Consider the following 72,089-nt stretch of genomic DNA (forward strand, 5'->3'; position numbering starts at 1 on the left):
TTTATTGCATGAAAGTGGATCCTTTTGAGCTGAAAACTAACACAGATAAAGAACTATCCTGAATTTGAAGTAAAATTTGTTGCTCTGTCCTACAGTTTTTGCAATGAGAAGTTGTAAAGAGAGCTTGGATTCCCCAGAGGAAGCAAACACTGCTGTCTCAGTGGCTGGAAGAGCAGTCTGGCCTGTGCAAGGCTTCTGTGAGGAGACTTTTTGCCATTCCTGGGTGTAGCTCAGCCTGACCTCTCCTCTCTCCATCAGAGGCAGCTCACAGACTCAGCTCAGTGACACACCAACCTCTCCCAGGTCTGGGTTCATTCCAATTCACCTTTGCACATTCCCTTCAGCCAGGAGCTGCTGAATAGAGCCTGTGGTGCAGATCTACTGAGCTGCATCTGAGGGGCAGCTTCCACAACAGCATTCATGAAGCATTTCTTCTGGAACAGCAGTGCTTCCAAAACCCAACTTGGACTGTCTGATCATTTCCCAGGTCTGCCAAGATATTCATAAATAAAAAATCTGCCTTGTATTGCTATAGAGAGCAATTGCTCCCTCGTGGTCACCTACAAGCTGGTAAATGCAGTAAAAGAAGTTACTAATTTCTTAAAGCTGAAGAACTAAAGTTTGATTAAACATGCCTTGTCCCTCAGCTTCTAGAGGAAAGATTCTCTGCTTATATTTGTATATGAATTTTCCTCAGAATTGTAACCACGGATCTGGTGATTATTTTCTTTGTTGGTGTTATTCTTGGAGGTGTAATCTGTTCTGGTTTTATTTGCAGCAACCTTAGGCTGTTGTTTCTCAAAGTCCATCTGAAAAAAAAAAAAAAAGAAAACACCCTTGTGGGTTGAAGCCTGTATTCACTGCCTTTTTCCTTTGATTAAAGGAAAATTGTTAAAACCATTTAAAAAGTGCAAGAGGAAAGGTGTCACTCTATGTGCCTGTTTAATGAGCTGCAAAACCTTGAGCCACCTGGGGAATTGCTGTGTCTGTGTCTGTGGAGGGGGAGAGGAGCAGTGGATGCTGGTGGTGCAGCACTGGCTGCTCTGAGGCTGCTCTGGAGGGCAAAACTGAGGCTCTGCTGGGGATGGCAGCAGCCTGAGAGCTGCATCAGCACAGGAGCTCTGAAGGCTTTTTCTCTGAGCTTCTGGAAGCCTATCAGCAAGCTGTGGCATTGCTGTGAGCTCAGAAAGGCTTTAGAACCCCCATGAGGCTTGCTGAACCATCTACACTGTCTGGTGGGTAAGATGCAGTTCTGTCCCTGCTCAGCTGCTGGAGCAGGGAGGGCAGGGCAAGTGAGGGAGGTCAGACCCTGTTTCATGAGCTCCTGGCTTTCCCAAGGGTTTTTGGAGAGCCTGAGTCCCTATATTTGATGGAAATGGGAAAATAGGTAACCTATTACTGGCCAGGATGTGGCTGATCTCATGTCCATGGTGCTTGTGCAGCATCCCTCTCCTGGGCTCCAACCAGCTGTTGAAGGCTGGTCAGCTCTCTGCTCAGCCCTTGCCATCACACAGGCACACACAGGTGTTCCCACTGCTCCTGGCCACAGCAGGACCCCAGTGGGGTCAGGAACTCACCTCCAGACTGTCGTGCTGCACACCACACCACAGCAGCATTCTGAGTCTTCTGGACCAAAAGCAGAACAGGTTGCAGACTGGCTTAATTAACACTGGTGGGATGTCTTCTCCTTTACTGGGTCCTGCAAAAAGAAAATAATAATAATAATAAGTGTGTCAATGGATAGCTTGGTATGAGCCTTGGGAGCCTCAGATCATGAGGTGGGGGAGTAGGATCAGAGCCCAAATGCCTGTCCCATTTTGGCTGTAGGAGTGGTGAAAAGGATAACATAGTTCTTTGTGTAATGGAGAAGCAAAAGAGAGCTTTATTTAAAGAAACACTACAGTTATATAGGGTAGCTCATGCAAAACAGAATAGAAAAGACTCATTGGTCCAAGAAGGAAACATCTCTTTGAAAATATGCTTTCTGCAAAACATCACAGCAGGAGTTTAATCATTGTTATAATTTCTTGTCCTTGAGCAGCCTGAGAAACCCAAGGCTTCAAGGCTGCTTTTCCCTGGTTCCCAGCAGCATCCAACAACAACTGCCCTCTTCTATGTCTGTGTCTTAAGTCACCTACTGGACTTTTTAAAAGCTTTTTTTAACAGCTGAGTCAGCTTATGCAAAAGCATGTTTGTTTATAAATATCTTTATATATCTATATAGATATAGAATAGATATAGATACAGATATAGATATAGATATAGATGTCTATAAATGTTTGGAACACCCACCTGTCACAAAGCTGATCAGGAGCCCTGTGACGGCACAGCCCATGCAGCCGATGGCACTGAAGTACAGGTAGGACAGGGAGTACCAGGTGTCTGCCAGCAGAGGCCTGAGGAGAGGTGACAAAAGCAGCTGGTGAGAGGCAGCAGCTGCATTTATCTTGTGTCTGACTGCCAGAACAGCCCCAGTACCTGTCTGGAGGCAGGGTGGGGGCTGCAGCCCCCATCCCCTGGGTGCTGTTGGCCAGCGTGCAGTTGAGGGTGGAGAGCTGCAGGGGCATGGACTTTGCTGGGGGTGCAGGGTAAATGAAGGAGCCAGTGCCAGTCCAAAAGGCCAAGCTGATCCCAGCCAGGAGGCCTCCGAGAGCACCCTTGGGAAGCACAGAAAGACACTGTTAAAGGTGACACGTGGGAAGTGCTTTTCTGTGAGTGTGAGTTAGGCAGGATGGGTTATGGTGTAAATAAATCCTGTTCTCTCCCAGCTAAGGTACAAAACATGGTGTTTTAGTGCCCCCTATTTATAAAAGTTGAAGCAGAAGTGTGATTAAAGCTGTGGTACAGATTTTAGTTTTACTTCTGCTAACCTTGATGGGAATCCTGATGGAGCAATGGAATGAGCTTGTGTTGTGTTTTGAGTGAAGGAATGAAGGCAAAGCTTTTGTAATCACTCTGTGCATCCCAAGGCTGGTGCAGGTATTGAATAATTTTTTCTTCTTAATGAAACTCAGAAACAAAAAAAAAAAACAAAAAACAAAAAAAACAAAAAAAAAATTAAGTAAACCCTCATGTGAATCTAATCACCAATTATTCCACTGTTGTGTAGACTTAAATTCATCAGGATAAATTTAGGCAGGAAAAAGGCATATATAAATAGATCTTAGATCCTCAGGCACTAAATCTGAAAAGCAGCTCAAAGACCCAAATAATTTTCAAAATGGAGTGTTAACTAAAAAACACTGAGAGATTTTCTTTTAGATCAGGATTTTTGTTTCCTTACCTTCCAGTTAGCACAGGGAAAGACAATTCCCAGAGTAAATAATCCCAGCATTGGCCCCCCACACATCCCGTGGATGGAGAGGGAAGCCTGTGGGTGCAGAGAAGAAAAAGGAGTTCAGGGCAGCAGCTGAGGGGAAGCATGCCCAATTGTGATTTTGGTCTGTAATTTTCAGTGGGATAATGGTGAGGGAGAAGGGATGGGAAGAGATTTCAGGGCCCAGTTAAAGAGGGAATCACTCTCAGCATTGTTTCCTAGCTGTGAGTCAATAGTGCAGGAGTTAGGGGATTTTTTTTCCTACTTACTCCTCTCAGCAAAATGTCCACAGAAATGGTTTAGGTGATTTAGCAGCCATCAGAGCTGGCTGCATTATTTGCTGAGCTCATTCCCTGCTGGTTGCTATCCTATCAGTGTCATTTCAGAAGGGAGAGTACCTGCACCACTCCTCCCAGCAGCGAGGCTGCTGCAGCCATGGACGTGCACAGGACCCCGTACAGCACACCTGCAGAGACAGGCAGGGCTCTCAGTGCTGCTGCCCTGCTCCTCGTGGCCCTGGGGGCTGACATGGCCAGCAGCACGGAGCAGCCTCCTTGATAATGCTGTTTACAGGGCTTCAGCTTTGTAGAGGGTCATTCTTGGCGGGTTACAAAGTAGAACAGTGGCAATGAAATTAATTCAGAAGTTATGCCTCATGTGGAAATGCTTCTGTTGTTTTTAAATATCCCTTTCAAATTAATATAATAAATGAGTTGAGAAGTGCTAAAACAACATGGCTTTCTTCCCTTGACACCAGTTTTAACTTAATGGAAGATTGCCTTCATGCAGGCAGTCTTGAGTAAAGCCAACCAAAACTTCTATGCTAGCACACATTGGTTTCAGACATAAAAATTATCTTTCTAGGTTCAGAGTGAAAAAACTAAGTAGTAAGCAGAAAAACAAGAATGGAGAAGATTACAAACAGATACAGAAATAAAATATATATGAGTTTGGCTCTTTTATGATATTTACAAACTTTAACAGAATTCTTTTGGTATTATTATGGTACTCATAAAAGGGTTATGGTCTTACTGCAATAATTGTGACAAATATCCTAAAATTAAAATAATGTTGAATGCTCGATATGTTAATAATATTTTGTGGGGTTTTTTTTACTTTTTCATTTTCATACTTTTTCTCTGAAAACCATAATAACCTACTTATGCAATAATCTAAATTTGAATAGAAATTACTTACTGCATTATTCTAAATAAATACTGCCATAGAGTACTGTGGTAATAACTACATTAATATTCTTTCTGTGTTAGGAAGAGTGTTTTTCCAATATTTTCAGTAGACCAAACTTTTCCAATTATTTTGAATAGTGTACTTGTTTCTCTGCCATATGATGCTGATACTCAATGCTGCTGAAGCATCAGGCTGATGTTCCCCTTGAGGGTTTATAAAGTGTTACATTCCTGTGGAGGTTTCTAGGGGAGTCTGTGGAGGAAATGGGTACCCACATAAACCTTTGCTGATCCACGTGCTCATCTTCTCAGAGAGATTTGGGAAACCCTTCTTGATCAAGTCTTCAAAGGTAACAGTTGCTAAAGCATTGATGCTGGCAGCTACTGTGCTGTGGAAAGGGAGAAGAATGGAAAGTGAATAGGAAGTAATATAATCTGAAATCAATTTGAATTTGTAAAGAAATGCTTCCTCTTTCTCAGCACCAATGCTCTCCAAGAACTATAGAGCTATGATTCATTGTATTTTTCTTATGTGGTACTTTAAATGGGGAGGTTTCTGCTACTTCTGCTTTGTGCTGTCAGGGAACAAGACAGAAACACATCCTAACTGACCATTCAATTTACAAGTGTGCAGAGACCTTAAACATAGACACATTCCAGAGTTAAAAGTTTACTCCCTTACAATTGAAGGATGTGCAAGTCACCACTAGTGCCACCCTGGTCCTCCATGGATGCCCAACTCTTTTAGCTCAGTGAGAATATCTTTAGTGAATACAGTTCAGATAGACTTGCTGAAAACATTTACACCCCTGACTATGATATTGTGGCAATTAACTTCAGTAATGACAATTTCACCATGAGCAGCTCCCAAGAGTATTTTGGAAAGTTAAACTCAGTTTTTCTATACTTTGTCTGTATTGATAACATTATTCTAAATGTATTTGGGATAAAAAGATACTGCAGATGTGGAGTTAGACTTCATGATAAACATAATCATAGTATAATGTAGGTTGGAAAAGATGTCTAAGATCACAAACTCCAATTACTTACCCATCATGGTCAAGTCCACCACTAAACCAGGTCCCTAAGTGCTACATCCACATGTCTTTTAAATACCTTTTAAATATTTAAAACATAATTCAATAAAAAACTACTGCTCCTAGAAGGATCTGAAAAAACAGCTGGGCTTTTCTTAGAGTTTCATATTTTGAGTTTATTCTGGATTTTCAAGGAATTATTGTAAACAACTAAAAAGCCAATTCAGATTCACAAACCTTAGTGTTCCACTGAATGCACAGGCAACAAACAGTCCTGGGACTCCTGGCATCGAGGAAAAAATGTCCATAACAAAGTATGGCATGAGCTGGGATAGAAGGGGCACAAGAGCAACACAAGACATTAATTAGGAGTTTCCTAGGTAATGGAAAATAAGTATTTTATGCTTATGAGCATGTTGCTAAGTTCTGGTGTTTTCCCAAATAAGATGGTTTCAGATTTTGAGCAAAGGGTATGTCTTTTGGCAAAAATACTCAATTGAATTAGAACTGCAGGAGTGCCAGAACAGATATTATTGTAGCCCTGATCTGTCACCCACCTTAGTCCCTGAGTGCTGAAAGGACATAGAGCATTGCACAGAATTAAACTGTCCTGAAATGTGCTAGATTGGAGCCCAAAGCTGCTCCTAATTATTCAATGGACATCTTACCTGATCAGGAGCAGCAATGAAAGCAGCAGTCCAAGGGTCACAGCCCTTGTAATGAGAGTACATCACCAACCCACAAAACACTGCACACATTAGGACTGTCCAGAGCCCCAGTAAATTCAGGTAAAGTGCTCTAGAGCAAAAGAGAGAAACTGTTTAATGGGAGATAAATAAAAAAATTGTCAAAGATATTTATTTTGAACTTTTTGGGGAGATTCTTTGGTCCCAACTGGTTATATAATTCAAACTGGTATGATTCAAAGCAATACTAAAAAATAAAGAAAAAGGGAAAGCACACCATCCTTATGCTCTAGGGCAAAGAGAGTTTCCAAGCAGCTCCACAGAGCTGGAAGAGTCAAGTAACCCCTGCACAAAATCCTGCACTCAGTGCTGGATCTGTCACTCCTGCCCCTTGTAGGAACAGATTTTGCCTGTTCGGAGGTGTTGATACTGTCCTCCCTTCAGAGCACATAGAATGTTATTTCCAATGTTGCCATTTCCATGTAACAGTCTCAGTTGTTTTTTGCTGCCAGATTTTATAGAGCTCACATCATGTTTAGACCTCACCTTGTGCAAGATCTGTTGCTAAGCCCAGTTCAGAGTGTGCCACCAGGAAACAAAGATTAACCCAGATTGTTACTGGTGATGCTCTCAGTGTGACTTCTAAATATTTTTCAGACACTGAATTTTCAACAGGATAAATTAATATAGAAAGTCATGACCTTCAGAAAAATTAATATGTTTACAGGCAGCAAAAAAGCTAACTGTTGTAAAAAGGAAAAAAATTATCACCTTTATTCTTCAGCCACATGTGCAGGCAATTGGCCCTAGGTGTGTGAAATAATGTGGTTTTTAGTAGAATATGTCTAGCTATGCATATACTGCTGCTGAAGTTGAGGCAAGTAGCAAGCTGGAGACCTGAATATCTATATTGGGAAAATTCACTTTGTCCTCATTGATTCTGATTATTCTAATGCTGCAGAATTTCAAGAAATTATTAAGATTTAATTTTATTTAGGTAATACTTTGTACTGTAGTGCCCCACTAAATAACTTTTAATCCAGTATAACATAAACACTGTTCCAATAGATATATTTTTACAGTGAGGTTTTAGGTAGCACAGCTTCTGTGTTGGCATCTTTGCCATGCTCTCCTTCTAAGGGTTAGTTTACCAGCCTGATCACAAATTGATAAGCTGCAAAAGATAGATTTTTCTTTTTCCTCTGCATATACTGAAGTCATTTTGAGCCAGAGGTAGCAAGACTGTCAGAGTAAAATTAATTCACTACTACCCAATTGTATCCCAATATTTATTTAGTGTAGCTGACAGAGAAATTCTTGATCAGTTGCAGGAAAGGTTGATGTCACTGGCTTACAGTTTAGCATGCTTTTCTGATTTGCAGGAAATGCATCTCTGTATTGTGGACTGATTGACTCCATAGAGTCCCAGCCATGTGAATGTTCCCCCAATAACTATTGTCCAGAAGGTGTGTCGTCTCAAAGGATCAACATCAAAGCTAGAAGAAAGAAAAAAAAAACAATTCAGTTTTTTATTTAAACATATTTTTTTCAGCAAGAGGTAGGTGATTTTTTTCTGTCATTTCCTACCATCTGAATCAAAAATTCTGCATTGGCAATGCTGTTTTCCACAGCAGAAAACAGCTGATGTGTTCAGGTTTGGAGGGTTTTTACTTTCATATTGGAACACATTGTTTTCAAGTCATGATAAACAAGTATCATTCAGATCCAGTCAAAGGATCACTTAATTGAGATTAATCAAATTTATAGGGGTACTTATGCTTGGAAATCATATTGCAGCAGACCTACAAGCCATCCTGCCTGGGACCCTCTATTCTGTAAGAAAAAAAGGTTGCTTACCAAAGTCTAAAAAACCCAATAAGTTTAAAAACACATCATTATGATGTAACTTCTTTTACAATAAATAGCTTCAGCTGCTGTGTTATCTTTTTGCAACAGAATTCTGTTAATCAGCAAATCTAACTCGTGCAAGTGTATCTTTCTGTCTCAAATGTGTCATTTTTGCAGATCTCTGTATCTAGAGATAACATTTGACCCTGCTGCTGGATTCACTTGCCTTGATTAACCAGCAAATGTTCCAAACAGCCAAAGGAAAATCAGATTTCTGTCCCAATGCACTGATGCATTGTGCTAGCTGCTGTGGGAAGTGCAAGGAACATAGTGTCAGTTTTATGAATAGAAAATTAAAGGTTCACACAGTCAGCCACTGAGTTTAGCCCAGTTGACTAGAACATGGTGCTAACTGCACCAGGGTTTCATGTTTTATCCCTGAATAGGCTGTTTACTTAAGAGCTGGATCCTTGTGGATCCCTTCCAACTCAGAATATTCTGTGTATGAAATTGGAAGGAATAATTGGGCTCTACCTGTAATAACACAAGGAAAAATGGCAATTTTCCCTTTCAGTCCAGCAGATATTTGATTTCTTGAAAGAGTTAGGCTCTTCTAAAGGTCAAATGCATTGCCAACAGCTGAAGAGATGAGGAGTGAACTTCTCTGAGCCACCAAGGTTGTTTAATAACAAGTCTGTGTATTTTTGGCTCACTGAGGGTATGGTTTCTAAACATTAGATATACAGAATGGAATTGTTTGCATCATTTGGTATGGTTTCTAAACATTAAATGCACAGAAAGGAATGGTTTGCATCATTTGTTTCTTACTCAAATATGTTCAGCCGAGATCCTTCATGGGCATCTTCCCAGACTTTGGCTGATCCACCATTCAGACTGGTTCCTTGGATCAAGACTGCCATGAAGCCAGCCACCATAACAATCATTTGAAATGCATCTGTCCAGACAACAGCTTTTAATCCTCCCTAAAACAAAGAGAAACTGTATACCCCCAATCTCCTGCTGCTCAAGTACTGAAAAATGTAGAAATCCTCCTTATTTTGACAACTCATAACCTGTATGCCCAGCACCTGCAAATCAGGCTCTGCATTCTCCCACAAAGTTTGTGTTTTTGCAGGTTGGAAAATTTCATAGCCTAAATAGTTTGTCCATGGACACAGAAAAATATCTAACTTTCAGTTAAATGTTTTTTTCTGCCATCCTTATATGCATTTGAAGAACATCTCATGGTGTGGAACAAATGCTTAGGGAGTTTGCTGCATCTCCTGGGGCTCCATACATTCTCAGAGCCCAGCAATCCACAACTGGCCCAACACAGAAAACTCTCTCTGCAAAGTTTGCCACAGACACTTTCATAGGTGATCAAGCCAGAACTAGAGCACATGATAAGTGTTTTCAACAAGGGTGGAGTGATATATTGAAAAAACTCATTATAGTGTTCTTCAGCCTATAACTTGTAAAAGATAAGAATCATCTTCTCAAAAGATGGGAGGGAAGCTTATTGCCTCCTTGTCTGGCCTCTGTCTCAAGATGTCTAGTTTTACAATTGGAGAGGATTATTTCCCCTCCAAATAGACTTCCTTATAACTCAGAGTGGAGAAGAAATTTCTCTCCGTGCTCTCCACAGGAGCCATCCTTCTCTGATGGTCTGTCATCTTTAAAGGACTAATTAAAGGTCAAATTAACCATCTATGCTCCAGCTGTGCCTGGTTACATACCAGAGTGCAATAGAAAGTGCAGACAATTCCTGTTGCAGCTACAGAACCCCAGAGATCAAATCCAGTGACTGTGAAACCAATAAAAACAAAATTGTTAGTGAAATGGATGTAAGTCATCTGGAATGTAGCAGAAGAGCAACAGTCCTTTAGCTATAGAAGGATAAGAACAAGTATTAATTTTAATATTTTGAGTCTATTAGGAGCTTTGCTGGATTGTTCAAGTTTTGTAGAGCACTGTTTTGCATTGTTGTTTTCTTTCTAATTGAAATTAACTAATTTTCAAGCAAAAGTAACACTTAAGAATACTTGCATAAAGTAAAAATGTCATTCTGAGGGGACAGAGTTTTATAAGCAATACTTCACTTCTGTTCTTAGTCCATAACTTGAGAAATCATGTTCTTCAGAGATTCCCAAAAATCCTATGACAAAAATCCCAAAGTAAATTCCGTTACCTGTACCTAAGAATGATTTAATGCTAACGTGTGCTTCATTAAAACAACTTTCTGTATTCATTTTGCTTTGTAAATTTTCGTGGAATTTAGCTGCCTGACAGAGGAAGAAAATTTGATGCTGTGTGAGTGGTGGGGTCAAACAGACTAAATGCCACTCAGATAATGAACAATGAAAAGAACCTCACAATCTCTGCCCAAGCAGTTTTGGTAAAATCAAGATTTGGGCCATGATGATTCCTTGTGCCCTATGACAGCAAAATCACAAATCCCTGCTATGGTGGTGGATGCTCTGTGCCTAGTTTGCAAATATTAATTGAAGGAGTCTGGGGACAGACAGCAGAACAGTATTCATCTCTGGCAATGGGAAAAGAGTTATGCCTATGGAAATGTGAATAAAGAGACAGGGATGGGGGAATCAAAGTGCACAGTATGGTCTTGGATCATCAGCTTGAACTTTGTCAGGATGTTGGGAAATTGTTTGGTTCAAATCTCTTCAGGTGGCTCTGAGTGGAAAGGAGAGCAGGGGAGCAGCCACGAGCTGCTGATGGTTGGGGGGAGAGGAACCTGGGGAGTCAGAAATAAAGAGCTAGAAGGTGAAGGCAAAAACCTTCTTACAGAACCTTGGAGGAGGGTTGGGCTTTGTCTTTATCTGTTTTTGTTTCTTCATTTACTCCAGCAATCCTTCTGGTATTGGGGTAGCAGTGCAGCACGAGAACTCACCTTGGTTGAGTGCCAGTGATGGAGCATAGACCACTATTCCTGTGTAAAGGATCTGAAGGAGAAAAATCATCTATTTGAATGCTCAGTGATAAAACTTGTATTTAGAGTAGGGCTCCAGGTCTAGGAGGTTCTTCAGATCAGTTTGTATTGTATATGGTTTTCTGTTTCAGCCCTTAAAAACTAAAATCTTGTGTTTAATTCCTTTATGAGGGAAGGACCATTATCTCTGGTTGTATTACTTATTTCTCTACTGCTAGGACAAAAAAATGACAAAATATGCTCATCAAATAGAAAAAGGGTATCTCCAGAAAACACAAATAGTGATACAGAAATAAAGTTGCATGGATCTTAGAAATTAAATTTTCATTTTTCCCATCCAATCCCTTTTGAAGTAATTGAATCAATACCCTTTACATGTAAGATCAGAGAGAACTGATGAACAAACAAAGCTTCAAAGTGAATAAGCATTCAGATCTATTGCCAAATGTTTGGGAATTATTAAAATGGGAATTAATGCAGAAGGAAATGTCTTCTTAATTTCCCATCAAATCCCATCTTTCCATTAAATACACAACTAATGTAACTAATGTAAGATGGTCACAGCAGTGAGCAGGACACCTTGTGCAACAGTTTTCAAGCAGGATAATTCACCTCAGTGTCATAAATGTGTAACTAAACATACCCAGTGAAGCTTGACCAGCTTCTCAAGACAGACAGGATCCACTTGTTTGGGGAGAGTGAATATGAGACCAAGAGTGTGCTGTGAGAGTACAGCACAACATCTGAGTGTTACAGACAACTAAAATGGCATTCTTAATAGGAAAAGTTAGGAGAGTTAGACAGTTAAAAATATAATCAGACTTTCTTTTTTAGCATTCATAGTCCAAGTGAAAAAATTTACAAAAAAAAAAAAAAAAAAAAAACAACAAACAAATCAGAGTGCTCATTAAAAGACCTCATTATAAAAAATGTGCTGTGTGAGGCTAGTCTGTGAAAATCAATGTTGTGTGAAATTAGCACAAAAAAAGTCAAAGTTACCTTACCGTCTGTAGGATGTAAATCAGTGTTGCAGCAAGACGAACAATCTTGTTAAATCTTAACTCCAAATACTAGGAAAAAGTGTAATCTCAGTAAAGTGCACATGTAGCATCTGTAACACAGATGTAACCCTGCTCCTTGCCCTGAGTAACACCTCACCCTGAAAGTGAATTACAGCTGGCACTGTTGTTATGAGCAGTTAATGAGAAAAGCAGCATTGCCATGAGGCATAATGATAATCACATTAAGAAATCTCCTCTGTACCATGTACTTGATGTCCTCTGTTGGGTTGCAGTAATCAATACCTGCTTTGTACCGGGAATAACTGGAAGATCCCAAGAACTACAAAGAAATTTAGACTTCAAATGAAAGTATATTCCAGTTATACAGTGAGGAAATATCAGAAATAGCATAAACTCCACAAAGTGGAGGAGGAGCAAATGGTGAGGCAGCAACAGGGAGTTTCCTAGTGCATGAGCTAAGCTGCCTTTCCCACATGTTGTGTCTCAGTCTAAAGCCAAATCTGCACATCACCAACATGGGGAGGCAAGAAGAGGCATCTTAGGGACTCCCAGGTCAAGGATGCAGAGAGATATTGCCACCTTCAAAAGAACTGTAGGGGTGAGCAGCTCCCAATGCCCAGGTTTGGGGCTGGATCAAGGGTGAGCAGCTCCAGGTTTGGGGCTGGATCAGGGGGGAGCAGCTCCCAATGCCCAGGTTTGGGGCTGGATCAGGGTGAGCAGCTCCCAATGCCCAGGTTTGGGGCTGGATCAAGGGTGAGCAGCTCCAGGTTTGGGGCTGGATCAGGGGGGTGAGCAGCTTCAAATGCCCAGGTTTGGGGCTGGATCAGGATGAGCAGCTCCCAATGCCCAGGTTTGGGGCTGGATCAGGGTGAGCAGCTCCAGGTTTGGGGCTGGATCAGGGGGGAGCAGCTCCAAATGCCCAGGTTTGGGGCTGGATCAGGGTGAGCAGCTCCCAATGCCCAGGTTTGGGGCTGGATCAGGGGTGAACAGCTCCCAATGTCCAGTTTGGGGCTGGATCAGGGTGAGCAGCTCCACGTTTGGGGCTGGATCAGGGTGAGCAGCTGCACGTTTGGGGCTGGATCAGGGGGGTGAGCAGCTCCAAATGCCCAGGTTTGGGGCTGGATCAGAGATGAGCAGCTCTAAATGCCCAGGTTTGGGGCTGGATCAGGGGGGTGAGCAGCTCCCACTGCCCAGGTTTGGGGCTGGATCAGGGGTGAGCAGCTCCAAATGCCCAGGTTTGGGGTTGTTCAGGGGTGACCAGCTCTAAATGCCCAGATTTGGGGCTGGATCAGGGGTGTGAGCAGCTCCCAATGCCCAGGTTTGGGGCTGGATTAGGGGTGTGAGCAGCTCCCAATGCCCAGATTTGGGGCTGGATTAGGGGTGTGAGCAGCTCCCAATGCCCAGGTTTGGGGCTGGATTAGGGGTGAGCAGCTCCCAGTGCCCAGGTTTGGGGCTGGATCACCACTGGGGTCTCTGCAGATCCCCATGCAGGGAGGATCCTCTTGGGCCATGGTCCCAAGAGTTCCCCAGCAGACACCAGGCATGAGCTGTACAAGTTTTCTCTCTTCTACAAGTCTCTAGGCCCTGCACCTTGTACTGTCAAAACATCTTTTTTCTTCATTTTGCTCCTGCTGGTCTTGTGTTTCTTGCACAATAAACCCCACAATCTGCCATATGAATATGTATCTAGTTTATGTAACTTGACCTATTTCTAAAAATAATTCATGAAGCAAACAATCATCTTTCCAGCATGCTTGAAGGGTCTCTCTATCTACAATGACACTTTTAGTGATTCAGATGACAAAAGTAATTAATTCTCTGATATTGGATCAAAACCTACTAGAAAATGCAACTACTTACAGCAATGGTCAATTTTACTTTCCACTGACCTGAAAATCTTTGCAAATACCCAGGCAGATCTGTTTGACCAAAGCCCTTCCTTGGTTTTGGGCTCAGTGAGCATGAGCAGCCTTTCTGTTACCAGAAAGTTCCTTGTGAACTAACCCAGTTTCATCATCCAATTCTTGCTTAAACTTAATTCTTGAAACTACCCACAGAGAGGAGCAACCAAACTTGCAGGGGTTGGCTGAAGGGAGTAAGGAGCCATCACAAATGCTCAGTAGCTGCCCTGAGGATGTGCAGGTTACAATGAGCTGCATTATGAAGGAAAAACTCTAAAAAATTCAGAAGTCACTAATTTCATTTCCTAGACAATGTTTGAAATAATTCTCCAGCCATGATTTTTTTTCTTCTTCCTTTTTTATTTTTTGAACAGGCCTATCACCTTCTCTTCCTCCCACCTCAGCTGTTTAGATGTAGTAATTTGCCCAAAATTACCATATCTAGACTAAGTTTGAATTGGATAGTATTAAATGCTGTTCTTAATGTCTGTCTCTCTAAACTAGAGCAGAATACTCAAAGGACCAGAAGCATTTGGATACACTTAAACATTTTCCAACTGTAACTTAATTTGGTGCTGTGTATAAACCCATATCCTGTCTGTGCTACATGTGCATTAAAGGATCTCTGACCCTTTTGATTTCAACTTATGCAATATAGCAACATAATAATAAAATAACTACTTTAGATAATACAAATTATTTTTAAAAATAATTAGTAGATCAATATATTTGTTCTGTAAAACACTGCAGAAAGCTTTCTACCAAAGATTTTTCTCAAAAAACCATATGCATGATACTTAGCTATGCTAGAAGAGTGCCTTTATTTCACTTTTACTTACCTCATAAGTGCTTGTGATGGCAGATCTATAGAAAACAGGCAGGTAAAGCTCAGCAGTGAGGATGATGACCAGGGTGTAGGAAAGGAAGAAGAGCACAAAGGATGCCCCGTAGCGATAAACCTCAGAGGGGGTGCCCAGCACAGTCACTGCTGACATGAAGCTTGATGTAAGGGAAAAAGCTATGGGTCCACATGTCATCTGCTTGCCACCCACCAAAAACTCCTTTGAAGTTTTCTTTTTCCTCTCTTTAACTGCAAAAAAAACTCCAATGCTGGCAGAGATTAAAAACAGCGCTGCAAACACAACGTAGTCCCAAGCCACGAACTTTTTGACTTCTGGTGCTACAAAGTTTGGCATTGCACCAGCTGCACAATTCTCTGGTGGAGGATTCTGCTTTGCTGTGTCTGCTGCTCTGACCTGGTTTACTCTGCTGAAGCTTGTCTGCAGCTCAGCAATGACAACAACACACTGAAAGGCTCTTCAACCAGAAGGCTTCTGCTAACCAGCCCAGCTCCAAGGAGTTAAAGAAAAGGTGGCTAAGGATGAGTTAAGGAGGAATGCACTTGGACCCTGGTACTGTGGGTGCTTCTGCCAGGCAAGCTGAAATAAGGGACTTAGCTGGGAAATCTCCAATACAATCCCTTTTGGTCTGTGATAAATCTGTGATGTGTCAATTGAAGGTTAAACATTAGCCTGGCACATTCACTGGATCCAACTCTTTCCTAACATCTCAGCATATTCAAATAATGAGAGAAATAGAGAAAAAAAATAAAAGAGAGAGAAAGGAATGAAAGCTCAGTGCACAAACCTGTGTCTCACTAGTAAGTTTATTCTCAGAGAAGCAATTTCTTCATATGGTTAAAAACTGATCTTGAATGCCAGCAATGGGCTTTGCAGTTGTCCTTTCACATGCTAAGTGTGCTCCTTGGCAGAATCTCTGGAGCTTAAGGCTGAAGAAACTTAAGAAACTGAAAAGTTTAATGGTTAAAACTAATTGTGGTACTTCCCCCCACCACCTGTAGTCCAGCCTTGGTGTATTTGGAAAACCAGTGGAATGAATGGAAGTGTGGTTTGTGCTGCATTGGCTGAGGATGAACTTCAGTTAGAAACCAAATTTTAACTGATTTCTACTAAAGACAATATAGCTTCTATGGATTCACCTGAGAAATTATTTATTTTATTTATCCAACTTTGTTGGACTTACAGGACTAGAGAATCACAGTAAACCAGATTGAACAGCAACATTTATCTTAACTTTGGCATAATTTTGTAAATTCAATTAATAGGCTTTCCTTTTGTATTTTTGTTTTAAATAATTGAATATTAATCTTATCTACATTAATGCCATAGCAATGCATTTTCCAAAACGGCAGGAAATTACTTGTCATCCTGAAGGATTAACTCGTACAGAGAGGTAGTGTGTGTAGTCACACCCCTGAAGGAAGGGTGGAGTGTATATTGTGAAGAAAATAAAAAAAAAAGGAAATTACATAACCTGGGAGAGCTTTTAATAGCAGAAGTGCTTTTCTTCAGCTTTGTCTTGGTTAAGCTCTTGGACCCTTCTTAAGCCATCAGTAAAGAGAGGTAGTCTTGCTTTGTCAGTAGCAACTCAGTGTGTGTCCAGACCTGAATTCTTCTCTCCTTATAAGAATGGATATGGGTATTTTCTGCATGTTTTGCTTCATACCTACAGGGTCTTACTAATGAGTGTCTCTGGCAATGGTAAAAGCTGTGCTGTTAAAACAGAGAGTTTCTGGGGTCAGCCCTCAGCCCAGTCTGGCAGGAGGCTGAATTAATGGGGTTTGTGTGCAGCTTGTAGGGCTGACCAGAAAAACCACAGATATCATATATAATCCAGGGAATTCACAAAAAGATGCAAAACCCTTACACTTGATGACATTTCTTCTTAAATTTGAGCTGCTGAACTGCACTATGTAAATAAGACATCATAATGTTAAGAGGGGGGAGAACTGTTCATGAAGCCTGGGAAAAAAAATGAAAATATAAAGCAAATGAAAAAATAATCATCTGAGTCAGAAGGTTTTTCTCCTGGTCATGTTACCAAAGAAACTCTGAGTGGAAGATCCTTGTAATATCCATCCTGGGAAAATAAGTGTAGTGTAAAAAATTCCTATTGGCATAAATATAAGCCTACAGCAATTTTTTTTAAAATTATGAATGTTTTTTCTAGCAGAAAAGTGAGTATTTTTTGGATGATAGTATTTTACATAAAGTAGGAAAAAAACTAAGAGAATAGCAAACTGAAAATCAAGCTAGAAATGTAAATTTATGTATTTATCATGCCATAGTCTTCTGACACATTTTCAGCATCACATCATGAGGTTGTTCAGAAAAACCACTCTGGCTAAATCTCACATAGAAAAAAGACTATGTAGCTTAGAAATACAATTTCTGGAGAAAAAAAAGTATTTTTAAATAGTATGGAAACCCTTGTTATTCTGTCATGATATTATTCTATATGGGAACAACTGGTATTTTTATTTAGCTGAAAAAATGAGATTTTTTGGAAATGTTTTTATGCATACTCTTGTGAAACTAACTTTTAGCCAGGATAATTCACTTTTTGAAGATTCAATACCTCTTTCAATATCTGACCAAGAAGCTGACAAGAAATTCCAAGTTGAGATTTCACTTTTCCACTCCAGGCTGTGTGCATCTGGGGTTCTGTTTCAGGCCTCACTTCAACATCTGAAAAATGTTCTTGAGGGCAGCAAAGTCAGGGTGTGAATAATGAGCTGCAGGAGAACCTGCAAGGAATGCTCTTTTCCAGGAGCTGCTGTGACTCTCCTGTCTCACCCTGAACTGCAGAAGGGATGCTGTGTGTGATCACTAACACTGAGAAGAAGAAAATGAATTTTGAATTCTGAAAGAAGTTAAAATTTTTGCATCTTCTGGGCTTATTTTGCTGCTAAAGTCCAGAATTTGAGCCTCAGATCTGTCCAGTGTTAGAAGTGCCATAATAATTATAATATTATGTAACATAATATCAAGTCACATGTAAATTTTGATATCCATTTGTTGATATCCATTTATTGGTGCTACTCTAAATGCTTAGATCTATACATGGAAAGTACACTTGATTTAACTTATGAAATTATGATCTCCTCATAGGTTGTATGCTTTACATAGTATCCATAAACAGCAACAGACTCTAAATATTACTGTAAAAAAAACCCCAAAATGTGCATTTCTCTAAGGAAAGAATTTCTAACACCTAGGTCAGAAAGTTTCTCTATTTACTATGTTGCTTTACACTAGAAATCATTTAAAGTGCAACTGTCAGGTAAATAAAAACCTGTGCAGTACTGAAGGATATTTTTTTCTTCTAAAAATGCAGATAATAGAATATATTCTCTGAATAATTTATTTTGCTAAATTATAAACAACTCTTCAGCTGTATCCTAATATATGACAATTATTTTCTTATTCTTTTTAATATTTTTCAGTATCAGGCTGTGAAAAATTCACAGAAATAGGCACTGGAGGATTTAAGTCACATTTGACTGGATAGGTGAAAAAGAAGTGATAACTAGTTTACTGAGGAAAAGTAAATTTCTAGAGCAAAAACATGCACTGGAACCTGTGTATTACAGAAATTCTGTTAAACTTGGGGGTTATTATCTTTCCTTGACAGTGGACTTTGGTTTTTCTTAAGAGGTTCTTCTTTAATGATTACTCTTTCTGCAGGAAGTCATGCCCATTTATCTATAAAAAGATCATTATTGCCCAGCAGTATGAGGAGCTGGAGGCATTGCTTAGAGTTTCAGCAGATGATTCTCTGGGGACACAGAGTCCTGCCATGGAATTGTTTTTCCCTGGAAGTGCCAGGTCACATCAGGGCAGGGTGGACCCTGTGGCCAAGACCCATCCAGTCCTACTGCCCTCTGCTCTCCCTGTGGGATGCAAAGCTTGTGGGGCTGCTTGCAAACACCATTGTTCATTTTGAGAGCATTTTCCAGGAGAAAAATGCATGCTTTATACTGAGAATTGGATTTTCTCCTGCAAAGGCAGCTAGAGATTTGAATGGCAAGAAACAATCCAAAACACTGGGTTTTGAGTAGTCATATTATCAAGGAAAAAAAAAACAGCTTTAAATCATTTGTCAGTTATCATTTACCCCTCCCCTACTGCAGTGGGGAGGGTCCCTGTGTGGCTGCAGTTTCCCAAGGCTCCAAGTCCTTCAGTTCCCTTGAATTTCACTCTAGAGGGAAAAGTAGGATGCAGGAAAGTGATTTACTGACAGGGAGTATCTTCCCCTGAAATCTGTCATTGTGGGGGGACAAGAATGAGACACATGGGAACTGGGAGTGCTCCAGAACAGGATGGGCACCTCCGAGCCCCACCTCCCAAGGAGTGCCACAGTGCCTCTGTGGAAAATAGAGATAAGCAAATTCATAATTTCCCAGAAATGGCACAGATATGATGTAGAAAGGTGTTTTTGTCCAAATATCACCCAAAGTAAATGACTGGTTATGGCAGTCAGGTCACAGGCTGGACAGCCCTAGCAATAATGCTCATATCATAACTAGTTTCTGAGAAAACTTGACCTATTTCTGTCTGGCTTACACCTTAGCAGACTAAAGTTGTTAAATTGGGTTTTTCTTTTTAATTGCTGAACAAGCCAAGAGTTTGTAAAACGTGTGGACTGGCAGAGGGACCAGCTGTGAATTCCACTGTGCCTCAGCAAAAGACAGCAGTCAAGGACTGAACAAAATAGCAGCATTGTAATTCTACCTTGTTATAAAATGAGGAAAAATATTAATCATCTTCAATAATTATTGACTTTTTTCATCACTTTCACTTTTTATTCTTAGTGTACTTCAAAGGAAACTCTTAATCTTGTTTTACCTATATAATTATGTACTCACATCCTTATTTTCCTATAGATTAGAGTGTTTTAATCTTGCCTCTAACCTGTGTGAGGTGGCATGAGAGGAGGGGGAAAAGCTTTTTTAACCAAGGGGTGATTGAGCACTGGAACAGGTTTTCCAGGGCAGTGGCAAGCCTGACAGAATTCAAGGAGTGTTTGGACAATGCTCTCAGGTGCATGATGGAATTCCTGGGGTATCCTGCGATGATCCTGATGAGTCCTTTCCAGTTCTGCACATCCTATGATTCCGTTTTTGTCCTGAAGGATAAGATTCTCCTCTTTTCTTTCCTGAAGGGGGATAAGAAGTGGTAAAAGAAGAGATGGTGAAAACTTCTAAAGGGTGCCAAAAAATATTGTCACATAAAGTGAGCATTAGGAATTGGAGAAAATATGTTTGGAGAGCAGCCTTTGGCCCTGGACAGTGGCTAGCTGGGAGTTCATGTGCAATACCCCCCTGGCCTGTTTCATGTGCTCTGCACCTCATGTGAAGCTGGACACATGATACCCTGCTAGAGAAATTGATTTGAAATCAGGTAAAGGGATATCATGCTGTGAATGGCTATAAAAAGTCTGGAATTTGCTTATGTGAAGTATTGCTCCCACATCTGTTGATTCTGTTTGATGAGTTGGTCAGTTTTTTGTTCTCATGTGCTGTTGGCTCTAGGAGGGCAGGAGGGTTCTGTTTTACTTGCTTAGGGAAAGCAAGGGTGTAACTCAGGCCCAACTGAGGGAAATTTGTGCTTGTCTAGGGACAGACAGAGGAAGCAAAGCACGTTTCAGACACAGGAGAGCATCTCTGCACAGGTCCATGGGGACCTCAGCTGCCAGCAGCACCTTCTGATTTTGGCAGGATAAGCCAAAGTCACCTCAGGGTCAACCCCAGCTACCAGGAGCCACAAAGAAGAAAACAAAACCTCAGCTGGAGACATACATCAGCAGCTCTTTTATTTCCTTTAGGAGTTTATAAATAATTGCTCTCTGCTCCAAAGTGAATGCCTTCCTGATGCCCAGGAAAACATTTGGATGCACTGAGACTGCAGCCTGTTGTCTCCCACCACACCCACAGGAACACGAGGTCAGCAGGGTTTTGGCTTGGGAGCTCCAAATTCCAGCAGCAAGGGCTTTGACTGAGATCACTCAGTGTGAGTATCTGTTAACTTTCCTTTCTGCTGCCTGCTGAAGCTTTTCTCCCACAAGTGACAGAAAAAGCAGATAGATCTTGATGGTGCCTAGGTGACAGGTTCAATCACAGAAGTACTTGTTTAGTAGTTTATTTTAAATAAGTTTCTTAAATGCTGGCAAATATCCCAGATTTCTTCACTGAAAGGGTTGTGAGGCATTGGAATAGGCTGCCCAGGGATGCCCTTGTATTTCAAAATACTTAAGGGTTGTTCTCGATTCAAGGTTCAGGGAATATATGTTACTAATATATTATTATGTTAATAATGTTATTTTGATGCAGTCTGAGTCATTCACCCACATGAAATATCAACTCTGAGTACACATGTTGAACTGTTTTGGAAAGCTGACCCCTGAAATTATACAAGTAGAAGAAAAATATTATGACAGTAAAATGCTATCTAGGAATGGTAGTAATTAGCAGATTGCAATTAAGCTCTTTAACAAATCTGTCTAAGATTAAAAACCTTTATTTTATTTTGTGTTATTTTATTTTATGCAAATATGAATGCAAATATAAATGTAAATAGGCCAACTCTCCATTTCATCTTTATTCAGTGCTGCCTTGATGGAATGAAAACTTAGAAGTGAAACAAATCTTGCCTGTCCCCTGCAGGCTTGGGAATAGATCAATTATTTTGCTTCTGTTTTAGGTTCCTTTTAAATCTGTGACAGGGCAACTGAAAAATCCAGGGTAAATCACTTGCTGTTGATAGTCAACATCACAGTGAAAGAATTTTTGACATGAAGATGAATGGAATTGTTTTTCAGCATTCTGCTTTTTGAACTGATCTTCTTGCTTCTCCTCCTTGTGCACAATACTCGCAGGGCAGAGTAGTAGCTTGCTGAATTTTTGGATGATCCTTTTACTGCTGTGTGGTGTTTTCCCTGCTTGCCTTAAAGTCTGGGGTTTTTTTTTTTGGTCGGGGGTTTTTCTGCTTTGGCTTTCTGTTGCATTGTTTTGAATTAGCATATTTGCTGTTTTATCTTTGGTGTTGTTTTGCCCTGTAACATCTATGGAACATTAACTTCTGCTTTCTGGTTTAAGAGGAGAAGGGAAAACTGAAAGGCAGCAGTCATTTTTAGATTTACTCTCTGGGTAGGTTTTGAGCTTTCTGTGCTGTCTGGCACTGACCCCAGGAGAAAACTGCTTTTGATCTGAGGCCATGGAGAAGCTTCTAAATTAGACTGTGGGGTTAAAATCAGGGGTGTAGTTAAGTAGAAGAGTGTGATTTCACACAGTGAAGGGTTTTAAATTGGAGATTTTTATAATATGGTGATAGGTATGGGACAAGATGGAGGATTTTGGGTGGTGTCTTTTTGGTGCTCATCTTCTTCTTCGTGGTTTCAGGCAGCAGCTTCTGGTTGGTCAGTCAGAGTCACACTGAGGGTCACAGGAATTTGGTTATTGGGTTAAAAGCATAAATAATCTAGATGTTACTTCTCTGTTTGATTATTTAGCTTTAAGAGACTTTGTAACTTGCTGGATCTCACTCCATTTTGCTGGCTGATAGCTGGAAATTTCTGTACTTTTGACAAGATTTAATCAACAACCAAGCCTGAGCACATCCTGGCTCTGAGTGAAGACAAGCCACTGATTAAGTGCTGCAAAACCACCACACTGTTACAGTTCTATATCTTATGACTTTATCCTCCTTCTTTATTGTATCTCCTGCTCCTCCTGCTTGTCTCCACTCTTTCCTTTGCCTTCATACAAATTTTAAATTCTCTGGGAAAAAAGGAGTAGGGTTATTTCTCACTTCAGCAGTGAAGAAAGGCTTCACTCATGACTATAACAGCTTTATTCAAGTAAAACCTTAGAATCATAGAACTGTTTGGATTGGAAGGTTTAGAGATCACCTGCCATGGGCAGAGGCATCTTCCATTACATGAGAATTCCCAATTCCATACTAAAAAAATCCAGCCTGGCCTGGAACACTTTCAGGGATAGGACATCCACAGCTTCTCTGGGCAAAATTATTTCCATGTGAGAGTGTGCATATGTAATTTTTGTGAGCATAAATAACCTGTGTGAAGCCATCTGTAAGGCAAAAAGAGAAGGTAGATGAAGACAAGAGCAGATATCTGTGAGGTACAATAAAAACAACGTAGGATATGGTGAAAAAGAGAAGGCTGATCAGTTGCTTGAAGAATTTAGACATTACTGGGTCTTGATCTATGTGATTTTGTCTTTAATTCTGGAAGGTTACTAAGTTTTAGGGCAATTTCACTAAAAAATGAATGGGTATGTCCTACACTTTTGAAACTATTTTCTATATTTTTCACTGCTGCTGCTTTAAAACTGGTATTACAGATGATGTCATCAGAGTCATCATAAATAAATGAAGGTGTGAAGTATGTATATGTGTGAGTAAGATGCCAGCAGGTTGCAAAATTAGGGATGAGGGAGTGGAGAACAGAAGGAGAAAGCAGAGTACTTTGCTTTATTTTGCTGCAGGCAATGTCTGCTGTTAATGTGGTTGTAAAGCAGATTTCTGCCTGTGAAATCTTCAGTGAAAGCTTTTGGAAAAAAATGTTCATGTGTGGCTATATGTGTCTTTTTCAGGTACAGCAACATAAATCCATTTTTCTGTTCTCTTCTCTAGTAGTTCCTTGGACAGACAAAATAACCCAGCAGGAAACAAGACACCATGCTGAAAAATTGTCTGCCTTCTACAGTTCTCCATCTGGAAAATAAATCAGGTAGGAAGAAAAACAGTATATCAGGAACAATGGGGACTTAAAAAAATGAAGTTAATGTTAACTTAGTTATAGGACACTGCAGAATGAGAATGTTTTGGTTTTGTACTTTATTTTAGCTCACATTGCCCCACTTCTCATCTGGAAAACAAGAAGTCGAAGAAACAGGAAAAAGTATTAACACAGAGCTGGGTGATCTTACTGTGGGGATCATATAACCTGTTTTTTTAATTACATGGAACCTGAGAGTGTGTGTGTTGATGCAGAAATAAGTATGTTCTCTTGATTTAGGAGCTGATCACTTTTTCAGTGCTCCAGCTACTTGTGTTACTATTCTTAACCTGCCTGAGGCCCGTGGATGGGAGCTGGAAATAGAATCTCTTTCTGCACACTAGGGCTTTGATTCTCCTTCTGTAGAAGAAAAACAAATCCCAAGTAGTTTGATGGAGATTCACTGTTGTCTTTTGGTGGTGGGCAAATTTGGGTTTCTGCTTTTTACAGGGCACTTACAGAAGGGTTGAACATGAGACTTCATAGACAGGAGTGACTAAAGAGACTATTTGATTATTTAATTTTCCCTGTGTACAAATTTAAACCTGTTTTTAGTAGTAAACCTCAATTCTTGTTTGTTCAAAAACTGGTTGAACAGCCCCTCTTTGTGTCTGTCACATTAATGAAGCCTGGGAGAAACCTCTCTTTTCTTTAAGAGGAGAAGATGAAGCACAGTGCTCTGCTCTCAGGAGGGATTGGCAATATCCTCTGAGTCCTTGCAGCACAGATTGAGGAATTAGAATGAGATGAATGCAGATGAGGAGCTGCCATGGTTTGTCAGGCCAAACACCAGGACCCTGTCAGGCACTCACCCTCCTCCACCACAGCTGGGCAGAGGAGAGGAAACCTAACAAAGGGCTCACGGGTGGAGGACCTGAAGGAAACAAGGCAAAACAGGCTCAGCTTGGAGATACAGACTGAATTCATTGCTAACAAAATCAGAGCAGGATAATGAGAAGGGAAATAAACCCTTAGAAACATAATTTCCCCAGCCCCTCCCTCCTTAGGGATGGGTTTGGCCAGTTCCTCACCCAGGGTGTGCTGTCACTTGGCCCAGGAGAGAAGCTGCTCCCTGTGAGACTGTGGGGTCTCCCCCAGGAGAAACAGCTCCCCATGAATTCTCCAGTGGGGTTCCAATCTCACCAGCAGCAGCCCTGCCATGTGAATTCCTCCATTGGGCATACATCTGGCTCACTGCAAAAAAATAAGTACAACACTGTAGAAATGCTTCTGTTTAGCAGCATCTCCTGCATTTTTCTGCAGAAAAACTAAAAACCAAAAACAAAATAAAACTCAAAAGAAATGGTGAGGGATGAATCTAGGACAAACAGCAAGTTTACAAAGTATGCTCATTGTGTGTTTTGAAAGGAGGTAGAGAAGGAAAAATTTAGAGGCAATAAAAACAAACTTTCCCAACTCATATGAAGTTTCAGGACATTTAAATGTGGTATCAAATAGCATTCAAATGTTTCAATAACTGCTGGGGAATAGAGAGCCAATTTAAAACACTCTGAACCCATTAATTTAACATCTGTATCTTATAAAAAGCATGAAAATACTGTTTAGAGCAAATTAAAAGAGTACATAGGTTGTAGTAATATTGCAGCAGATGATAAACATTTCTTAGAGAAGTTCAGTGTTGTTTTATTTGAATTGGTACACTCATCATGATATAAAACTCTAGTAATTAATATTAAATTTCAAAACAAGTCCAATAAGATTTCATATGAGAGCCTTCCAGTAGGTAAAGAGCAGATTAGGGACAGAGAGACACAGATCAAAATTACATCTGTCTCTTGGTCTAGTCTAAGTGGTGACATCCCCTTTCTCCTGGAAACTCACCCTCTTGTCAGTAATGGCAAAATTGCCATTAACATTAGTTCAGAAAGCATCTTGTAAAGGGAATATGTTGTGATCTTTCTTTATTTACAAATTTTAAAATCAACCAGTTCTTCATGTACATTCCAGTAGCTTGTGCTTGTTTTTAAATAAAAGGATAACTCTTGTCACAAACATCTGTTTGTAGCTAGTTTAGCACTGTGGTTTGTGCTATCATAACTAACTACAAGAACTGAACAGGAACATCTACTTCTTACCACTTGGAGATTTTATGCTGGCAGTTGCATGAATTATCTAAATTGTGGAACCATGGAATTGAAAATTGGCTCATTTTATTGTAATCTTTCAAAATCTCTCTAAGAAAATTCTGGCTATGAGATAAACTTGTTCAAAATGGAAATATATTTCCATTCGACTTTTTATGGGGATTTATTTTAAATTTAATTAGGAGGTTTCTAAAGTTGCTTCTCTCCTTCGGCTGTTTTTCACCACTTGATTCTTTCTGACCAGAGCTGTTAATGAATTTGACTTTAGCCAGTGTTTCTTTATTGATCATTACCAGACTACCTCTCTGATTCAGAGTTTGCTTTTGTCCAGGCTGAAATCTCAGCTGGCTCAGATATTTCCATGGGCTGAGCAGTTGATTATTGATAAGCTCAGTGTGTGGCATTATGAGGCCAGAGCCTGCAGGACTTCAGATATAAAAACAGCTGTCTGTCCTAGCAGAACTTCAGAGAATTCAACTTCTCTAAAGACACACAATGAGGGTAGAGGAGCTGAGCTCTCCATTCAGTGGGAAGAATTACAGAATAAGTGTGTCATAGAAACATGGGATGGGTTGGGTTGGAAGGGACCTTAAAGATCATCTAATTCCAACCTCCCTGCAATGGTCAGGGACAGCTTCCACTGGACCAGGTTACTCAGAGGCCAAATCTATATGTTAATAAATGTTAAGGAATAGTAAGCTGTAGGTCATAAAGAAAATAAGAAAGAGACCTAAAGTTACCTTACTTTTTATAAGAAAGGATTTGATACAAATATTTGATTTTGATACTACAAATATTTTCTCATTGAAGTTAAGCACCTGGCTTTTAAATGGAAAATTAAAGTGGGCATTTTAACAGTAAAGCAGGTGATCCTGGTTTGCAATTCTGTAAAGACAGTAAATGAAATTAAATACCAAACATGTCCATCTGTATCTATCTACAGATGCAGATAGCTATGCACACATGTAATATTATCCCTTACATGTTGAATTGCAGCCAGTTCCCAGATAATATTACAAGAAATTAATTTCAGTGACAAAAATTGACACACTCAGCCAAACAGCAAGCATTAGCCAGCAATGAGGAGGCATAAAGTGTCCCAAATGTTCATTGCAGAAATTAGAGTTATTCTTCTCTTCCCTTTTCTCTTCTCTTTTCTCTCTTCTCTTCCCATGGAGGAGAAAGCTGCAATAATTCCCTTCACCAGCATTTTCCCTGAGCCATGGATCTTCTTGAGGAGCTGCCTCCATGTCCTCCTACCCAGAGATGTCTGTGGCTTTCCCATCCCTGGAGTTTTTTTTGTTCAGTCAGGATTCAGGCCTGCTCATAAGAAAATCACAGGATATTCTGAATTGGAGGCACCTACAAGGATCATCCATTAAATGAGTGGCCCATGAACAGAGCAAACCCACAATCTCAGCATTGCTAGTTCCATGCTCTAACCCCCTGGGCTAATGCCAGTGGCACTGGGGAACATTTCTCATCTATTTCTCTGTTTCCCCTACTGATCATTTGGCTTCAAACTTCTGTAATTAAACTCTATCTGATCTCTAAAATGCATTGTATGTAAACAAACATGCTCACACACACTTTGCATATTTCTGGCAAAATCAGAAATGCTTTGATCTATACAATCAGTTTATTTTCTAATTTCTTGAATAAACTTATTTCCTGCTATCAAAGAGGTTCTATTAAGCTGCTCTTTTCTCAGCTCATATGATGCAACATACACATCCTGTCACCACCAGGGCTGTGGTTCAGAGCAGCCAAGAAACAGCTGGAGAGGGCAAATGGGAGAATGTGATTTTTCTTATGTTTTCCTTGGCATTTTAGAGGAGCTTTTCCAGACTTGAAAATTTATTTACACAAAAAAGAGGAAATAAGTCATTTATGTTAAAATAAAATGAAGAATGAATGCAGAATGATTTGCTATCATTTGAAAGCAGCTCCAGCTTACTAACAACTAAATCCATATGTTTCTGCTTGCTAGGATTTGATTATATGGCCTAGAAATAACATTTCACTTACTAAACACATCAGTCCCAAAAAAGTTAATCTGGAGATTTTATTTTTTAATGAATAATTATTTCTACTGTTTCTTATTTTAGAAATTTTAAAGAGATGTGTTGAAGCTTCAAAAATCCTAAAATTTTATTTTTAAAAATTAATCTTTTAAAGTGCTTTAAAAAATATTTAAATGTTAAAAAAAATTCTTTGAATTGCCATCTCTATGGATATATTATCTGTATGTTTGAAAGATAAGCAGCTCAAATTTCCAGGAGCAAGAAGAATATCACAGTACCTGTAGTAAAAATATGTTGGTGGCTGGACTCACCAGCATGATGAGAAGGAATGAGACATGTTTTCTTCTACATATGGAATTAATGATATTTCAAGTGTATAATGCTAATTTCTTAATGATTTATCTTTAATACAGGCATGTCCTGTGTTCTCAAGACAGATATAATACAAGGGTGCTACCATGAAACCTCTTCCTGAGATGATAAATTATAGTGTGGAATGCTATTAGAATATTTAGGCTGAAATTATATGACAAATGCCTCAATGAATAAAACAGAGTACAATAAGCTGGATAAAAATAAAATCTTTCCATTATGTCCCAAATCACCTTCATTATGTTGTGTCTTTATTGCAGTAGATGTCCAGTCATTTCCTGTCCCTTTCAAGAAATACCAATACGTAGTTACTCAGTCTAAATAGCCCAAAATATTATAATGAATAAAACAAAACTGGCTTAAAGATAATCCTAATTCAACAAAATACTGGATTGTTCTTCTACTAACTGCAGGAAATGACAAAATGAAACTGAATATCCTTTTCATATTCTGATGAAGATTTCTGTCAGGCTGATTCATTTAAAATGGGCAGAAAACCATGATCTTGCCTTAGGATCCCTGGGGGTATTTGGAACATGTGTGAAGAATTGTGTGCCAAGAATTAATTTTTACTGTTTCAAATACTAAATAACGTGGAAATAGAAAGCATGAGAGAACAAAATCAGTAATCAAAAATCAATGTTGTAGATACATTTTCTCTGGGAATGTCTATGAAAGGATGGATCTCCCTGAAAAATGTTAATATATCCATTGCCAAGTTGGCCAAGGGGAATTTTTTTTCTCCTAATTAGACTTTCGTGATAAGAACCACTTTTGTAAAGATGCAAATGAGGTGAAGGATGTGACAAAAAAGATGTTCCCTAAAAATCTGTAGGAGAAGGAGGAGGAAGTTTGGCAATCTCTATATCCATACAGAAGGGAAGAATCCTTCCCCTCTGTCAGGAGTTTAACTTTGTGCTGGTTAATTATTTATTGATGTGTATTTGGTAACAGCTGATCTAGGAAAACGCTAAAGGGTTATTTAAATCTATAGTCAGTATATTTGCACTCTCCTTTTTTGTTGAGAAAATAACAGTACTTTACTTTCAATGCTTAAATTTTAACATCTTTACAATTTTGTTTTTTCAATAACCTGTTTCCTGAGCTTAACATTTCAAATTAGAACTCTATTAAAATTAATCAATGCAGGTATATTTCATATGCCTATATTTCCAAGTAAAAAGTTGTAGTAAGTTTTTTATACCTATTTAAAGATTTCAAGGCCGTTAATTTAAAAATTAACAGTAATTCAAGAAGTCATTATCATTTCCCTTTTGAAAATACTTGGATGGAAAAATCAGTTCTTCAACTTTAATAAGTGTGCTTACAAAATTCCAAAAACATTTTTAATAATGTCCAAAAAATTACACTCAACTGCATAAAGTAATGTAAAAAAGAAGCATTGGGTATTTTCACCCATTGTTTTAGCTGATTACATAAAAATAATCATGTTTTCACTTAATACCTGCAAAAGCACATCTCCAAGAGAAATTATCAAAATTAGGGTGAAAAGCAGTGTATTTGTCACAATGCTTTTCAATTCCTTAGATACTATCTTCCAGTTTGAATATTTTACAGTGCTTATAAAAGAAACTACTTCTGAGAAGATGGAGTTTGGATTTGAAGCAGCTGCTTTTGTTGGAAAAGTTAAAATGAAAACCACTGGAAGGTAAATGTTCATGATTCTGATTACAGATTTCCTGTAAATATAAAAGGGAGGGAAAAAAACCCCATAATTTTCTATGAGTCGAGGTTCTACTAGCCAATTTTAGCATATAAACTTCCAAAACCCAAGTAATTTGATAAAAACCTGAAGAAAAATAGAAATAATAAAATCCTGCTTTTTAAAGATGTCACAAGCACAACAGGGGATTGCTGTCAGAAGTGGTTTATTTTTTTCTTTCTTCCTTTTGGATGCTCTTGACTTTTTCTGTGGTGTAAACAGAAAAGGAAAATATTCCTGGAATGTTTAGATGTCAGGACATGTAATTTAATAAAAACCAGCACTAAACACAAGTGCAGTTAAATTTTTCAAAGATGAAAGAAACAAGCAGTGCCTTACTAAAGCAATTTATGTGAATTTCAATATGAAACATTCCTATTATAGCTACAGGGCTCAGGATTTTTATTTGGAACAGAAAACATCCAACACATTCACACTTTTTGAAAATTATGTGCCTTGCATTTGAAGTGACACAGAACTGTTTAATGGCCCCATTACATGCAATGACAATTTTTTATACACATAAGTAATCAACAGTTATATTTTCCATCATCCAATTGCAGAAGAGAACTCTTCCAAGTGGTTCTTCCACATCCATGTTTGAAAAATATTATGTACAAGATGCATCTCCCCTGTCTTGGCACAGATCTGTGCATGTATTCTTTGTATTTATTAGTTTAGCAATTTGTTTGGAGGTTTTGTTGTTATTGTTGTTGGGTTTGGTTTGGTTTGGTTTGGTTTGGTTTGGTTTGGTTTGGTTTGGTTTTTGTTTTGTTTTGGTTTGCTTTGCTTTGTTTGGGTTTTCCTTTTTGGTACAGTAAGGACCGTTTTAATCTCCTAACTGAGAAAGTTAAATTTTTACATGGCTTCATATTTTGCACCCTAAGCAGCTAATTTTGGGGTATGCCAGGGAAGGGCTTAGTGGAAGACAGAGACTGGAAAGGGTGGGTTTGGAGTTATTAAACTAATTTGTTATATTACTCAGAGTGTTCCAAGAAGAGAATTAGAAGAAAGAGGGACAGACAGAAAAGATACAGAAAAACACACATATAGTGGTATTCAGATAGAAACTCTAAGTGGGGTGAAGAAAAATGTTTTGCCTTCTTTTCTGTAGCAGCCCTTGTATCCTGCTCTACAAATGTGAATGAACTAGAATATTTCATTTAATTTCATACAAAACCATAATTCCATATAAATTTAGAATAAAGTTAAATCTACAAGAATGCCTCTGCTTTAGATCTAGTCAGGAGAGAAAGAAAGGGCATTTCTTATGGAGTGAATCATCTCAATGCAGCATGTAAAAGATAAGGAGAAAATACAGGAGTATCTAAACATGAAATATTATACTATGCAGAACTTATTACCCAGGTTAAACAGGCTTAACTCACCTGCCTTAGCAAAGATACTTTAATAAAAATTTGGGATCAGCTCAAGTTGACTGCATAACAGCTGTCTCTTTTTTCCCCCTCTTTTTTGCTTTTATTTGTCTAATTGTTTCACCTTTTTTTGTGTACCATATGCTTCAGGCTTCTGGAAGAACTTTTCTCTTATTAGGATCTGATAAAACCTTAAAATTTGCTCTAATTTTCATTAAGGACACATTTTGCTAAGACTATTTGAATGAAGGGAAAATCCTGCTCAGTGGAAGGGCTGCCTGAAGAGGAACCTATGACTAATATCCACATAATATTTTATTATATTGTATTTATGATTAGGAGTTATGATGTGGAAAGGTTACACCACACCTCCCTGATATCTTGAATTTCCATAGCATCACCTCAATGTGGAGGTTTGATCATCTGCCCCATAGGGATGCTGTCACATGCCTATGTCTCATCAGTGCTTCACACAGAGTTTTGAAATCTGGAAAATGAATCTTTTATTGTAAGCTTTAGCAGTCTGTTGTGGCAATGAAAATAATATATTGTGTGCAGAGGGAATGTGGAATAAGGTTTCAAATAGTGGTTTAATGTTAGGGATTTGGCTGCCTGAGCACTGTCTGAGCTGATTTTACTTTTCTATTAAAAAGTTGATGGTGTTTTCTTTCAAACAACTTGGCATGTTAAAAGGGTTTACTGATTTTTCAAAGAGGTAAATTACTATATTTACATAGGGGCTTGGAGGATCATAGCAATGGGAACATGTGGGAAATGCAGTCCTGTGCATCTGGACATTTTTTCAATATAACTGGTCTAACTTGTTGCTAGGTACCATGTAAGAAAACCCTGAAAGGATTGTCCTGAATATTCTGGCATATTATTTCTTGCAAAGATGTTTTCTTCCTAATGCTTTGGTTGACAAATTGTGCACACCAAAGGACATTTGAGAGATTTCCTGAGGGAGTGCAAGAGCATGGAAGAAAATAAACGCCCGGAAAAACGAACTGTTCTTGAAATCTCATCCATTGGAGTGGTGCATTCCCGTTTCAGAGCTGCATTTTCCCAGCCCGCTGGAGCTCACTGAGCAGCTGAATGGGAGGTTTGCCATGCTGATAAAGGGTGTTTCTGGCTGTGGGCAGCCCCAGCTCCAGCCCTGCTGCTCACTGCCCAGTCAGCACCTTTGGCTTGGCTGTCCCTGCCTCTGGGTGCTGGGGGACTGTGCTGGTGGCAACAGCACAATCAAACTCCATTTCATTGAAATGTTAATTGTGTCCTAACTCGTACCTGAAAAGCTGCTTAAGTCACTATTGAGAGCATCATTGCGTTGCTCTAGCAAACATTTGCAGAATGAAAAACATCATCTGTAAACTCTGCACATTGCTCTCATTTTGAGTAATCCAGGGAGGGAAATGCAGAAGGTGTCCTTTGTGACTGTGAGTATTCTGAATATTCTGTACCCAGAGAGCAGAGGGGGCTGGCACAGCCAGAGTTACCTCCTGTCATGAAGTGCAAGTGTGCCCATTTCCCACATTTCTCCACATTGGAATGTATTAGAATGTCTTCACCTAAGGGAAATTGTTCCATGTACACCTATATCAGGTTTATGCTGATTCAGCCAGAGAAGTTTGGTTAATAAATTTTACAACATGTAGGGGAAATTTAATACCTATCATATCTGATGCAAAATAATTTTTTAAGATATATGAGTTATCTTGATGTTTTCTTATTAAAAATGACCTAGCAGTTATGTTAAAAACATCCATCTTGTTGTCAATATTTTAATTGTATTTATTAGGAGCTGAAATTTACTTCAACCATCCTTATTTTTCTTTTAACAGCACTGTTCATAAATATGCTCAAAATTCTACAAATTGTATTTTTATCCCCCCCTCTCTGCTCCTACAAGGGTGGATTTCCCCTCTTCCCTTTATGAGGAGTTTAGAATCAGATATTTTTCCTTTCCACTTACCAAGGGATTAATAATATAAAACTTGGCAAGGAAATTGCTGTCTATGAACCAGAGTGAACATTACTTGATGCAACCCAGATATAATATTTTCTTCTGCAAGCTGAAGCATTTTTGAAGCATAAGGAACATAGGAATGGTTTAGTGGCCTGTGCAAATAAAGAGAAGCAATTTTAACTTGTAAGTATGAAGGAGAGATTTTGCTCTGCTTTGGAAAGAACACTAAGGAAAAAGAATTTTAAAATAGCTCAAGTCTGGGGGAAAGAAAAATTCACTTGAAAGAATATTTAATTTCAGGGTGAAATTTTTTTGTTTGGTTCGGTTTGGTTTGGTTTTTTTTGTTTGGTTCATTTGGTTGTCTGGGTTTGTTTTTTTTTTTTTTCTGAAACCTTCCAGATTTTTATTTATTCTGGATGGGAATTATTCAAATCTTGATGTCTGCCAGGTCTTTTAAAATGAACATGAAGTTGTCAGGCTGGGACTATGCTGACCTTTAAAACACAGCAGTAGATCCATGATCTGGAAGGAGCTGCTGCATCCCTTGTTTGTAAATAGTTTATAAATACTTCTGAGAGAGGGACAGAGGGGCAGCTCTCCCTGTGTTTTATATCAAAATGTTTTCAGTGTGAGTTGCAGTCAGAGCATGAGCCTGAGCTTTGTTTCTCTGAAAATGCACTCCTAAAATGGAGACATTTCCTCCTCTCACATGTTTCTCAAAATAAATATGGTTCTGCAGCCACAAATAATTCCTCAGGTGGGGTATGCAAGAGGATTGCTTACTGTAATATTGTCCATCTGAACCTTGGCATTTTCCCCTGTATACACTACATCTTTCTTTTTGGTCCCACACTTTCTTATCTATGCAGCAATGAAGAATGTGATCATTTAAATTTAACACAAACAGCTCAATCTTTGTTTTAGATTCATCTACAAGCCAATATCTGCAAAATACCCCTGTCCTCATAGTGGGGTGAAAGTGGCTCAGATCCTCAGCTTTGGATACCTATTGGTTTTTCATTTTTTCCCTGCATTTGTTAATACAAGTATATAAACCCATCTCTCTGCAGAAAAACACTTACCACAGAATAATAGAATCACAGTGTTGGAAGAGACAATGAGGGTCACAATGTTCCAGCCCTCCTCCCATAGGCAGGGACATCTTTCATCAGGACAGGTTGTGCAAAGCCCCTGGCCTTGGACACCTGCCGGTATCCACAGTTTTGTTTTTTTTTAAAGAAGCAACCCAAGGTAGTAAACTCAAACAAAAGAAAAAAGAATAGAAAAAAAAAATGTGGCATGATCCAGTTCTATCACTTAATAAAACACAGATTTCCAAAGATGAAGAAAATGGATGGGCAAGGATATTAGCTTTGGCTTTGGAGAATTTTGCTGTAATTTGGCAACAGATTTTGTACATGTCTTGCTCACAAACACTCACCTAATCACAGAAACTTACATACACTTTGGCAGTGGGTATGTAATGCTGTACATGCTGTCTTTAAAAAAACATTAATAGCAGCTGCATCCAATGCTAACTGCTGCACTAGCTAATAATTATAAATGTAGTACTTCTATGCAATTTTTTTACAAATGAAGGAAATATATGTCTAATGTTGTAAAAAATAGCCCTTTATGAGAGAAAAATTAATGGCAACATATTATTTAAGATCATGCCCACAGATAATATAATTTTATAGGGATGTCATTTGTTGCTGAATACTAGAAGTAATTTTGACATCTTTAAATCTCATTCATTATTATATATATTATGGTGACTCAAAATGAATAATTTTTAAATATCTCTTCTTTTTAATTGCTACTATAAAAAGCATAGTACTTAAATTGTACTTCCTGTCCTTTCACTGATCTGGTAAAATGTTAGGGGTGTTCAACAGCAAAAAAAACCATTTTTCTTATGTATGTTTATATAGAACAGTATATCTAAAATGTGCACTGGTACAGTATATATATTTTTATATATATTGTATGTGCACAGGACTGTGTCTGTATAGGAGGTGTGGGGGTGTGTGTGTGTATATGTACAATTACTGAAAAACTGAGTTTTGGTAGACAGTGGTTCATTGCTTTAGGCCATTTTAACCATTTATAAGAAAAGCTCTATAATCTGGAAATGTTTTGAAGAGAACATCAAGAGGAGATACTTTTTATTAACCTCTCCAGGCTATTTCTAGAACTTACTTGAGCTATTAGCTTTTGGTGTGTTTTTTTAAATTAAAGACATCAGCTTTGCTTTTGGAACTTTGCTAAACTTCCTCCAAATGCTATGCATAATAGCAAATTCAGCTAAGTGTTTCAACACGTGCCCATGTCTATTTTTAATGCCATTTTTACCAGCATTTCATTCGGACCCCATATATTCCTCATGCAATTACTGCACTTAGGCACCATGGAGCCACACCGAATTCTTTCTCTGTTGAATAACACAGTTTTCTTTCTTTGGCACTTATGCTTAGTGCTTTATTTGTTCACTGTTGAGAGGAATGTTACATTTGTCTTTACAAACAAGTTGTAGATCTGTTGGTAGATAAAGTTAGCACCTAGAGATAAAAGAAACAATGGGAGGGATTACACTGATGGATGAATGGAAAAAGAGATTTGCCTTTACAAACAAACTGTAGGTTTTCTAGTAAATGAAATTGGGTAACAGAAGGTGAAAGAAGCAACGGGGGGGAAGCTATGAATTCTACAAGAATTAAAAATTAAAGGAAGGGTTATACATTAGAGGGGAAAGTCAGGTATCAGGTGTTTGGGAAGTCTGTGCCTCTCGAGTACCTCAGCCATGGGGAAAGAGAGAAGGAAAAGCGGCCGGGAAATTAGGATAAAAAGGGAGGCTGTGTCCTCCAAAAATTCGAGAGATCCCAGGGGAATGCCCCGTGGCCTCTCCCTTTATTCGAATAAAGCAAAAAGGACTCCTCTGCCTCCTTTTTGGACACAAACCTCTGGTGTTTGTGGATAATTTTTCCTTACATTGTTGTTATTATTTGCAAGAGTAGTCTGTTAAACACACCTTTTATCATCATCATAATCAAAATAAATTATATACATTTCCATAACTTAATCCTGCTGCCTTTAACACTAATTCCTCACTCTTCCCTTGTCTAGGTTTTTGTTGGCATTTTGCATTCCCAGGCTTTTTTTTGGTGATGATAAACGTCCTGTGCCACCAGGGGAGGGGCTGCCTGAAAGTTCTTTGGCAGCAGCTGAGGATGTGTGGCTCCAATTTAAAATGCCTCCAAGAAGAATCCCTCTTTTTCACCCTTCAGCTATATTTCTTTAAACAAAGCAGCAGAAATACACGGATTTGCAGTCAGCTTTGGCATGGTGCTTGGCTGCTGCTGCCAAATTGGTGCTGGTAGCCTTTGAAGCATGTCAGTGGCTGTGGCTACAACATGACCCTCCAAGATTTTCCATGGCAGAAAGAAAGGCATGCAGACTAAAATCGTTCTGTTGTTCTGAATTGGAAGTTTCGCTTAGTTATTTTTAATGTAATAAATAGGGAAAATTTTCAGTGGTGGTGAAATTTTCAGCACCAACTCTACTGAAATCAAAGGTAATGTTTCAGACAGTTCATGCAAAGATCTGGGATCATATTTTGCCAAGACTCAGGCTGTTTATGTCACTAGAAAAAACACAATTGCATAGAGGAAGAAGGATAATTGCACATATAAATTTTATCATAAATCTGAAAATTGGTTTTGTCCATTAGTTATAACCATTCCTCAGGCATAAAACTCCACTTGCTCCCTTATACTGAAATGGATTCACTGGATGAGGTTTTTGATATAGTGATGCAAATTTTGTTAATAATAACTAAGATAAATAGAAATCCATTTCATTTTCCTTTGTTAAATTATCCCCTATTACTTTTCCATGAGGTAGTGTACATGCACAAGGTATTTTTAATAGAATGACAAATGTAGGACTTCATCACCTGTATCATTAGTGTTTTCCAACTTGTACCAGGCATTGAGGGTGACCAGAGCTTTACAGCTATGGGTGTGTAGAACAAACACTTGCTTTTTTTGTGAATTCTTGTATATTTGAAAGATTCCTAACTGGCATCAGAGAGTGGAGCAGATATTAATTTATTCACAAATATAAAAAAATTATTTTCTCCTAAACAAAAACAAAACCAAAAGAAAACACCAAAACCAAACAACAATAACAAAAAAAAAAAAAAAAAAAAAAACCAAACAAAAAACCACAAAGCAAACAACAAAAGAAAAAAAAATTGTTGCTTAGGTCCTTCCTATCCAAGCATACAAATAATTATGACCTGAAGGGAAGGACACTGCAGACCAGTGAATTAATTCCTTTAATGAGTTCAATGAGCTTTGAATTAGGTTCTGTGGTAACCAAAATGCAAATAACACCTCATCTTTTGAGACACTCACTGCTTGATAAAATATTTGCAGTTCACTTTCTATTCAAAATTCCAGACTCCAATTTAGTCTGAAACTTGGTTGGGATAATTTGATAATTTTTTAGACCTATATGTTGTTTGTTCTAAAAGTTTGGGGTTGTTATAAAATTTGCTGTGTCTACATTAGCAAGTTATATGGTGCAATGGATGAGCAGACTGGGGCAGACTGAGTCAGAGCAAGAACCTCTAGACCTACATCACTGAAATGTAACCTGAATTGCACTAAAATGCAATGGATGCAACCATGACATAATCCTACCTGGATCCCCTTTACAAACAATGGGAAAAGCTTATTTCGAAAGCCTGTACATCTTCCTTTTTTTAATTTGGTACAGCACTCTTCACAAATAAAAGGAGCTAATTAAATTTATGTTATCTATTTTAATTTTATATTATTTACAAAGAAACTGAGAATCTTGAAGCTGAAACAAAATTTTTTTTAGGATGAAAATTTCCAGTCTTGAGCATTCCATGAAACTTGTAGCTAAAAGTATTGGTAATGAGACAGGGAATGTCCCCAGAACATATATCTATCAATTTGTTTCCAGTCACCATTTACTTGGAACAGAGACAACAGAAAAGGCAAACCAGGATTTGTTCAAGACTGATTGAAAACCTCTATTACTCTCCATTTCTTCATACTTATTCTGACGTTCACATTTATTCTTAAAATCTCTGATACTGACACTTTTATGCAGATACTATTTGCCTCCCCAATGATAATTTTCTCCTTCTTTGCTTCAATCTGTTTAAAATTGCCACCAATTACATCTCCCTTCCTGCCATACACACTAAGCTCCCTACATGTGCAAACTGCTCCTTTATTGATATGTAAATTCAAACTTCTTATTTTCCTGTCAGCTTAGCATGATTGGATTGTGTCCACAAGGCCTTTGGCACATTTCTCATCTTTGCCATTACTTTAAGTGTGATTTAAATCCCAAAGCCACCTCTTGATCTCCGTTTTTTGGAGACCATAGCAGTTAGGATGTAGGTGCTTGTTTGTCATGCAGAAGAGTTTAAGATGCTGTTTTACAGCACATTATTTACAAAGCATTGGCAAAATTGGGCATCATCACCTCCTCATATCTGTGCTGTTCAGATTGGTACTGTGGTCCCTGCTCTGTTTTTGTTATTTTAAATTTACCATCCTTAAAGCCTTTAATGGTAGGGAAAGGACAGTCCTTTGTCTTCTTTTGAAGCCTTCACTTAAAAGCACTTTTTTTCCCATGACAGCCTTAGACAACAGCAAGAGGAATGTGCTCTGTAAAGCCAGTAGTTGCCCAAGAGGCTGCCACCACACAATAATGAGCTGTTAAAGTTCAGACCATCACAAGTGAGTGTCTCCAGTTGCAGAATATCACAATCCTGGCTCACTGCCACCACCCTGTGCTCAAGCTGTTTTCATTTTGGCTAACCAGCAAAAGAATAACAGGATGTTTATTACTTTTTTTTTTTTTTTTTTTTTTTTTTTGAGTGGACAAGTCTTGCCTGTAGGGCTGCATCGAGGTTAAGTGCATCTTTACTTTTTATTCTATGATTTGCAGAAAAGGGATCTGGTAATAAAAGATGGGAAAGCAGCAAGGAGTGAGCAGTGCAGTGTTCACATGAATTAAAGGTTTTCTTTGGCAAAGCTTGCAAGCACAGCATGTACTTGCATTGCAGGTGTTTTCCCAAAGCATCTCAGCTGCCTAGACAAGATGTCATGGCAGCAGCTCGTGTGTGCTCTTTACTGCTGGAGCAGGACAAACATTTTGCTTAACCACAAAACAACTCATTAAAAAAAAAAAAAAGATATAAAAACCCATGATGCTGTACTCCCAACGGTTTTCAATTACATAAGCAATTATTGGGGCCAGGATTATTCAGATTTAGGCTGTCAGAGTTCATCCTGTCACCACAGAAATCATAATACTATAGCACAAGTCCAAGGCAGAGGGAGAAGATGCAGGGTGTGCTCTGAGTTTTGAGCAAAGAGCTTTTTCCATCAGCATTTCCCTTGGAGGATGACAGATCTGCTCCCTTGGATCAGGTCTGCCTGCAGCAGAACCTCCTGGGCAGGGCACTCCTGGCTGCTCTTGCTTGGGTCTGACTGACCACTGCAGCAGCAATCATAAAGAAATATTAGCAAACAGTGTGCAAAACTGAGCACGGCATGGTAACTCTTACTGAGGTCTGTCATGCTCAAAATCCTTGAAAGCAAGTTTGTATGGAAATCTGCATTATTCTGGGAATGCTATCCATAATCCCCAAAAGAATCATAAAGGTAGTGAGGTAATGGAGTGTAATAAAGCTGCTATATTTTAATTGCACCAGCATTTTTTTATTTGTTTCTTGCTCTGGAACCTGCAATACCTGACACATGAATGACTTTTTTTCTGAATCTGTTCCTGGAGTTACACCAGCAACAGTACATCCCTATGTATGAAAATTTTCTTTGATTGGTGAACTGGTTTAGTGGTGCTGGCACAGCTTATCAATTATTGGCAACTTGCAATCTAGTGTAATCTAAAGCAGTCCTGCATGAATAGTGAAATAGCTATTTTCTGTGAGATTTTTCACTGCTTCATGTTTTAATTAATATTAGTCTCCTGACAAGTGAGAGATAGTTTGGGGCATAACCTTTTAGGAAACAATGCAGGAAGTCACAAAAATGGTTAATAACCAAGACTGAGAGACAGAATGTTTTTGTAGAAAGTCTATATTAACATTTTAAGGGTTTGGAATATTTTTATGTACTTTTATCATGTTATGATCCACAAAGAGAATACTAGGCAGTGGGAAATTAGTTTCTGTCTCCATCTTTGCTCTTTAGGATGTGTTTAACAAATGTGACAAATGCCTCCAAACCCTATAGAGAGAACTTTAAAACACACAGTCATAGCAGCTTTTACTGTGTGGTGGTTTGTACTCCAGGGTGGTGGGAAGTTGCTGATACTGGATGAGAAGTTCAATTTGCCCCACAGAGTTCTAATCTTGTAGGAATACAAACTCATTGTGTCCCATCCTGTGAAAGGTCATGCAGACCTTCATCAGAGATGTACTCAGGATTCTCTCAGCACAGGGAACTGGCATGAATCTGGTCAAGAAACACAGAGCATCCTCTGTGGTTGCTGTAAAAAGTCTTTGAAAATTCCAGTCCTGTGTATTTATGGATATAAATTTTTTTACAATTTATTAGTCCCTTAAACTGCAACTTCCAATGCTATCACCTTCAGACTGTTAAGAGTCATTAGAAAAGATGACAGCACATACTCATGTTATTAGGAACTCCAGGCCTTTAATGGATAATGTATGGCAGCCCTGTAGAGTGTAAAATTTCATGTCATTACATGTCCAATGCATTACAGCAAACACACCATTTCAGTGCCAAGGGAAAAATCAGTTCCAGCCCTTTAAATTCTGACCTGCAACCTTAAAGAAGTGAAATTTATATGTAAGAATCAATGAGACTGGAAACTCCTTCACTTACATGTTGCAGTAATGTTTTGCATGTTTGTGTGGAACTAGAACTCTGGCCTCTAACTCCTTTATTTAAGCAACAATTCAGCAACACTCTTGAAAGTGCTGCTTGTGCAAGATGAGTTTGAAGAAAGGTAGATTCAAAATAAAGGCTGGGTTGACCAGACAGACAAATTTACTTTGAAATTTGAAGATAAAAAGGAAGGATGGCACATTTCACCTTTTGGTGACAAAAAATTCCATACCAGGAAACTGATCAATTCTGCAGCATGATGGAGTGGCAGTAAAACCATGGACAAGGAGCTGTGGGAGCTCTTCTCCAATGGCACGGAACAGATGAAGAGCTGCCAGTGGAAAGACTGTGAGCAGCCACCAGCTTATCTGCTGCTGGGGAAACATCCATCCCCTGTGCTCTGTCAGCCTGCCCGAGGCTGCTGGCCAAATGTCAGATGATTTACCAGAGAGGAGGCTGCTGCCAGATGGAAAAGCCCCTGCAAGCCAAGCTCAGACTTCCTGAGGTCTCCCCTTCTGCCTTCACATTCTGGGAGCTGTGGCTGGGACCCTGCCAAGGGTCCCCTAAGGGGAGATGGATCTGGAGGGTGTAGCTGGTGCCTGGGGGGAGCATGCAGAGGATGAATGGCCACTGAGCCCAGCTCTGAGCTGCAACACTGCAGGCTATATCTGCACTCTCCAGGGTTTGATCCCAAATTGCTGCACTCCAACTAACTGTGCAGTACTCATGTGCAAGGGTACTGAAGCCTTGGATATTGCTTTAAAGCCTGGAAGTACTGCATTGAAGTCTTGTCTATTCTACTCAATAAAAGGAACAATAAATTGTTCTTATGGAGTCAATACAATATCATGCACATGCATGTGTGTAAACATGTACATGCATATGGAATTTGGGGAATTGCTGTAGGTTTCCCAGTTATTTGTTCAGCTCAGCTTTCATAGCAAGAAGAAGGCAAAAATTAAACCTATCTTCTCTTTTAAAGAAAGTACTTTGGAATCACACACATAAAGGCACTCTTTATTTTTAAAGCTGTATCCTGTTTGAAATGAGCATGCAAACCACCTGCACAACACTGATTTTCCCTTTCCAGCAAACCAGTGTTCTGGCACTGGCCTGGTTGAGGTTGTCTCAACCTGACAGCAGGTTGAGACCAGCATTAAAGCCTCATTTCTCCACTTCTGGGTGATTGCTGAACTGGACCCCTGCACCCTCAGTGCAGTTTAAGAGTTTGGTGTTTGACACTCTGTTCTATCTTGAGCTGCAAGTTTTCACCGTTTGTGTGCAATTAACTTACTTGAGAAGAAGAAGAATTCACAAGTGAAACTAACTTTAATAGTAGGCACATTTGCAATGGGCATTGAGATTTCTGTGCATCCAGGCTCTGAGGCTGTTCCATCAGAATGAGTGATAAATCCTTTCTAAAGGCTGACACAAATTCAAGGCTCTGTGGGCAGACTTCATCTGGTGTCCTGTAACAGAAAATAAATAATGTGTCAACCCAAAACTTAGAGTAATACAACCATGGGGGTTTGTCAAGCTTTTATGCACAAAGCACTCGATCTGTAATTGCATGAGAAAACAAGGCATGTATCTGCACTTGGGTTTCTAGGATATAAACCTCATTTTCTGGAACCTTATCTTGGCACACCCAGGTGCCCTAATTTTGATGGTTTTATAAAGAATTTAGAACCAGGATTGAAGTAAAAATTGAGCAAAATATTAAATTGGTCTGTATCCTTAATCAGTTTGATATTTAAAGAAGGCAACACATCTTCCACCATGCATATGATCATTTCCACATGCTGCAGAGTTGTGCAACAGAATGAAAAACTCTAAAGATTGAAGCCTGAAGGAGACAAAAAAATTAATTTCCATCTGATTCCCCTAGGAAAAAAAAGTGAAATTTCATTGTTCTCACTACCAGTCACAGTATTTTTCTAAAGCTTTTAAAGATTGAGATAAGATAAATTTAGACCCAAAAATTTAGATTTGACCACTAATATTAAGCCACATTTGCAGAGATCAGGCCTTCAAGCACTTCACATCTACTTCTGCACCAACCACCTTAACTGACATTGCTTAAAATTGTCAATATAGAGAAGTTTAGCTTCATATTCTGTTTTATATTTAAAATATAATTTTTTATGTTTAAAATATAATCCGAGATATTTTTTAGATCATGCCTTTTTTTTTTTTTTTTTTTTTTTTTGCATTCGTATTAAACCAAAGGCTATCCACAATATTACCAATTCTAAAGAGAAACAGCAGATATGATACACTGCACATTCTGTCTTCTAACATCACTAAGCACTAAGTATAGCAAAGTGTACAGGTTCTGCAAAAATAAGTTAAATTTTGCTTGCAGTTACCATAAAAAACTCATAGAGATGATGAAATGATTAAGAATAAAGAATGTCCTTGGAAACTTAGAAACTGCAGACGTAGTAGTTGTAGCCCATTATTGTTATTGTAAAGTTTTTGCCCTTACAGCAACCACAGACTTACCCAGTACCCATCATAGCTGAAGTGCTATTGCCTGATTTAACCCAAGATATTCACCACAAGTAAAACCATGCACAGGTCAGACAGTGCTGGGGCTCTGTGGGTGTCAGGACTGCCTTAGGTCTCACTGCAAGAGCAGACTTTATCTGCACAGACTTTTCCTTGGAGCCTTTGTGGCAAATGCAGCTGCTGCTGCTGTAAAGGAGTGGAGAGAAAATAAAAACTGGGAAATCAGATAAATTCAGGCACTGGTGAGGATGCATTATTTAGAGCTTCACATCACAAGCACTCAAGGAAATTGTGAGCTGTGTTTTAGTATTGACTGCACTGAATTGATTGAGTTGAAGGGTCAAAGTGCTGAGAGTGGAGCAAGGGGAACAAATGGCTCCTTGGTGTCCCCTCTGCCTCCTCTAGAAACTTGAGTTGTTTCTTGGCACAGCATTTCCAAGGGCAGGCTTTGGCATCCTAGTGTAGGTGAACCTTAATGCCCAGCACATGAAGGCAATTCCCCACAGGTCACCAATTCTAAAACCCTCATCCATGACTCTTACTGTAGCATTTTAAAATATGATCTAACATTTTCTGAAGTAGAGTTTTGTTCATTTTACTTTGGTGGCAGTATCTTATGAGTTTGTAGGATAAACAAAAACTTCCTCATTTCTGGAAACTTTTCAAGTTTGGAGGCAGGCCAAGAAAGGAAGGAATTCCATTTTGTGTACATCCAAAAATATCTAGAAGTCTGTGTTTATATGAATATATGTTGTCTCTGTAAATGCAGTTTTTATCTTTTCTATCAAAAAACTGGTAAGTTAATGGTAATGGTCCTTGGCAAGACCCCAGGGCGGGCTTAACAGTAAAAGAGGTTCTCTGGCAAAGAGACATTTTCTAATAGTGTTCATCCTTGTGTTTAGCCAGTGCTGCATGGAGGGAAGCAATCTCCTCCTGTCTGTGTGTAGCTGGTGGACAGGCTGTGTGCTAGAGGGGCCACAGGGAAATGCCTTCCCCTTGTGCCAGAGGAATTCATCATCATTGGAACAGAGGAAAATAAGGGGCTCTCTTGTTTCAGGCTGCCTTCACTGCCCCAGAGGAGGAAGGTTCTGTGGCTGGCCAAGAGGGAAAAACTTCCACCTGAAGGGGGAACTGCATGGATCTCTCCAGCAAGGCAGAAATTGATGGAGGGTGGGTGGCAGCAGCAGAGAAGGAGCACACACAGCAGAACTGGGGTTTTGTCACTTGAAATAACCTGTGCTACAAGATTTTGTCTTGAGATTTCTATTGTGAGCTGTGACTGAATCTGACCCGAGTGTTTTGCTGCCAAGTGCAAAAGGCACAGGAATGACTAAGCACACAAGAGTTCTTGTGAATTATATTTTAAATCTGCTTCTACATAGTAACATACATGCCTTGTTCTGCAGACATGCGGCTCATTCTTCACGTGTCATATAATGAAAAATGTTGTTTGTAATTCTGCTGTGAAGCAAGATGTGATTATAAATACAAATTATACAATTTGGGGTTCTTTAATAAAGTAATTGTGAGCCATCAGAATTTTAACAGTTCCCAAAAGAAGTGGCTAATACAGCCTTAATTTTTAGTGTACACTTTAATAAGCTGTCAGCTCTCACAACACAGTGCTAGAAGTTGGTGGCCAAGGAGCCACAGCACACCATTCTCAGAGGGTCTGGCACAAGCCACAACACTGCTTTTCCAAGGTACTGGAACAAGCCACAACCCTTCCACAAGCCCCCCACTCTAGCAATGAACTTGAGTATGGAGTCTGGGTTGTGTGAAAGCGTTCTTTCTGCAGGCAAAGCAAGGAAGGACAGAAATAGAGACAGAAGAGAGAGAAAGAGAACAAAGAAGATCACCACTCCTCAGATGCTGCACTGGTCCTGACACATGGATGGTGCAGAGCCAGGGTAAACTGTAAGAATGAAAAAGGAAAGAAAGAAAAAGAGCAAGAGTGTCCTGTGTGAGTACTGAGGACTGAGATCCACTTCCTTTTGCAATCAACTTGCTGCATAGCTCCTGTGCACAGCAGATTTTCCAGCTGTTTTGTGTGCTCGTGCAGCCCCTTTGAGCCTTTCTCCACAAGTGAGGAGAGGGGCAGGTGGCTGAGCACGAGTCCCAGGGTGGAGCAGGATGTACCAGAGCGGGTCTGCCCCACTGCCCTCTTCAAATCACACCTTTCCTGCATGACAGAACATCTGGATGCTACTGAGAACCAGGGAAAGGCAGCCTTGAAGCCTTGGCTTCCTCAGGCTGCTCAAGGACAAGGAATTGTACCAATGATTATGCACCTGCGGGGTGAGTGAGGAACGTGATGCTTTGCAAAAGTGTGGATTTAGAGAGCTGTTCCCTTCTTTGACCAATGAGCCTTTTCTACTTTGTTTTTCACATATTTGTTTTTCTCTATATAAGTGTAGTGTTTCTTTAAATAAAGCTCTCTCTTGCTTCTCCATTACACGAGGAACTATGCTGCATTATCCTTTCTGACACTCCCATAGCCTAAAATTTGGGACAAAACATTCTTGTGTGTGGTCCTTCACAGAGGCTGAAAGGATGGCAGGACATGATGAACAAAAAAGGTTTAGTAGGGTTTAGGACCCCTGAGCCTGCTGAAAGACACCAGAAATCTCACTGCAAAGGCATCTGCTGTATCTCATCATCTTGAGCCACTCAAGAAACCCCAGAGGAGATTCAGAGATTTGGCAAAAAAGGGTTGATAGAACACAGCAAGGCACATCAGGATTGGAATGCAGGGCTTGGCTCTGGAGATGGGGAAAGGGATCACACAGAAAACACTTATCATCAGATACACATAGAGAATACTTATCATCAGATACAGATAGAGAATACTTATCTTCAGATACACATAGAAAATATTTATCATCAGATACACATAGAGAATACTTATCTTCAGATGCACATAGAAAATACTTATCTTCAGATGGGCATAGAGAATACTTATCTTCAGATGCACATAGAAAATACTTATCATCAGATGCACATAGAAAATACTTACCTTCAGATGCACACCACCTCTCTCTGTCCAATGATTCCAGTGCTCACTACCCTGGAACTGGAACATGATCTCACCATAATCTCAGCTGCCTTTCTCTTTTCCTTGTGGCTCAAACACGAGGTTGTAAGTGGTTTGATTACTCTCTTAGAAACAAATATTACAACCCATGAAAATGAGCTTTAGTGTGAGATGCTGGTTCCAGTACTATGGGAGTTACAGGAGGATGCTAAAAGGCACCAAAAGGATTTAAATCCTGTTTCCAAGGGTCCAACTCAGCCCATTAAATGCAACATGTCCCTCTGAATAAACTACTGTAAAATATGTTAAGAGCAAGCCCCAAGGCTGAAGTAATTTGATGTCCTTTTCAAACATATTTTTGTACAATTTTTTGTGTATTTTGGTCATCAAACTGTCTCCACACTGTTTAAGTGAGCCCAAGGAAAAATCAAAGCACACAAAATCTCAGGCTACAGCAAATCCAGAGTAATAGTTCTGTTGCTTTTCAAAAAGTTAATTAGTTAACATTTTCTCCAAATTGCCAAAATCTACAGGTGAGATGACATTCAAGTTTAGATTTGCATTATCATTCATATTTTATTTTAAAAGCAATTTTTAGAGAATATTTTAAATCTGGTAGTTTTTGGCAGTACATTTAAACCTGTCTGTGCAGAATTGCCTGAAACAAATTACCATCCTACATTCCATATATTCAGTTTTAATTAAATTATTTCAACAGCCATTAATCCCTTTGCAAGAAATCAAAAGAAAGCTAAGAAATGGAAAACATTTTTTCTTCTAGCACTGAGAAATAGTTTGATAAATTACATTTAATTGCAAATTTAAAATACTAACAAAAGCATAAAACCAGGACAATAAAAATTTATATGATTTTTTTATACTTTCAGTAGATAGATTTTACAAATTAGTGTTTGGTTCCTGTTGGTTTGTAGTAAGAAGTGAATCAGCATTAGAATCATGACTGATCGAACAGGAAGGACTGGAAAAGTTATTTGGCAAAGATCCATCTACACAGGAACTTGGCCTTCTTACAGAGAAAATATACTAATTTATATATGTGTATAAATTACACAGGTTGGGATAGTGTTGGTCAAAACCATCCATACTGGAGTCATGTGGGAAAGAAAGTCTAGACACCACAGATTAACTCACTTCAACTAAATCATGCAAACTGTAAAACAGCTAAAAACACAGTTGTACAACTGTTTGTAGAATTATGGTAGAAAGTCTGCCCAAAAATGGTGGTGCTGACAATTTTGTACCAATGAACAGAGGAGCTGTGTTATTGTAAGCAATGAGTGAAACAGGCACTGTGCTGAGCAGGGTAAAAGAGAATGCACAGCTGCAATAAAAGAACATTTTCCCTGTTGCTACGTGTTGTTTGTGTGCTGTGTCCATCCCAGCAGTGACAGTGTGATACAGATATTTCAGCTGTGATAATGCATGCTGAGGCTAAGAAGGTTTTCCTGCAAAGTCAGCCAAGAAACAAAGAATACTTAAGGAATACAGATGCTGATTTACTAAGGAGATACCTAAAATAGTGTGCATCTTTAGTGTTTAGTGTAGCATCCTTAAATTAAATGTTTGTTCAACTGGAAATGAAACATTTGTGTGAAGGTTTTTCATAGAAGACACTGAGTGTTTTCAGTTGAAGACTGAAGTCAGTTGAGGTCTGAGGACCTAATTTACACAGTATTTGGAAGTGTTCAGTGCAAGAAATCTTAGATTTGTTTTTTCAAGCGCATGAATTTTCACTATTAAGTCCAGGTCTTCGAATCAAACAGCTGGAAAATAAGAAGTGCACAAGTGGTGGATATAATTTTCTGGTTGGTTTTCCTGCCAGCTGTAACTCAGCTCCCTTGCATTGTCCTCCTGCAGTGCCAGCCAGTGTGGCACTATCCAACAATTTATTTAACAGTTTCAACCCTCTGAATTTTCCAGGTGCCTGGCAGTAGCTGCTGCCCTGGGGACACCCACCATGGATTGCTGGTGCCTGGGCTCCTCTCTGCCCACCAGAAGGACCAGAAGGAATGTGAGCCCAGTATCACATCATCACCCTCACAGTTTGCTCAGACTGAATTTCTGAGCTGTGTCAGTCCTTGGCCTGTGGTGACTCACTGGGAGGATATTCAAGAGCTCTTTTTCCTTGGTGGCTCCTTTCCCTCCAGTCCATGTCTCTCTGCTGTATGTATGTGCACACACACAGGCATTTAGCTGAAATTATTCTCATATGTTCCTATGAGCTCATGGTGTATTTATAGAAAGTAACTGGATTGCTTCTCTGGCTTTATTTGAGTAGCCTCAATGCAGTGTCTTCCAGTCTGTGTCATAAGACAGATATTTCTGGTTTCATTTTGTTTATTTTTTAATTTGAAATTATCTGGCTCTAACAGGAAATTGCTGCTAACACACCACAAAGTACAGTCCAACCAATACACAAATACTTATTCATTTCTGTCCAAAATATCTTGGTTGAAATAGAATGGGCTCCACTCAGATTCTTCCACAGCTGTAATAGAGTGGTTCAATAATCCTGTGATCAAATAACATCCAAAGATTTTTCTCTTCTTCTTCCTTTAGTTTTCTGAGTTCCAAGTTCAAGACAGACATTCTTGCTCTCAATTCCAGACCATATGTTTTTGCCAAATTTCATCCTTATTCTATTTGCAAATTATAAATTCTTCTTTATCCTCCTTATATTAATTGTCTTCTTGCTTTAGGGCACCATCATATTTAGTTAATATCCTCAAGCTCTTTGTGGCAAAATCACTAATGAAAATGGTAAATTATGTTAGTTCCAAGAACAGCTCAGTAAAATCTCAATAAATTATCTTGTTGAAGATGGATATTTGTATTTTATTACAATGGAAACTCTTGTGGACCTGATGTTGCATCTTAGCAACACTTTAGTCTTTCTGGAAGGAGATATGTTTATATTGGATTATATTGCTGATTACTTTACAGGTAAGATTTTTCCCCTGAAATCATTAATAAGTATTTTCTTACAATAACAAATTATACAATCACAATGTGGGGAGGGTTGAGCAATTTGAGACAGCATGATTGTGTTGGAGTCCTAAAGCAAGATTGACATCAGCCATTTACAAAAACATTATTTGTAGTGGAAATCTGCCATCCTTGTTAGTTTAGATCCTGCATTTTTTCAGTTCTGTTTAGTGCATACAAGGGGTTTATCATGATCACTTAAAAATCACACTTTTTATAATTTAATTGGGTTTGAATTTCAGGATTAAGGTCAGTTGAAATTTCTAACTTAGCTTAAAATATAAGGAGAAGGAATTAATGAGAATTTAATCTGCTTTCTGGGCAACGAAAGTGTGTTCCTTCCCCCCTGTTCATAAAGAACAAACATGCACAGTGAAAAGGAAACAGTTTTAACATGTCTTTCTTCACACAGTTTTAAGTTAGTCACCTAATTTACTGGTTGTCACAGAAATAGATTTTGCTAAAACTGACCTGCATCATCGTACAAGAGAGGGGGAGTGGAAGATGCACATCAGTGATTTATTTATTTTGTCTTTATAGAAAATTAATAAATCACAAGAAAATAAGGGGTTCTTTAGTTTAGATCAGAAAATCATCAATGTACTTTAGAGTATTAAAGACATGTGTCAGTCTAGCTAAGTGAGTCAATAAAGACCTAGCTCAAAACTGAATTATTATGTCTACCTTTGAAGAAAAGGTATGTGAGATACATATTTTTTCTGTTTCTAAAAGATGAGCTCTTCTTAGCAATCTTTTTTTGTTTCAATTCACTATTTAAAGCCTGGCTGTTGTTTTGTTTTCTGGGAAGTTACTATAGCATTTGCATGAACTGTGTCATGTAAATTCAAAGATCTTTCCATGTGGAAGAGGACATTTTCTCAAACCCTTTGTGTTTGATTAGTCTGTAGGTGCCTTGAGACCCTTGTGCACAGCCAGCTCTATTAGGGTCCAGTTATGAGGACCCTTCACTAAAAGTTTCATGGTTTGGAGGGCAGTTCAGGCATGGAGACAGAAAAACCACCTCTCATATCTCCTCAGTCAAATATGTTACTACTGCTGGCTGCTGGTTGAAGGACTCACATCTAGAAATTCAAGGAACACTGTTAATACAATGAAAAACTGTCATTAAGGTTAAGGATTGAAGATAGAAGGTGAGAGTACCTGGCTGAAAAAAATCTATTTAAAGCAATATGCTAACAATCTCTAACCACTAAAAACCCACTGGAGCTGAGCAATCTGCACACAGACCACAGTCCTCACCCCACAGATATCCCTGTGCTGCAGGAGACATGTTCAGGCTGTTGGCTGATGCCAGAAGCACTAATGAAGTCTCCTCTATCTTCTCCCCATTTTAAACACACTTTTATACTGATTTTCATGTTTAGGTGGAGCTTGAGTGACCAGTCTGGGGGTGGTGGTGTTTGGAGGTGGGTGACCCCTGCCTTGCACTGGTGTAACCTTTGGGAATATTGGGGGTGTGAGCCCACCGTGGCTGCTGCTACCAGAGCAGGAAATCTTTCCCTCCCTTATCTGACAGGTGCTGTGCTCGTCAGGTACAAGGTACCACCCAGGATCTCCTTTGGCAAGGATCTCAGCAGAGCCTGACCTTGGCCCTGTCAGCATCTATTATGTGTAGGAATCAGGCATGCTGACCACAGTGTATCCTGGGACCAACAACAGCAATTTCTCCCCAGAATTTTAAATATTATATATATTTTTATTTATTTTTAAATATATGTAACTTCCCACCCTGCTTCATCCTCCATTTTCATCCCCCTTTAACATGTATGCTGACTGGAATTTTATTTTTACCCCTGGTCTGTACATGTGTTTGAGTGAGTTGATCTGGCTGCTGTACTCCTTAGTTTAAGGTGACATTTTATTTTTTATATGTTTTAAGATAACAGACTCTTCTTTTTGCTTTTGGCCTCCACTGGTTGCATGAAGAAAATTAACAGAGGAAAAAATGGCTCAATCAGAAATTGGAAATATCAGAAATTCATAAGAAGATTTTTCCAGGTATTCTATGGAATATCACAGTAGACCTAAACAAGGGATAAAAATGTTCCATTAATTCTGGGAACTGGCTAAAAAATCAGTTTACTTTGAAGGGTGATCTATTAGTAAACTTAGACAGCTTCTTGCTATGACTGAGGACTTAATAAAATCTTATTTCCCGTGAAACTCTTCATAAGACATTTTGAGGTGCCATTCTTTGAGAGCTGTATCCTGCAAAAGCAGGCAGGTAATGGAAAGGATTGCACACTCCAGCCACCACAGCAGCCAGGGACTATCCTCAGTGATCCAAAATTCCCTTCTGAAGGTCCCTGAGAAGTGAGGTTTCAGGAAATGACATTTTCCTCAAAGTCTAGCTTGAGTTAAATCAAACTAAATTAAACTCTTTTTCTAGCCAAGTGTCTCTTCCAGATGCTCAGTTGAGCAGTCATGCTTAAACCTGTAGCTAATGAGTAATGTTTGTTTGTAGTGTCTGGACCTCATCTGGGAAAAATTGCCATAAATTTCCATTGGGAAACTGCTCTTCAGGAGAGCCACAAATCCCTGTCTTGGCTTCAGTGTAAACATGATGAAGCTGAGCCACTCAAATGAAGCATTTCAGGTCCAATTTTTTAGATATTTTTGTCTGATTCTGTTCCTGTGTTCACATTTGTGTTTGAATTCTGAATCTGGTATAGCAGGATGTTATTCTTTATTTGAATTCCAGTTACATCACAGGATGGCTTGGGTTGGAAAGAACTTTTATATGTTGTAGCATATGAAAGCCGGACTTAGAAGCTGAGAGCAAAATGAACCCACTTACTGCAGAGTTAGGACAGACCTTGCACCCTTTGCCTGAGAATCTTTGTTCAGCCCTTTGCAGGCAATAAATCCATCATCCTGACGGTGTGTTATTTCCCTCAAGGATTCCAGGCTCTGAGGAAACAGGATGCCCTCCCTATTCTCAGGTAGTGTGTCATCTGCTTGCTTTCATGCTTCCCAGGGATTTTCTGCACCAGGCTTTGTTGTTGCCTTTCATCTCCCCCTTTTCTTTCTAAAGGAGTCATAGATGAAGCTAAGGTAACCATGACTTGTTTTTGTGTGCTTTTAATAGCTCTGATTGTGTTAGAAAGGACAAGACAGAAGACTAAAAAGAATATAATTGCCAGACAACTCAGTCCAATGAAAACCCAGACTTGTAAATTTATCCCAGGAAACCTATTCTTTGGATTTAGCCAAGAAAGATAATTTTTCAGATCTGTCAACACCTTTTGTTCCTGCAGAGTTTGTGAAGTTCTGAGCTGATCTTTTAATTGAGTGTGAAGTGACTGTATATTCTGAAGTGACTGTTGTGAGGATTTATCAAAGGCCCCTTGGAGATGGTTTTTAACTGTCTCCCAATTCTATTCCATGTCATTCCATGGAAAGGGAGTGACACATGAGGAATTATGGATATGTTGCCAATCACAGTCCAGGGATAGATGAGTTTTTTGGGCCTGAAATCTCTAGCCTACCCATATAAGAGAACTTTCTAGGGCATCTAATCTGATCTTTATTTCTTTATCAATGTTTTCTTGTGTTTGTAATTATTCTGTGTTAAAGCTTGTCCCATGGTATGGGCAGTTTGAATGGAATTAGTAAAGGCAGTGACAGCCACAGAGGCTGTGGTTAATATTATTATGGCAGAAAAAACAGCAAAGATTAACCAACCCAGAAATTTGTGAACTCACTTCTTACTCTTTTAGATTTCCTCTTGGACTATTTGAGCCAATTGTGATAGATCATCCTGTCCTTCCCATGCCTGAGTAAGGTTTAGAGGTACACAAATTTCAGATTTTTTTAAAATGGAAAGACAGAATAATTATGCATATCTCCATAGATTATACATGATTTGAAAATAAAAGAATTCTGGGCCCAGGAGATTCTCCCTCCTGTCATTTGATGGCAGTACAGCAGAAGGAAGCTGTCAGGGTTCATTGTTGTCATCCTTGGCAGGGTTTGATGTATTTTGCTGGAATCCAATGTAGTCCTGTAGGTAAAAAACACAACCACAGCCTCTTCAAGCTAACCATGGAACTAAATCTTTCCACTGACCACTGAGTACATCCTCATATTTACCTTCTGTTGAACTCCTTCTCCACCAGTGGTTTTATCAAAAAGCCTTTTATGTGCAGTTAAATAATTTTCTAATGGAGAGATAATAAAAATTTAAAGCTAGGTTTCTTTGTCAAGCTGCTCTTGAGGGAGCATGCTATTGATTTCCCCTCTTTTGTTTCTGTAGCATGTTTTTCAACGTGAAATGTGCCCTTTCAACTATTGCTGCCCTGTGCAATGTCTGTGATGTATTTGATACCCATGTGTGGAAGAATTCTTGTGTTTTATGAGATGTATATGTGGGTCCACTTTCTGTTTTTATCATTTGAGGGACACCCATTGTGCTGAAGGCTGAGTCTATTTATTGCAGAGTTAAGACAGTACTTACACACTTACTCTGAGAATCTTTGTTCAGCCCTTTGCACACAGCCTGATTTCAAACCAGTAATAAATCCATCAGCATCACAGTCTGTTAGTTTCCTCAAGGCTTTCAGGTTTCCTCAAGGCTTTCAGATTTCCTCAATGTTTTCAGATTTCCTCAATGTTTTCAGGTTTCCTCAAGGCTTTCAGGATGCCCTTCCTGTTCTCAAATAGTGTGTAATCTGCTTTCTCTTGTGCTTCCCAGGAATTTTCTGCAGTGTTTGCTTTGCTGTTTCCTTTCAGTAGGTCATCTAGTCATGAGCAAGAACATCTTCAACTAGACCAGAACCTCATCCAACTTTGCCTTGTCATCCAGAACAATTAACTATGCCCATAAGCTAAGACAGCACTACGGACAGTGTTTGTCCCAGAAACTAAATTCCATAAGGTGAGATTCTTGCAATATTTGAAAAAAAAAATTATTTCATCCCCTATATACCTCTTACCCCTCAATACTTATAACCTAAATGTTTACATGAAGATGCAAGCTCCAAGAACATAACACAAGTTGTGTTCCTACATGGACTTGTTCTGTATCATGTTAAGCGGTACCCATCAGCTCTCAAAATAGCACAGAAAATTACATGTCACACAAAATACAGTGACTTATACCCAGGTACAGAGAAAATCAAGGGTAGAGCCAAAAAAACATCTGTCTTAACATTTTCCATTGCTCTCTCCAAGCCATGGTGAAGGAACATGGAGAGTGCATGAGGAGGTGCATCTATGGTGATGTAGAGGTGGAAAGTCATTTATCTCTGTCTCAGGTCCATGCTGTGTCAGAGACCTGCTGCTGCTGCTGTCATTCTCTTTCATTCATTTCATTCTCTGTTTAATTGCTTTCTCACACTGACACCTGCTGACCCCACAGGTTGGGAATTAGGCTGCACACTTTTCTCAGCATTGAGATCTTGATTTCATTTCACCACTTCTGCTTTATTTCATCTCCCCACCTCTGCTTTTATCTTCTTTGCTCTCAGCTCACTGCTGCAGTGAATGCAAAGATCCAAATGACATTGCAACTTCTGTCATTAATTGTATATAGTGATAAGTCTAAAAATTTGATAAAATTCTGGTGGGTCTTGTGATGTGAAAGCTTCTCTTCATCAGATCTTGTGTGACACTAGCAGTGCTTTCACAGTCTGAAGGGCTGCACAAAATCTCTCCTCTACATTAAAAGCCATGCCCATCTAATAGCCATTCCCATCTAAAATCCATTCCCACCTTTGACACAATGTTTTCTTTCTGTCTGATTTTTCATCAAGCAAAAAGTATAACCATGACCTGTTAGAAATACAGAATTCAATTTAGTTCAGATCTCAAACTTAAATCAGAAGAACCTGCTTGTTCTGGTTAAGTGCTCCAATTTGAAAAGAGAATAAATTCTTTCTGTCTGAGGCAAATGAGAAAATCTCATGCTCTGTAAAAAGAAAAAAAAGAATTGTGAACTTCCTCACCCCTCAAATGAGATTGCACAAACATGTATTACACTGCTAATGGATTAATTGCACAATTACTTATTAATCTGCTAACTTTGGAATATATTGTAGAAAAATCAGAAATTAAAAAGGATTTTCTTATTTCCCACATGAAATTGGTATTTCTGTGCAGTGAATGGAACAAAAAAGAGCAATATTGTTGCTTTTTATTTCATAATATAAAGAAGTTTGTGCTAATTTAAAGCACATGCTTGGATTTAAACCCTCAGAACACTGACTTTCTGAAGGGTGGGCCAGATCCATAGAGAAAGTGATTATTTACAGGCAAAAATTCTATTTCATTATTGTTGGTAAATGCAAATATAAAATAATTTTCTAGGTCCATTCAGCACTGCCTCTTTAAATTTTAAAGAGCTGCTTTTCATGGCAGCCTTTCAGAAGGAAGGAAATAGGCTGGATCAGCAAGTTTGCTGCACAGGCATTCTGTAACTATATATGGATTTGGAAAGAAACTTAAGCCATATGAAGCTTGAACAGCAATATTTCATAGCTAGGAATTAGCAAGAACTAATTGAGCTTCTTTCTATGGAATGAGACAACCAGAAATTCAAGAATTTATTTATTTGAGAGGAAACTGAATGTGAACCAGGTGCCCCAGCTGCCCTTTGTCCAGGCACATGGGACTTGTCCTGCTCCCAAAATCTCAGCATTAAAAATCAAAGAGCCCTACTTGGGAATTCTTTTCTTATTTTTCTTATCAACTTATTTTTCTGATTATTTTTCGGATCAACTCTGCCCAGCACTGAAAATACATTTTAAAAGTAAAACTTCAAAAACAAAACCTGTTGGTTTCTACAAATGCTGAAGACTGTTTAGACATATAATTATTGTGGTCTTGAACTTGGGGAAATTTGGCCTTTCTGCCTGGGATGGATTTGGCTAAGGGTGTGTTCTTTCTGCCTTTTGTTTTTAAGAAACAAATGGGTTGTTTTTTATTGCTGAGTGAAATGGCAAGCACTATTAATATCATAGTGCTGACAAAGAAAGCCTTTTCCAGTTTGCTGTCCTTTTTTTTTTCTGTCTGTGGAAATTCCTGTTCTCTTTCCATAAACAGAAGCAAACAGACTAAACATTTCCTGCAAAATATGGCAGTGAGCACAAAGTAGCACTAGCAGGGTTATCCTGCTGATCAAAAGATGCATTTTATTGTATGTCTGCACTGTCAAACACAAAATTTCACCAATATGAGAAGCTCTTTGTAAGGGTGTTTGTCTGAAGCCCATTTTCAGCTGTGCTGCATAAATATGGAAGGTGTTCAGGTGCAAACTGATGAAGTAGAAGGTTTTTTTCACTCCCATCTTCCCAGCTACACCACACAATGCCATTCCTTCCCTGAGACTCACAGCTACAAACCTCTTTTGTAAATACGGGATGGTGTGGTGCTGCCCTGCCTGCCCAGAGAGCCACAGCCCTGCAGGAGATGAGGATGCTCTTTGCTGGTCTGAACAGGATGAAGGAAACTGCACACACCAAAACTGCTAGAATTTGTTAAGCCTAAGAAAAAATAAGAGTTTGGGGATTTATATATTAAAGGTTCTCTGAGCCTTCTGATATTCAGCAGACTCACACTATCCTCAGCATTCAAACACTGCACACCAAATCCTGGGGAAAAAACGAGTTTATGTCCCTGAAACAGCTGACCTTTGAAGTAAAAATGCTTTGCAATCCCTGACTAGTGGCAGCTGCCACCACCAAGCCAGAGACAGGCTGGGAAAACTAAACATGAGCACTGCTCACTGCTATGAGAAGAATGATATGACCTCAACCTGATGCTTTTTGTGCTGAATGTTTACTGAAGCTCTGTTCTTTGCAGTTGATGATTTAAACATAAGATTGTGTTGCCTGGAGGCCTGTTTTCCCTGATATTAAAAGTATGGCAGATACTCTAGTCTTTACTCCTTAGTTTATCCCTGCTTCCTGTCCCAGCAGCACTGGAACTGTGAGACTGCCAGCATCTACTGGAGTAGGTCAAATACAGGGATGACAATAACTGCAAGGAAAAAGGGAAGGAAATAGCACTGCTGCCATAACATTCTATGTCTATAGGGAATTTTATTATGCAGCTAGAGATCTACAGCTTTATTTCCTGGTTTCTGCTTGACAGAGAGCATGGTGCTCATTATAAATTCTTGTCAGGTTGAGCAAACACACCAGTTCATGTGTCAGGGAATCTTCTGCTTTACTGTAGAATTGTTTTAACTCTGGCAACTAGCCCACTACCTAGCCTCAAAAGCCTTGGCTCACCAGCCCTTAATTTTTACAATACATTTCAACAACTCCCAGCTCCCACAAACAAACTCCTTACAGAATAATGGGTATAACATGATAGCCACACTTTTCCAAGACAAAGCAAGATGGGAGAGAAATAAATGCAGGAGAGAGAGAAAGGGAAGAAAGCAAATCACCATGTCTTAGATCCTGTGTTGGTCCTGCTGCATGGGTGGTCCAGATCTGGGCAGTGAAAAGAGAAAGGGAGGAAAAAGAGAGGGGGACTGATCTACTTCCTTTTATAGTTAACCTGGTGCATGCTTGTCACGGTCCGCCCAATTCAAGAGCGAGTCGTGACTGGTTCATTTATAGATCTCGGAGCGCAAAAGACACAGCAGGGGACAAAACTAGTTTACTTCTACAGAAATGCAATTTATTTAGTGCCAACCAAAAATGCAATAGTGGGACAGAGAGAGAGAGTGAGAGAGAGAGAGAAAGGGGGGTTGGGATTATAGCTACCAAGACGGGCAGACGAATCCTCGTGGAGTCAGCTGGTAGATGTCTGTTGCCGTCTGGGGAGATCTCAGGGGTCTCCTTTGCAAAAGTCACTTTTATAGTCCTTTCCCAAAGCGAGTGGCTTCTGGCCAAAAGGTGGGAAGATTTATGGACTATTGTATGTGGAGCTCGTTACGCTGGGGAACAGGTGGAAACAGGACGCTTCAAGGCACATCAGACCACCTTTGTCGTCATGAACACACGCGGTGCAGCCCATACTGACCAGTCCATTGTCTTTCATCTGTGGGAACTTGTTGAGTAAACTCCCCGTGACTAGTTGTCATGAGAAATCAGTCCTGGTAGGCATCACCTGCGGAACAGTCACTTGGCGTTCCTCCCATCCCTGGCCAGCGCAGGCCTCAGGCGAGGGTCGTTGGGCAGAAACAGACGAGAGGCTCGGACGGACTCTCACAATGCTTCCCATATAAACTAGACTTTTCCTGCCATTTGGCCCACATCAGCCATTTCAAGCTCTTTGGGGTGGGGGAGTTGATGCAGGTGCAATGAGCAGAAGTCTCAAGGTAGGAAAAAACTTGGATCAGCATAGTGCTGCCCTTGCTCTGGGGTTCTCTTGCCCAATCACAACTTTGCAGTCACAACTGTCAGTCAGAGTGTTTGAGAAAAAATATTTTTATATGCTTGATCTTCCACATCTGGTCACATGAGCCTGAAGCTGTGGTACAGTAACTCAAAACATTGATTGGATATAAGAAATACAGGAAAGAGTCATTTAAGGAAATACAATAGTTTCAAGTTTAAACAAGATAAAGTAAGTAGCAGTTTCCTGAAAAAAAAAAAAAAAACAACAAAAAAAACCAAAAACAAAAATCTCAAAGCAAGCAAACAAACAAAATAATCAAACCCTGATGTACTGGAAAAAATCCAAGGAAGTCCCTTCCACACGTCATGTTGCTGATACTGGAGTGAGTTGTGCTGATCACACAGCAAGCCTGAATTGGAAAACCCAACTGCCCAGGGATGCTGGAATTCATCACACACTGGCCTGAAGGTGAACATTTCAGACTGTTACAATCATCAGAAACAAAAGGTGATGTGCTGGGGGGCCCCACCACGTAATCAGCTACCAGAAGATGAACAGTGAAGCACTCACTTCACTGGTGGCTCCTGACATATTGTAGGAATACATAAGAAAAAGAAAACTTCTACATGGAGATCTGCAGAGTGAGTGACAGAAGCTTTTGAGGGACAGGGTGGATCAAGTCAGATTGCAGATCTGAAGGCTGTACAGCTGGTTGTGGATATTGCTGAACAAGAGAAATGTCCAGCACTGACTCGTGGAAGGTGGGAAATGCTCTGTGGGTTTGTTTCTCTATGGGAGAAACCTGAATTCTGTCCTTGTAGTTGTGCTGGTTTTGTCTAGGGTCGAGTTAGCTCTCTTTGTGGTAGTTGACATGGGCTATGTTTTGGATTTGTGCTGAGAACACTATGTCTTGTTTTAGGGCAAATTTGGGAGAAAACCCCCAAAGTGGTTCCTCCACAAAGCAGACTCAAGTATCCTCTTCCCCAACTGGTCCAGGGAACCTGTCTGCCTCAGCTAGTCAAAAATTAGCTAAAAGCAAGGGAGAGCTCTCCCCTGCCATCCCCTATCTGTGTGAAGGGTGCAGGGCAGCAAGTGCAGGCTCTGATAAACCCTGCACCTCTTCTCTCCCCTCACTCTCAGAACCAGTCCTAAAGCTGCTGAACTTTCAAACATCAGGGGAATGCTGCCTTTAAAATAGCATAAGTTAATGGTTTACATATTTCATAGTGATGCCATGGTAGGAAGTCAAGTCCTATTTTTCTTCAGGCTTAAACTTAATGGGAAAGATAAGAAATATTTCATCAGTATAGCTACTGCTGTGCCTCTCAGTGATGTGCTGCAGAGAGCAGCTCTGTCCTTGCAGGCTGTGCATCAGTGTACCAGTGCAGAAACCACAGTCTGCCTGTGCTTTTGAGAAATCACATTGCCATGATCCATCCCTAAATAAGTCCCATGGAAGTCAAATTGAACACCTCAATGAACCTCCCAAATAATGCCTGCAAAATCCAGTAAGGTAAAACATATCTTCTGATCCATGCAAGCATGGGAGTCTGAACTCACATCCAGGTGTGCCTTGGGATCCAGCAAGGCTTTCAGGAAGGGTTTGATACTTTATTTTTCATGTTTGAGTGGTTCAAGCAGCAGCAACAGTGGATCCTGGGTTTTTAGTTACTGAGGTTACTGAAAGGCAATATTTTGATTATGTCAAATAGCAGCCAGCCTCAGATGCCCAAGAACTTGAACTCTTCATCTTTTACATGGATTTTTTTTCCTGACTAAAAATATTTAGTTAACACTATCCATTACATAAATTTCAAAAATACACTTTCCTGACACTTTCTTACTGATCTTTACTAATTTGCAAGCACATCTGTCCATACTTGTCTTTCTCACCTTCACAGTCATTGTGAGAAAACACTTTTTTCACTTCTCTCTGGCTTGTACTTGTTTCTATTTTTTATATCTGTTTTATACATATATATATTTTTTTTTTCTGGTGGTTAAGGCTGCATACTTTCAAACCTCTCACCAGTCCTGACATGTACCAGCTTTCTCCAAAGTGATCTTCAAGATCCTGAGCTGCTCCTAATCAAATCATCCCGCTAATTCTTCGAGAATCTTTGATAACCAACATCATTAATAAATGCCAACACTTCTGCATACCTCATCAGAATCAAATCTCTGCTGAAACTTGCATCAGAAGAATTCTTTGCTATGATGATTTTTCTCATGAAACAACTTTGCCCCAAGGCTGCCATCAAATACCAATAATTAGCTGGTGGTCAGAGGAAACTGTTAGAAAGCACTAACAGTGCATTAACAGAACATTACAACAAAAAACTAACAGAACATTAGCACTAACTAAATTGATTAACAACTTCATTTTCTAAATAATCTAGAATTAATAAAATGAACAATTGAGGAATTACAACTCATATCTGGAAATGCCTAACGTTTCTGGAAAATCATGTTAGCAGAAAATAAAAGAATGTTTCCTGTATAATTCATTGTGCTAATTCACAGATTATTTACAGGGCCCCCAACAAAAAGAAAAGGAAAATATAAAAGGCTACTGTTTGCAAGTAATTTGCAAGGAAGCCAAGTGCAAGCAAGCCAGTTACACTATAGAGCAAATAATTTCCATGATCCGTGTTTGACATTGCCCCATCAACAGCATGAGTGATGCACCCATCACTTTCAACAAGAGCTAGGGAGTGTTAATTTAGAAAATGCAGTCCTTGGTATCTCCTTTCTGAGAGTATCATTAATAAAGCAGTGAGTTTCTCCATTAATGCTGAACCATCACCAAACTCCTAATCCTTTTTGTGTCAGTGCAGCAGAAGCAATGGCAGCAAATGTCCAGATGCATTCTCAGAGCCATGCTCACATTCTCTTCAGTCAATTAAGAGCAAAAAAGACTCAGCTCCTGCTATTCCCTGTGTTTGGCCACTAGTGAGGCCACCTGCAGATTTAATATTGGAAATTCAGTTACACAGGGTGCTGTGTGGGAGAAAAGCAGGAGGGGAAGGTGAGGCAGCCATGTAGTTGCAGACAGGCTCCCTGTGCTCTCCAGGGAAGTTGTTCAGCCTTGAAAAGAGAAGGCTCTGGGGCCCTAGAGCCCCTTCCACTGCCCAAAGCGGGCTACAAGAGAGAGGGGCCCTACTTTCTAGCAAGGTCTGTTGTAATAGGACAAGAGATAATGGTTTTAAACTAAAAGAGGGTGTGTTTAGAATAGATATAAGGAAGAAATTTTTCACAAGAGTAGTTAAAGACTGGCACAAGTTGCCCAGAGTGGTGGTGGATGCCTCATCCCTGAACTATTAAAATCCAGTTTGGTTTGAGCTCCATTCCTGCTCATTACAGGGAGGATGGACTAAATGACCTTTAAAGTTTCCCTCCAACCCAAACTAGTGTATGACAGAGAGCACATGTTGCAGCCATTTAACCCCCACAGATATACTCTGGGCTGCTCTTGTGGAGAGGATGGGCTGTCCTGTCCTGCCTTCCATCACTTCTTTTTTAATATATCCTCTTTAATTTCACACAGTTGTTACAGCATTGCTTTGGTTTTGCTGAACAGGGAATTGTTTAAACGCCTCCAAAGTTGCTTGGTGTGAATCAAGCATCTATTCTGTTATTAGAGAAATCTGTTTTTCTGTGTGCTTCTGTGGGTTTGGGCATTGAGATCCTTTTGCACATTGACACTCAGGCATCACTTATCTAATCCTGAGGGAAATCCCTACAGATTTGCCTAGGCACTGCAGCACTGCTGGCTCAGAGTTTCCAGCACCCAGGAAAGACACTGCCTAGGGGAAGCTTGCACAGGTTGTCCAGCTGGCACAATCTCTGGGAGCATAAACACTAAAGAACCCAAACAAACTGATGTGTTACACCAAACATGATGCTCAGAGGCTGTGAGTGACACCAAATGGGGTTTTCTCATCCAAGGCAACCAAGCTGGAAGAGCTGCCACATTTCCTAAATCTAAACCAAGCCCTAAGCCTAAAATAGCCCCCAAAGTTTGAAGTCCCTCAGAGGTCTTTGCTTCTTGACCATGAATGTGGGAGCAGGCAGTCATGTTGCTGCAGCACCCCACACACTGTGGCTGAGCCAGGCAAACACCCATGCTGGGCTCCAGAGCCCAATTCCACCACTGCATCCCCTGCAGAAGGAACTGCAAGGAAATAACCTCGAATGCCAATCCCTAAGCCATGCCAGCCCAAATAAAAGTGGTGAATTGCAGCAGGAGGTATAAATTCCATAGTGACATTCTGCAGCAGCCCCAAGCATGCAAGAATAACGCCCTATTCAGGCAGCTGAATGAGAGCTCTGTGTGCACTGAGCCATTAAAAACCTGTGGGACAGTCAACCATGGCTGCACAAAAATAAATACACACTGACTGTAAGTAATTCCTTCACCTGCTTTTTCAATTAGTATTTTATAAAAATGTTTGTTAAACGAAATGTTAGTTTTTGTTGGTTTTTTAATGGGTTTTTTGTTTTTTGGGTTTTTTGGTTTTTTGGGTGGTTTTTTTTTTTTTTTGGTTTTTTGGGATTTTTTTTTTTAGCACAGAGATTTTGGTATATTTGAATTGAAACCATATGTCTGGGTTTATGCTGCTCGCATACTATGTCTGACTAGTTTTATGTTTAATACACTGTTAAAAACAACTAAATAAAAATCTGAGTGAATGTGTTAGGATATGAAAAGGATATTTTTCAACTCCTAAAAAGTAGATCTGTGAATGCAAGTGAATTTTACTATAGAAGCATGGGGAGATTTATTCTTTTTATGCTACAATTGGACAGGTATGGCTGAGAGGAGATTAAACTAGGTAAATCCTAGTATTTTTTTTTACATTTTCCATCTCATTTTACTTTTGTCCGCACAGAGGATACTATTGCATATATTTCAGTTTTACCTCAGGCAGGAAGGCTAATCCTCTGTGGAGACACGTTTAATAAAGCTACATGCACTTGGTTAGCCTAAATAGATAGGCTCCCCTTTTAAATTCACAAGCAAATACTTCAAAATATTAGTGAGAAGAGGAAATTTGATGACTATACACACAGTATAAATTTGTCAGGATCTAGCTTTTATTCAGGATTCATGCCTGAACTTAATATATAAAATTGCGTGTCAGAAAATCAGAAAATACCATCCTTATAAAGTGGTAAAACTGGAAATTCTTTATTGTGTTTAAACTGTTGGGCAATTCACCTAAAGAACAGACCAGGTGAAATCCAGCTTTCAGAAAATTTATGTTCTCAAGACCCTTCCTCAAATGGATACACCAGATCACAGGTCCTGAGAAACTGTAAAAATGGATTAATCCCACTGGAGATGACATCAGCATTTCCTCACCAGACTCTTCTAGATTTCTTCCAAGGCTTTTATTTAAATTCTTTGCTACCCCTGCCTGAGAAGGACATGTCAGATTGTAGGCTTTCTCTATTTTGAGACAGGGAGAGAAGGAAAAAGAAACATTGAGGGTTTTAAAACCTTATTTTACTCCTAACAGGTTAGATGGAAGGAGAAAGCATTTTTTATGAATAATTGGTGAATTATGTTTCTGTAACAACTGCAAAGTGTCTGTTTCCTGCAGCCTTTTCATGCTTACAGAGAACACTAAAAATAACACAGAAAGGACTGAAAATCAAATCAACAGGTTAAATCATCAGCATGATATGCTGTCTCTGTAACAAACCATTTTTACAGTAATTGCAAAACTTTGCCATGTGCTGGCCAGCAATGATGTTTTTTAAGTGTTTTCATTTCCACTGAGGAAGTGTTATTATTTCCACTTCAGGAATCTTGCTGAAGAGATGCTAGCAATATTTTTTTCAGGGTTCAAGGTTTTGATCAACAGGCAGAAACTGCACTATTAGGTTACTAGCACACATTTATCCTTCTTCAACTCCCTCTTAACCTTTTCCCTTCTTAGGAAGCATCCAGATGCATCACTTCACTTTATAAAAGTAGACTGAGCATAGCCTGTTTTCTACTTTAAGGGAATTATATTTCCATAAAGTAAACCAGCACCCACTCCAGAGATGGCCTGTGGTAAAATCTTTTTCCATGTTTTTTTGCCAAGGTCAAGGTCATTTTGGTGTTGGCTAAAGCTGAAGGAGGCTCAATATTGATCACAAACTCTTCTGAGACAAACAGCCTGACAGACCTTTTCCATTAGTGGTATTCACATTCAGCCTCATACCCAATCTTTCTATAGCTCTTGTGTTTTTTGAATTTGATTTTCTGCACAGCTTATCTAGGACAGGCCAGTGCTAATGGACTCAGAGGATTCTGTGCCCAGACACAGATGTGGTTTCAGCCTGAAGTTTGTGAAGGACAAAAGGGTTATCAGAATCAGTTAGCTTAAATAAAGTTGTTTACTCTACAAATTTGCTTTTGAAATATCTGTTGGTCAGCTGTTCCAATTCTGAATTAAATATGTCTTCCTGAGAAATTCAAAATTTCAGTGAAACCCCAGACATGCTTCTGGTCCTGGAATACTCAGTAAGCTTTGTCTTTCAGCATACTGATCCTGAATTTCTGCTGTATTGCCAAGTTATACTAAATGAATACTAAATACATTATAAAAGCTTCATTCCCCAAACCCTTTTTTTTCACTCTGCAGAATTTCTGGTATGTTCTTATGGCAATTTTCCTACAAAAAACCCCTGCATTACTCTTTCACAGACTATTTTACATGCCCCCTCCCTCCCCCCTGATGCTATTTGAGCATTTAGCACTGCACCCTACAATTAGAAATTACATACACATACTTTTTAGTCTCATTTCTAAACAAGGCTTTGTTTACACAAATCATTATGTAAAGCCATAGTACAGTTCATAGCAGGAAAACAGAAGCCAATAGTCAGAAAACATTTCTACTCTAATGCCTGTGGGGCCTTCAGGACCACAAAACATATTTCTGTTCTCCAAATAGATGGCCATTTACATCTGAAATATTCTGATGCTGCAAAGTTTACCACGATCTACAGCAGAAATAGCAACTACATGTGAGCCAAAACCCAAAGATGAAACACAGTTTGCAGAAGATGTATACAATTGTCAGCTGAAAGCCAGGGCTGAGCTCTGCATTTGCCATCAGTTTATAGGCAATTTCTGGGCTGGAGGCTGATTTTGGTGCTGCATAAGCAGGTTATGCAGAATAAATGCTACAGGTCTTTAGATTACTTTAAACTAATGTTGTTTAGTGGAAAAACAAGGACTTTTTTTTTTTTTTTGACACAGCAGAGTATATCATGCCAAGCATTTATAAGACAACAGTACCAGTATGCTGATTTATTTTTGCTTCCTGTACTTTTTCCTCATTTATACAGAAGGACTTTTCAAATGCTTGAGCAGGCATGGAGGATAAGATACTGAAATCAACCAGTCTTTTGACAATGCCAGGATTTAAATGGGAGCATGGCACAAGGAAGATCAGTTTCTTGGACTCATCCCAAAAGCTCCCCAGATATCTGATGTCATGAACTATCCCTATGGACTCCCAGCAGAAAATGCAACATTCAGCATAAAAATGGCTTGCTCTCTTCCCTGGTTCTCTGCACCCCAGGTTTCTGGTACTCCTGAGAAATTCCCTTCTGTTTTCCTTCAGTTTTATTGCCCTCTGAACTTACAGCTATTGCCAGAAATTACTTTACAAAGTTCCACACTGACTGATTTTTATGTTGTTACTTCAGCCTTTTCTGTGGTGCTCCTGCTGCTAACTGTGATGAAAATTTCAGACCCTTCAACTCAAGTCTTGATAGATAAATGTAATTGTTACTTTCAGTGCATGTCTTTCAGAAAAAAATAACCCGATTTTCATTTGCATGCACATGGTTTCATGGACAGTTTAAGGGTATTCATATTAGATTATCTAATGGCAGACTTTTCTCTTTTAGATGTGATTTTGGAATGAATAATGGCTACTCATTCACAGCCTTGTTCTGTCAGTGAGTCTTCATCTTTTCCACTGTTTGATGCTTTTCAGTTAAAACTTGCAATTCTGTTGCTTTGTAATCCTGACCCATAATACATACTGCCTTGTATCAGGCTGTTGTGTATCTTCCATCAAATCCCAGTTTTTGTCAAAGCTATGCCCACTGAGCTCCTAAGGCTGCAGATCCTGAATTGTGGACTTCTGTCAGAAGCAGACATTCCAAGTAAGCTTTCCATTGGGGTGAGGCTATTTGGATATAAAATTTAAATTAAACCTGGATAATGTGTGCCCAATTGAAAGCAGCAGTGACAGACAGCAGCTGCAACAGGGAACAGTATACACCTCTTAGTCTCTAAATGTACAGAGAAACAAAATATTTACTAAGCTAGGGGTTTTTTTTACCCTCTGTGGCACTGGTGAAATCATAACCATGCTCACAAAGCTATAGCTGGGTGATTTACAGTGCAGTACTTGCATGAGGAGACATCAAAAGTGAAGCTCACTACAACCAGCACCAGCCAAAGCAGCTGACTGTCAGTAATAGCAGTTGGAAATGGATGGAGAGAATGTACTGTCATCAGCAAAGAACAGGAATCCAAAAAGGCATTAGGTGAAACAGGACCATCCTGGGAATATAACTGTTCCAAGAAGCCCCTCTTGGCTAACATAGACCGAGGAGAACTGCCAAAGTCTCAGTTGAATAAGCTTTAAACATTTTACAGAAAGCTGAAGCACAGTACCTTAGCCTAATCCAACCTATTTATATGAGTGCTTTGTGAACTTAATTACAAATTTATTATGTTTCCAAATTAGTGGAGTGCCTCTGTTACAATAGCTTGTCTGGCCTGGCTTCTCAACAGAAAGTTGCCTGGAAATACAAGCTGCCTAGACACTGCAAATATTTGTCATCTTGAGGTGTCTCTGCGATCTCAAATGACTCCAGAACTTGCAGAGACTACTCCAAATCAATTCAGTAAGTGAAGACTTCAGTTCTCACTCTTGCTATCTCTGGTTAGTTTTTGTTGGTTGGTTTATGTTTTGCTTTTGTCTCTTGGTGTTAGTCTTATGACCATCTGCACTTATGTAAAGTACTTCAGCTTGTGGAGCTCAGTGCATCTGAAATTGAGATGAGCTGTTAGTTTCTACAGCAGCTATTCCTTCACATGTGCCCAGAGACAGGACAGCTGGTGATTACAGAATGAAGCTGATGTGAGGGAAGAGGATCAAGACTGCATTTGAATTGCACGCGTCTGAAACAATGACAGCACAAGAAATGGCAGACCCAAAGGCCCCTGAGCCCCATAAACCTTTAATCTGCAATGTCCAGAATAATAGTGAAAAAACCAGTGATACATCTCAAGTATCTGGCTTATTTTCCCAACTAAATTAACTGTAAGCACCATAGTTATTTGCAACATGCAGAAAGTGACAAGATGATAGTTACAGTACATACTTACTTATTTACTTTATAGTGGCAACATAAATACTGTTGCATGCAAATCTCCCACAAACAGCAGCAGTTTTAACTCTGCAGGATTTGGTGTAACCTTTGCTAGGCGGTGATTTTTTCATTAAAGAGGAGAAATTATGTGAAAGGATTTGGTAACTTTACAGACCCTTTCTTTTTGAGATCTCACCTTGATTTAGCAACTCAAAAATGGTAAAGACAGATTTCTAAGAGTTGCATGCACAGTTCAACTGTGCCCCAATTCTGCTACAAGATTCATCCAAAATATTATTTATTGAAAAAGAAATGCTTCTTATTAAGTCGAACTGTAATGGGGTTTCCCTTGAACACATCAGACATTTTATTTAGAACAAACTTTGTACTTTATTTTCCCATCTTACGCTATCAAGGTTTATTGTTTCACACTTCATACTTGATCCTGCATCCTTTTCCCACACAAGTTTTTTCATCAATGACAAGCTACACGGCTTTGAGCAGTCCCTCTGCCCCAAGCGCTCGAGCTGCGGCACAGACCGGGCTGTTCGGCATTTCTACGGGCAAGAAGAGCAGAGTGAGTAGCGCCGGGCTTAGGGAGGATATTTCTGACACCCGGGGCGCGGAGCGGGGCGCGGTGCGGGGCGCGGTGGTCCAGTCCAGCCCAGCCCAGCCCAGCCCAGTCCAGCCCAGCCCAGCCCAGCCCAGCCCAGCCCGTCCCGTCCCTTCCCGGCCGTGGCGGGGCCGCTTCCCCTCAGCGGGGCTGGCTCTTTAAAGCGCAGCGCAGCGCGGCGCGGCGGCTCCAGAGCGCCGCCAGCTCTCGGGCCGCGCTGCCGCATCCGAGCCGAGCCGAGCCTAGTTGAGCCGAGCCGAGCCTAGTTGAGCCGAGCCGAGCTGAGCCCAGCCGAGCCCAGCTGAGCCCAGCCCAGCCCAGCCCAGCCGAGCCGGCAGACCCATGCGGCTCGGGCGGCGCTAGGCTGCCCGCGGGCCGCACCATGCCGGTCCCTGTGCGCCTGGCCTGGCTGCTGGGGCTCTGCAGCCTCTGCCGCGCCTACTTCGAGGGGCCGCTGTACCCCGAGATGTCCAACGGGAGCCTGCACCACTACTTCGTCCCCGACGGGGACTACGAGGAGAACGACGACCCCGAGCGGTGCCAGCTGCTGTTCCGGGTGAGCGAGCAGCGGCGGTGCGGCGCGGCGGCGGGCGCGGCGCTCAGCCTGCGGGAGGAGCTGACCGTGCTGGGCCGGCAGGTGGAGGACGCGGGCCGGGTGCTGGAGGGCATCGGCCGGAGCATCTCCTACGACCTGGACGGCGAGGAGAGCTACGGCGCCTACCTGCGCCGCGAGTCCGCCCAGATCAGCGACGCCTACTCCAGCTCGGACCGCTCGCTGAGCGAGCTGGAGGGCAAGTTCCGCCAGGGCCAGGAGCAGGGCGGCCGGGAGGAGTCCCGCCTGGGCGACAGCTTCCTGGGGCTGCTGCTGCACGCCCGCGCCCTGCTGCGGGAGACCCGCCACGTCTCCAGCGGGCTGCGCGACAAGTACGACCTGCTGGCGCTGACCGTGCGCAGCCACGGCGCCCGCCTCAGCCGCCTCCAGAACGACTATCTGCGGGGCTGAGACACCCCCAGCCTCCCGGAGACACCCCCAGCCTTCCAGAGACACCCCCAGCCTCCCGGAGACACCCCAAGAACGACTATCTGCGGGGCTGAGAGAGCCCAGCCTTCCAGAGACACCCCCAGCCTTCCAGAGACACCCCAAGAATGACTATCTGCGGGGCTGAGAGAGCCCAGCCTTCCGGAGACACCCCCAGCCTTCCAGAGACACCCCAAGAATGACTATCTGCGGGGCTGAACCTCCCAGAGACACCCCCAGCCCCAGCGCCGCTCTCCCGAGGGCACAGCCCTGCTGGAATGGAAGGAGCACCTCCTTGGACAAACCCTAGACTAAGTTGGGAAAAGACCTCCGAGATCATCAAGTGCTACCTTTGACTGAAAACCAGATTGAGAAGTGCCACATTAACCCGTTTTTTTGAACACTTCCAGGGATAGTAACTCAAACAAAACACGTTCTTCTTCATGGGGAAAAACCTTATTTATTTTGCCTTCTAAACAAATAGCACAATTCTATAAACCGGGAGGTTCGAGGTATGTTTAAGTTAATATCCCATATTCAAAAACCTACGCTCTGTTGTAGCATTCATCTTTGGTTGCAAAATGAAGTAAACTTTCTCATCCCTGGCTCCCCGTTGTTTGTTTTTCTATCACTGTTCTGCTGTGGCTCACCTGCCATAAGTGTAAGTGAAGTGAGGTGCTGATTTGCTCCTTCCAGACTCCTATGTAGCAAATACTGAAATTGCTTTTCTTGTTAGTCCTTCAGGGTGAAACCTCTGGCCCTCTATGAACTTCCTTTCTAATGATATGTATTATATGCTCGTTAAATGTTTTTCCACTACAAAAAGCTGTGAGTTTCATTTGTGTTTGGGAAGATGGGAACTATTCTGGGAGGATTTGTACTTCCAGGTTTGCTTATCTGTGACTCTAAGCTATCATAACCCTAAGAAGCAGCCAAAAAGGCTTATGTCAGATCCTGAGAATGCTGGTGGAGATTTTTATAGCAAAAAGAATGAGCCCTAGTGGTGATTAGAGCTTTGGATCCCAGATTTCAGAGCCAGGAGCTCGTTTCTAAAGCAGACAAAAAGGTGATGTCTGTGCAAGCACATTGGCTTTTCTTGTTGGTGACTTTGTAATTTTGCTAGCTAAATTATTATTTTGCTAGCTAAGTTATTAATAAAACTTTGTGGTCCCAGACAATAGCTACAGTGGCTGGTGGGAGGGAGAGTGGGGATTGTTTGGGTTTTTAGACTCATTGCTGTTTAACTGACACTTTGGGGTAATGTGGCTATAGGTTACAGATACTGCAGGCATACCTGTTTGAATGAAAACAGTTCATAAGTTGTTGTAATAAAGATTTGAAAACAGTGTTAAAGTACATTTTTGTTACTTGTTTCCCAGATGCTCTTGATTTTAAAACATTCTGTTGAAATGTGTCTTTTCAGCAAAAATTTGAAAGTCTGTAGCCCCTGCCAAGTGAAAAAAACTTGCATTTTAGTAAAAACAAAATTTACAGACTCATGTGGTAAGCAAGTTCCATTGAAATCAATAACAAGAGCTTGCAGGGCAGACTTTTGTGAGTTTTTAAGCACTCATAGCACTGGAGGAGAAGCTGATGTGCCTTTGAGGTCTGCTCTTGTTAACCCTGCTCCCATTTAGCTGTGCTTCAGTCTGCAATCCATTCAGTTGCTCAGCACTGCAGTGATCACCACAAGGCAGCTTGGACCAGGGTGCTGAAATTCACCACTGGCTGGTGAAACACTCCGTGTCATTTTCCTGTTCTCAAGTTAGAAAGTATTTGTCAAGTTCTAGCACTTAAAAAATAATTTATTTGTGATACTATCCTTGCCACTAGGGATGGATGGCACAGCACAAGAGTGAGCTGAGTCACTGAGTCTTGTGTGCTCACTGTCTTAGCAAAACACAGCAGCAATTCTTGGCTTCTCCCCTGAAGATGGCATGCAGTTCCATTCGTGCCCAGAGGCTTCTTAAAGAAAGTTTCCGTCTCTGTTTACCCATTGTGAGTCATTTGCTGTAACATGTATTGTAAACATCAGTAAATAAACAAAAATGGCATGACCATGCTATTGTTTTAGGTATATGAGAGCAGTATTCAAATCCTAATAGAAAAT

General features: G+C 39.9%; 2 protein-coding genes across 2 annotated transcripts; one reads left to right on the forward strand and one right to left on the reverse strand.

Moving 5' to 3' along the window:
* Positions 1-404: 404 nt before the first annotated feature.
* SLC5A12 (solute carrier family 5 member 12) lies at positions 405-15,140 on the reverse strand (the record flags this gene model as incomplete). The annotated part of the gene is made up of 15 exons (XM_079307892.1): positions 405-809; positions 1,578-1,699; positions 2,293-2,396; positions 2,479-2,657; positions 3,284-3,370; positions 3,715-3,782; positions 4,780-4,892; positions 5,778-5,866; positions 6,209-6,338; positions 7,582-7,722; positions 8,903-9,057; positions 9,811-9,878; positions 10,983-11,034; positions 12,026-12,091; positions 14,784-15,140. 15 exons carry the CDS (start codon positions 15,138-15,140, stop codon positions 651-653), a joined length of 1,890 nt encoding a protein of 629 aa, XP_079164018.1. The 3' UTR covers positions 405-650.
* Positions 15,141-69,286: 54,146 nt separating this feature from the next.
* On the forward strand, positions 69,287-70,023 carry FIBIN (fin bud initiation factor homolog). Its single transcript, XM_079308853.1, has one exon. It carries the CDS (start codon positions 69,344-69,346, stop codon positions 69,962-69,964), a length of 621 nt encoding a protein of 206 aa, XP_079164979.1. The 5' UTR covers positions 69,287-69,343; the 3' UTR covers positions 69,965-70,023.
* The last annotated feature ends 2,066 nt before the right edge of the window (positions 70,024-72,089 follow it).

This window comes from Erithacus rubecula (genome assembly GCF_903797595.1).
Source record: "Erithacus rubecula genome assembly, chromosome: 6".
NCBI lineage: Eukaryota > Metazoa > Chordata > Aves > Passeriformes > Muscicapidae > Erithacus > Erithacus rubecula.

What these genes read in the sequence shown, in the direction of transcription:
- FIBIN (XM_079308853.1), top strand. Translation starts at nt 69,344, where the DNA reads ATGCCGGTCCCTGTGCGCCTGGCCTGGCTGCTGGGGCTCTGCAGCCTC.